Here is a 70,858-nt window from a genome sequence, read left to right on the forward strand (position 1 = left end):
TGGGAGAGACCCCCAATTTGTAACCATTTCCCCTTTTTCCCCTTTGATTAAAAAAAAAAAAAAAAAAAAAAATTCAATCGCATCCATTAATTCTAGCCCAACGTCCACCACTCACCTCCAAATCTCCATCTACTTCCGAATCCTTAACACTGGAGTCCCAAAAGCCAACTAAGATGGTGGATCCAGTAGTTTTATCAATGAGTATTTTGTCAAGAGAAGAAAAATTATTTGATATAAAGGGTTATATTATTTTTTGGTGTTTCAAACTAAAATGCTTGCACTCGGTTTACACCAAGAAAGATTGAAGTTATTCTCTAAGTAGATTGGAATTGGAATTGCCTCTAAAAAAAAAAAAAAAAAAAAAAAAAACATTTGTGGAGTTGTAGACATCTTTTTCAAAGTGAATTTTGTTGTTGTACCTACGTAGAACAATTAATGCAGGCCGGCCGTGATTATCGTTCAAAAACGCGTTTGGATCACGAGTGGCAGACCGGCGATGTCCCAAGCTCTTAAGCACTTTGTGAGATGCATTCATCATTCATGTCTATTTGCCCCTCAATTTAACCCATCATTACCTCTAATAATCTATACTTATTGCTTGAATCCCGTTTCGTTAATTAATAAGAAAAATATTAACCTTTCAACTCGTTTATAACTCTTTTACAATATGCATATATGTGTCAACAAGTTAAAAAAAGAGTTGTAGACTAGCTGTAGGTGTAGCATTACTCTATTAGAACATTCTCATTTGGCTACCCAAATGTTATTTTGGCTAGCCAAGATGCTAAAATGGGACAGCAAAATGCTGCAACATTTGTGAGCTGCTACAATGTTCACCAAATTTTGTGAGCACCATTCACTCACCAATTATAAAAATAAAGAAAATTAAAAATTAAAATTTTTAAACATAATTATCTCAAACTGTCGCTCTTCCATTATTATCTCACACATAATTTTTGAACATAAAACCCACATTTTCTATAATCATGATCTCAATGTTAACCCACTTCTTAGTTTGTATAATTGTATATCCAATATCATATTGGGCATTTTCACATTATCTCCTCTTTTAATCTCAACCCTAGCATACTATTTATTTTTTCACCATTTTTTTTTTCTAATTTTTTTTTTTCCTTTAGACCTCTTCATACTCTCACATTGTCAACCATTAATTTTTTTTTTTAGTACCATATATATCAAAGCAACATTCAAGCCAATAAAGAAAAGACGGCCTAACAATCTTGATTATATATATATATATATATATATATATATATATATATATATATTTTAAAAAGAAGAAGTTTGGAGCAAACTTTCTCATAATATAATTGAAAGTATTGAATTGCATCTTTTCTCTCATTCCTTTTTTTTCCATATAAATATTTTTTAAAATTTTGCTAGTATAAACAATTTATCAACCATATTAATTTAGGAAAATGTTAAGGTCACAACACAAATCCAACTTATGGCCAACTTCTCTCCTATGTGTCATTTAAAATAAATTAAAAAAAAAAAAAGAGAGAGGATTTTAAGATTCTAAAAATTTGGGAAAAAAGATAATTTGTTTGGTTTAAAATTCAAATTTTGTTTACATGTAAGAGAAAAGTTGGCCATGAGTTGGGTTTGTGTTGTGTCCGTATCAAACCTCATTAATTTATATATGATATCTAACAAATTATCTACTAAACTTTTAGGAAAAAAACTATATTCCAAGGAAAAAAATGTGTGATTAAAAAGCCTAAAGGCAGAATCTTTCATTCTCTTTTCCATTTGGATAAGAGTAGCCTTTTTTTTTTTCTCTTATTCAATTAAAAAAAAAAAAAAAACTAGCCTAAAGACATTTCTTTAGTTTTAACTAATTTACCTTTTCAAATATAACCAAAAAAAAAAAAAAAAAACTAATTTACCTTTTCATAATAACGAGAGGGAAAAATCAACCCGACCGTGAAAAATGAAAATAACCTCGTTTACGAGGTTTTATCCATCAAAGAGTACTTGCCAAAATAAGAAAGAGGCCAGTGATGAGCTGGCGCACTGCGACAGATTAACTCTGAAGTATTCCTTTTTGTGCTTCCAGGTGTCATACAGCTGTACGATGCCTCTTCCAAATTACTATGGAGCCCATGCTCTACCATTATATTACCTCACAAGTCCACTTCCCCTTTTCTCCTTTTACTCTTAGCTCTATAGACGGCGTCGTTTCAGCGCCTTAACGGTGTCCTTCACCAGAGGCTGCCCCTATCAGTTTTCCAGCTGACCGTTTTATCCACTCTAACGGTCACTTTGGTAACGCAAAACCGACTAAAAGACAAGGGAGTCAAAGGGTTGAAGGCCGACAAAATCGTCATTGTGCTCAACCGAAGTAACCTCACTGTTGTAGTTATGGTACTATTGCAAGGGTGTTTCTGTAATTTAGATGAATCTCCAAGCTTGGGAACGAAGATGCAAGAAGTAGAAGAAGCGAGTGCTTGACGAAGTTTTGCATTGTGCTGTTGAAACGCTGACTCAGTGAGTTGGTATTCTGTGTTTGCTATTTGCTGTGGGAGTAAAGGACTGAGTTATGGGCGAGTCGAGTGACTCAGTTTCCATTGATATTGATATGTTACCTTTAGGAGGGAAGGTAAGACACATAAATTTCTTCTCTTTTTTTTTCTTTTCTTCAATGCAGAATTCATTCTTCACTTCTAGTCTGTATTCTTTCGCTTTTCTTTCTTTGTTGACAGTTTGAGTATATATATATATATTTTTTTTTGGTTTGTGCTTAATGTGCTTTTGCAGGAGTGTGTGGTGAAGACAAGCAAAGGTTCAATCTCTGTGTTTGTAAGCGGGGACCAAGAAAAGCCTGCTTTGATAACATACCCAGATGTTGGTCTCAATTGTATGCTTCAGTTATTGTACTCATTTTAATGGTTGATACTAATTTTTGTATTTGGTGGGTTCCAGCATTTCAATTCCAAATGTGCTTACAGTGAATGAAGCTTTAATTTACCGAGAAACGGTGCTTAATCCTCATATATTGAAGTTATTTTTAATGGGTCTCTGTGTTTCACTCCAAGATTTGAGTTTTCAATGTCAGGCTAGTGTTGCTTGCTTTCTGGGGTTTTATTGGTTTTTGTTGTTGTTCAATCCAAATTTTTTAGAAATGATAATGTTTCCTAGTTTCTGGGTATTTACTGTTTGTTGGGTTTACACAGACATGTCTTGTTTCCAAGGCCTCTTCTTTTGCCCCGATGCAGCTTCTTTGCTCCTTCATAACTTCTGCATTTACCACATTGATGCCCCAGGCCATGAGGTCAGTATCAGCCATGCATTTATTTAGCTATCGTATAAGTGTTGCATTGCAAAATTCTTTCTTTTGATGATATTAATGGAGTCTGTTTCTTCCATTTGTTCAAAAGTCGTTGCAGGTGGGAGCTGATTCCATTTCTTCAGATGTTCCATTGTTTAGCGTGGACGATCTTGCAGACCAGGTAGCCGAAGTGCTTGATTATTTCGGGTATGTTAATATTGTTCTCTTATACTAGTTTGGAATTATATATTTTACTATTATTTTCTTTTTCTGTTGGTGGCAATGGGACTCAAAAAGGGAACGGTGGGGCTTTAATTCTCATTATATTGACAGCCTGATGAGTTCGATCTCTCAGCTTATTTTCCTTACGGAGTTTGTTTTGTTTGGTTATTTTTATTCAATCTGTCGTCCCTCGGTTTCATTTGGAATAGGAGTGTGGCATACTGATTGGTATCAGCTTATGAATTTATCCTTTTAGTTTTCTTTTTTTCTTTCTTATATGCAAATGGGAAGTATCTTCCACGTTTTTCTAGCCTATTATTGTGTTTTGATATCAGAGAGTTCCAACTAAAGAGTTATCATACCTTGGAATCTGGAGATTTTCATAATAAGTTTGCTGGAATGTAAGGGCAGATGACTCATTCTTACCAGGCAAAGTTTTCCTTGACTTCATAGCCATACTGGATTGTGCTAATGGCAGAAATTTAGAAATATGTATGGATAACTTCATATCAAGGGATTTTCATAATAAGTTGAAGTATAACAACAGGGGAACCAAGGAGCAAATATATTTTCAAAGCTGAAGGCAGTCAGAAAAACAAATGTATTGATAGTAGCCTGTGCCGATTACTTCAGTTTGCTATCACTGCAGCATGACTAAATAGGGTTGTACTTGACACTGCAGAATTAGATCCAGGGATGTAACCCAGTTATGCAGAGATTTTGTTAATTAGCGAAAACATTATGCTCCTTCCACCCTGTAATGATAGGCTCAAAATTGCATTTTTGCTTGTCCCAAAATGTATGTCCATCTCCAAATGTCAAAATATTAATTTTCATTACTTTTGCACAATACCCTTAATTATACCCACAATAGTCATTAGTTTTTGAGAGGATCATTTTGGAAAGGTTTATTGAGAATTTGACAATGCGTTAGTCTTGATTCTTTTTCCCTAAAACTTGCACATTTCTCAATTGAGTCACTCATTATGGAATGGAGGGAGTAATAGAAGTGCAACACATGCTGTTGAATACTTAGCAAACTCTGTAACGTCTGCCACCTTATTGTCCCCTATATTTTTCCTTTCTATTTGATTTGTTCATCATGATTCAGCTTGTCTAAGTCCAAGGCACATAGATCTTATACTTTTTAGTATACCAACCTGATCTTCTGCAAGGCAAGGTTTGCTGGTAGATTTTTTGAGGGTGGGCCCAGGATGCTTTGAATGAGATTGATGCTTGCTGCAATGAAGAAGATGACCCTGCCATTGAATCATGTTCATGTTCAACTTCTTGAGGGTGGTATTTGCCCCTTTAGCTTGGAGGGTTAATAGATTGCCAATATCCCCAATCTAGTTCTTAGATGTGATTTGCACATCGTACCTAAGGTGGTTATCTCAAGTAACTTATTGTGTCCTTGTTTTGTGCCCCCTTTGCATTTTTTATTTTTATTTTTTAATTATTTTGTTTAGTTAACAAAAAATAATGCATACCCCTGTTGTTTGTGCCTCAAGTCCTCTTGGCTCCAATATTTGTGTAACTTTGAGCCCGGCAGTTAGGGGTCTCAAGACTCCTGTTGGCTGTGCCATAAGTCCCTCTTGGCTTTGATTTCGGTATAAATGCCTAAGAGTAGGTACCTAAAGGTTTTGCGTTTTGATGATGGATACTCCAACATGTAAAGGAGGCTTAGGAAGGCTAAAATATTTAATGGGATTGATGCTAAGTTTGCAAAACCATGGCTATGTGAATCTTTTTCTGATGTATGTGGGATTATATATCATGTAATGTCATGACCAGACAGCCCCAGTAACATCCAATTATTTTGGTTTCCAATTTTTCCTTCGTCTCATTTACTACTAAACTAGGTGCTTTTTAGTTCTAGTAATACATGGAGGTTAATTTTAGTCAATTCTACACTCAGTGTTTCCTGAATAAAATTTACCTGCTATATTTATTAAGCAGGCATTAGATTTGGTATTTTGTCATCTTTAATGCATTTTTGGTTGTATGTGAAGTCAAGGGACATGCATGTTTCATCTGCATAAGTTCTGTGAGAAAGTTAGAATATCTATCCTAAAATTAGCCTTTTAAACCGGCAATGTTGAGCGAGATATCTCTTCCTCTGTTGTTAGTTGCAGTTTTCTTTAGCACTTATTGACGATATTTCTACTTCAGGCTGAAAGAGGTTCTGTGCTTAGGTGTAACAGCTGGTGCTTACGTCCTTACTCTCTTTGCAGTAAGTTGGTAAAATTCAGCTGCCTTTTATTTGCTGTGATATTCTTCTTTTGTAAGTTGTGTTTTTTTCCATGTGGCAGATGAAATATCCAGAGCGGGTGCTTGGGTTAATTCTTGTATCCCCTCTTTGTAAAGCACCCTCATGGACTGAATGGCTCTACAACAAGGTGAATAATGATATCAGCTCAATAATTCATTAAACATGATGGTTTGAGCTTACAGCTGCAATCCGCCAAGTCATTGCTTTTTTTTATCAAATGAAGTTTATAAAAGGGGGTAAAAATACTGTATACTCATTTCGTGTGAGGTTTCCTAAAGATTTTATGAACTATACTTTTGCAGGTATTGTTGAACTTATTGTACTTTTATGGTATGTGTGGTGTATTGAAGGAATGCCTCCTCCAGCGTTACTTTAGTAAGGTACTACACATCACCTTATTCTTCGGGCACTTTCTGCTATTGGTATATGTTATAAGTCTCAGAGATATCTTGTAGGAACTTAGGTGTGGCGTGCATGGGACAGAATCTGACATAATACATGCTTTCAGAAGGGTATGGAAATCTCTTTCAGCAATTTCTTGCCAATAGTATTGATTTAGGTAATAATGCCAATATTTTTTGAACCGCTGTGATCCTTTTTCTGAAATTTACAGTTACTGGATGAAAGGCAAAGTTTGAATGTCATGCGTTTCCTTCAAGCTATTAATGGGTAAGATCTTGTATATTCAATAGACATGCTTTGTCAAGTGTTTTTCATTTTCCTAGCTTCCTGTTTGTGGAACTTGTTAGGCCCCAACCCTCGTCGTGCCAACGTGAATTTGACATACTTGCTATAGAGCTGAAAAAACAAAGTAAAATTGAATTTTAGTTGTGCTGGCGTATTGTTACCGCCTTTCTAAATTCCAGAAAAATTGCATAGCATGTAACAATGCTCCTGGTATTGATCAGATGGTTTATTTTCAGGAGGCATGATCTTACAAAGGGCTTGACGAAGCTGCAGTGCAAGACACTTATTTTTGTAGGCGATAGTAGCGAATTCCATGCTGAATCTGTGTATATGAGTGCCAAAATGGGCAGAAAAAGCTGTGCTCTTGTTGAGGTAGCATGCTCTTTCTCAATGCGTTATCTTGCTTTAGCTTTGAATGATGGTAATCGAATAACATTCATGTATAGTCTAACTTGAGGAGGATAGCATCCTTCACAGAAGAAGAAAAGAGAAGTAAAAAAAAAAATGACACCTAGGACTATGGATCAACTCAATCTTATTCAAGTGTAAAATCAATGTAGATTATCTGCACTTTTGCAGCCTTTGACTTTGGACCAGTAGCTAGACAACAATGTTGATCTTTTAGAATCAGTAATCCAAAGAAGAACTTGCTTTTATTTTTATATATTTGATCCAGCTTCTTGCTTTTGAATGATTTTGTACTTAGAACTAGAGCACTCCATGTGTATGGCACATTATTTGATGCAGCACAGGAAGAATTGTCACGCAAACAAATCAAAAATAGGAAAGATGAATTGACATCACACCGAGGGAATGGTGTCTCACCACAAGAAAAACACCTCAAACAAACAAAATCTGTTTATTTATCAATTCTAATACGTTCTCATTGAAGTACAAAACAACACTTAAATAGACACCGACTCTTAAAATATAAAATTAAATACCCAAATAAAAATAATATTCTAAATGGAAATTAGAAGACCCGATCATTTATTTGTCATCATGCAATCTTTATTATTCTACTCCTCACTTTCAGTTGAGTGTATTCACTTCTTGTGTGACAGTCCTATTTGTGTGCTTGATAGGTTCAAGCATGTGGCTCACTGGTGACAGAAGAGCACCCATATGCTATGCTAATTCCTATTGAATTCTTCTTGATGGGGCTCGGTTACTACAGACAACAACATTTTGCTTCCTCATCAAGCAATGGCTCGAACCCAACTAGCCCTTCAAGCCAGTCATGCATAGCACCAGAACTTCTCTCTCCAGAGAGTCTGGGTGTCAAGCTTAAACCCATCAAAACCAGAGTAGATGTTGAAATTTGATGCAGAAGAAAGTGACTGTTTGGAGTGATATATGAGCCATGACTCATGAGGCAGTGGTATCTCAGCTTCACACACACACACACATATATATATAGCCATCATAGATTTGTAATTTCTTCTCGATAGCATATTCTTTGATTCTGTTCAATTGGGTTAGGCTATTGGTGATTACGATGAAGTGAACTTATGTAATTTTCAAATTTGATTGTAGATAAAATAGGGACATATAATATAATATAGATGGAAGGTAGAACTATTCTTTGAGGAAGAGATTTTTTGTCTGTAATCATAAATTGGATACAAAAAGCACTAGTTTGTAACTCTAGAAGCAATTTTTTTATTGATGTATTTTGACCCAATTAGAAAGGTCACATTATTTATGTATATGTCGCTGCTCATGCATTGCTTTGATATCTAGTAGTGACTTTAATCTTTTAAATTTAGAAAATAAACAAATATTTCTTATATTTTGATTCAATCATATTAACTTTTATTCACAACATAAAAATATTAATATAAACAACTAAAAATCAACCTTAAATTATGTTTGTTAAAGTGAAAGAAGACACAGGTATCTCAAATACAAGGCAACAACCTAGCAGCCACTCAATCCTTTCAGCACAACAGCAACCTCTCAGTCCATGATTTAGGGGATGTGCTCTCCTTCAAGTGTCTACTTCCACCTTCGTTGTTCTATGAACCTTTACCTTGTTTCTTTTGTTCTATGCATTCCATTGATAAGACTATAACATATTAATCATACTGATCTATCTTAATCATGAAAGTAAATACTTATAATTAATATGTTAGTGTGGTTACAATACATTGAACAAGCTGGCAATTTAACTTACGAACCTGACACGTAGTTTTAGGATTATGGTTTATGTCAAACGGATTTGCGTCATAAACTTGTTGTGTTTGGGTTAACATAAATAAGTTGGCAGATTAATCAGGTTGACACGAACCCAACACGGGAACTTGTTTTGCTAGCCCTAACTTATAGCATTGATTTTCAATCCTGATAAGAATGTGAACTTAAATGTGAAGTGGAAGCAACTAATTTTTTTTTTTTTTTTTTTTTTTTAAAAAAAAGAAGATTGTGTTGTCGGACCACCCCCGGTTCAGCCAAAAAGAAAAAATTTGAGGACCGCAAATTATTTTTTATTTTTGTTGAAGGGTAGTTTAGATCTTTCAAATAAAAAATTTGTACCTGTAACTCTGTAAGTCATGTGCAAGTTTCGTTCATTTTAACACCAAACACTAAAAAATGGTGTTAATTGCAAAGAAATAATAGTTTAAGGGTGTTAAGTATAATAAAAGGTAGTTCAAGGCTACTTGAAAATAACGTGTCACTGCATGGAGCTGAATTATTTTTTCTAAACAAAAAACAAAGAACAAAAAAACTAAAGTCAGACAAAATGGTCCCTACACGGCTACACACGTGGCAAGGGGAAAAAGAACAAAAACAAAAAATCCTCTTTTCCCGCCTTTCCGCTCCGTCCGTTCAATTTCATATTTTGTTCAGACGCAGAGAGAGAGAGAGAGAGAGAGAGGGAGGGGGAGAGAGAATGGACACCCCAGAGAAGAACCACGTCACCGCCACTTCTGAGTTCGAGGTTGGTCTTTCCTAAATCCCATCTCTGTTTCTATCTCGCTCAGTGTTTTTGCTTCTCTTATTCGTTGTGTTGTGTTTTTCTCACCTTCTGTTTGGTTACTGAGAAGATTGAGTTAGAGAAAGTGGAAAGCTATGTATTTCATGTTCCTATAAGTAGATTCACAAAAGGAAAGTGAAATACCCAATTCCAAAAACCCTCATAGGTGTATTTCTTTCTGGTCCCTGACACTGAAAAGCCTAAAATTTACAATAGCTTCGATATATATATTTTTTTCCTTAATTGTTTTTTTGGGTATCTTTGAGTTTTGTACTAAAATGCCGGGGCAGTGCCAGTGGGTCTTAATTTGTGTTTAGGGATGCGGTCATACTGTATTTTGAGGAATTTTGATGTGTGTTTATTGAATTTTGTGAATTGCTGTAGTTTTAAGTGGGAATGAGGGTTTAAGTATTGTTTATCTATATAAAGGGGTTTAACTGGGGTTGTTATTGGCGCACAAAAAGGAAGATAGAGAACCCAATGCTTCGATGAACTTTATGGGCTTTTTCTTTTTTGTGAATTGTTGTTGGATTATGTTATATTAATAATCTACCCATTTTTATGCTATTTAGTATAATATTATTGTCTTTTTCTTGGTAACAATTTACTTCCCTTTGTTTGTGATTGTTCTGAATCGGGTATTACTTGTTTGGTTTTTAATGCTCTTGTGCTGAGAGATAATCCTTATCCACATGCAGGATTCTCCTGTGTTTAATTACATCAGCAATCTTTCTCCCATTGGACCAGTCGAGTCCATACGAACTAATTGTGCATTTAATTCACTCACTTGTGCATCTCCTCCATCTGTGTTTGCTTCACCACAGATTTGTATCCACAAAGAAACTAGATTTTCATTTAGAAGGTAAAGTTGTTCTGCCTCTTCTTATTCAATTCTATAGTATAATGAATAATGTAAACCATTGTTGTTCACGATTCAAGCAACCTGATTCAAGCAACATTGTTATCAGGCATCACTTCTTAGACCCATCAAAACCTGATTCATCTCATAGTGGAAATGAAAACAATGCAAGTGAAGGGGTTTCAGCCGCTGTTCAAAGTTCTGTGTGTTCAGAAAGAGAGATCACTATTGAGCCACCTGATGAGAACTCGGATTTAGTAATCGAGTTGCCAAAGACCTTGAGGTATGATTGCAGTAGCCCTGATGGTGATGTGGTACGTTCTGATGCGATTACAACAGAGACTATGCCAGACTTGGTGTTGGCATCATTTGATGAGTTACTCATGGATGACTCAAAAGGGAAGCACCATTCATTTAAACGTGAAATAAATTTGCGTAGAATCTGTTCAATTGAGCAAAACGAAGAAGCACGCAGTTGGGTGACATTGGTTTCTGACGCTGCTGATCTGTTATTCGTTGATTTATCTAACAATGAAGAGCATTTTGAGGGGCAAGATCACAAATCAGTTGATCCTGGGACAATGTCTTTTATCTCAACTGTCCTACAGCTCCCACAAGACAATGCAAATGATTTAGGGAGGACAGAATCTGTTGGTGCCATCACTTCTTGTAAACCATGTGAAATAGGAGAAACAGCAACTCAATCGAGAGAAATAGGGGACCTGAAAGAAACAGATCCAGCATCCGCATTCCCATCTAGCACCGTATTGGATAAGCTAATTGTAAGTGATTCAAGTGATGAAGTGGACCACAAGGGGCAAAAGTGCATGCAGGCCAGATCCAAGGTATTACATTGTTTTGGCCTATGCTTTTATAGGTTGCAGAAGAGTATCTATAAATAATGTATCTGTTTTCTTCTGTGTAATTAACATCGTTTGTGACAGGATGAAGCCAAAATATTGTGAAATATTTAATATTTACATAATGAGAGCCTCTTCAGGCTTTAACCAATATGTAGTGTCAGAAATCTATTGTAGACGAAGATTTCTCACAGTTCATTTACAGTAGAGTATCCTTAGCTTAGATTAACGCCTCTAAATTACATCTTCCATATCGTCTCTCCATCATGGATCTACTTTTAGATTAAATAAGTTTGTGGTGTGTAAGGTGTATAAGTAAACACTATGGATGCAGTATTTCTGAAGCTGAATTCAGAGCACAAGTATAGAAATATTCCAAGTGTTAAGAATTTATGATAATAATAAACTGGAGTTACTACATGTCGGTTGATATAAATGCTTTCACCATGAATCTTTCAGATCTCATTTTTATGCTTTTTTGGACCCATTGTGAAGGTTACTATCTAATAACATATGGCTCCTCATCCATAAAATACTTTTCTATGATATCTGATTGTGACTTCATTTTCATCAAGACTTATCTACGAGTTATGATTATGAACAAGAGGGATTCTTGCTTGACTGATCTTTTAGCTAAAATGTACTTGAGAATCAGCTTTTATGCCTAGGAAAATTTGTTCTTATGATGTGTGCATAACTTGTAGCGTTAGTTCACTGAAAGGATGGTGCTTAGGTGATAGCCAGTTAATCAAGTCCAGTTTCATTGCAAGCTGCACCTTCCATATTATGCTATCTAGAAGTTGATCTACTCTAAAACTAAGTAAATATAACAGTTGTTAGTAAAGATGAACTAGGACTGGGTATTAAGGATACATAAGTTTTGTATAGGTCCATTGTTGACACAAAAAATAAGGCAGAAGTTGAAGAGGTCTTGTGTGATAAATTATAAAAGGTCAAATGTGAAACTAAGCCATTATTTACTTGTTTCATATGTTCATGGTTCGAAATGTAAAAATTGTCAATTATATATTAGCAAATCATGGTAATGTTGGTTCTTGAAGAAGATTTATTGTTCTGAAACATAATATAAAATCTCCAAATCAGTGAACACACTTTTAAGGCTTTATTTTCTTCAGAGTGCTTCAAAGTGAAACAATCGTTTGAACTCATTCACACAGTTGCTCAATAATCTGTATCCTGAAACGTGGGTTTAATGGTTATTATGCAAAGTTTATTACTTAATGATTATACTTTAACTATAGGCCTAAGCATCCATAATGTGATGCATAGTCTAGTTGATACTAAGGACAGCAACCTTTGTGTCTGTGCATGTCATTTTGCCTCTTACCTTATTCATTTGTTTGTGCAATAATTGTTACCTACTCTTTCTTTCACATTCTGAAGTGCATAAATTATACTATGCATCAATAATTTCTTTGACCTTGTTCATCCTGGTTCTCAGAGGCATCGTAGTATACGACAACGCTGTTTGGTTTTTGAAACGGCAGGAGCTTGTAAAAATAAACCAATATTCGATTGTAATAGTTCTTCGGTCTCAATACAATCTGATTGTAAAGTGGCCTCTGATGAAAAGCAGTTGGTTCAAGTTAATGCCAGAAGTGATTGTTCATCATCCGTGGTATCTGGTAGTGGTTTGCACTTGAATGCTCTTTCAGCTGCTTCGCCAAACTCGGTGGCCTCTAGACCTAATCAGAATACTCTTGATAAATCCTTGAGTCCAAACACTTTGATAAGTGATTTGCTTCCATGTGACAATGAAGCTCAGGTTACAGAAAATGCTCCTCAAACGTCTAAAAGTGCTGTTGGTGAAGAGTTTGACCATAGTAGTCCTAAAAGAAAGAGGCATGTACAGGCAGTGCTATAGTTTGAACATTGACATTTACTTGTTAAATAAGTGTTTAATATTCTCATTTTTTGTTGTAACTTTTGATACTTCGCAGGTTAAAGTCGGAAGTTGGAGAAAGCAAGGCCTGCAAGCGCTGTAATTGTAAGAGATCAAAATGCTTGAAACTGTAAGTCCATTCTATTTGCTCATTTATGTTCAGAATTTGTGTGCATCATTTTCATCACTCAGATCTAAGATGTTTAAAATCAGGTGTTAATATCTTGAAAGATTTTATGGTGGATTGAATTGGTAATGTCCTCAGTTTTAATGGTAATAGCTACAAAGTTCAGTTTCTTATCAGCAAGCTGTTTGGTGGTTAGTCATCGATCTATATTAAATTAGGATTTTAGATTTTCCAATCATGGGGAAAGGAACTAGGAATATACAAATTTAGAACTTCCTCATGCGCGAAATGTAAGCCATGAAGCTACAGCATGAGATCCATCAATTCGTTATTTCTGAATAATAAAAATAGCATGAGAAATTAGAAAATGTTTATGGTAAACATGTATAAACATAAACATCTACAATAATCTACATTTGATGAGATTTTGGTGGAAATGTATAATCATCTCCACTAACATGGCTACCAGTGTATCCTCAACTAGTGCTTAGGAATCCCAAATTTCATTCCGAGGCCTGAGAATATGCTCCTAGCAGCCTTGATAACAGAAGATAACATGTGTAGAGTTCTGGAGGTTATCTGAAATGACAATTAACGGTTTCTCCAAATTTTTTCTTTTTTTTAAAAAAAAGTTTCTACAGTTCACTGTACTTTTTGTGCATAGGAGTGTTGTTATTATGCACAAGTGGAATGGTATGCATTTTGCATATGTTCTTTGATATAACTAAGACTACGGATTTGTTGGAACTCCAATTGTTAAGTACGGGTAGAAGTTGACATATGCAATCATCATGGTGTCATTTATGTCAGTTAATTTTACATTTATATTATGTATGCTACTTGTTTTCTCAAGTTTAGACTCTCACTATGGACTCATTCCTTTTTCAGTAATGAGCTGGTGTTCTTAACTTAATGGTCATGTTCTTCAATACAGTTACTGCGAATGCTTTGCTGCTGGCCTCTACTGTGTTGAGCCTTGTTCATGCCAAGATTGTTTTAACAAACCTATTCATGAAAACACTGTTCTGGAGACTCGGAGACAGATTGAATCTCGCAACCCACTTGCATTTGCTCCCAAAGTGATCAGACGCATCGATGCAATTCTGGACACTGAGGTAAGAAATTACCCCCAAGATTATATTAATTTTATGATAAATCAGCCTCGCCTTGAATTCCAGAGACATTGTGCTCAAACTCTACCACTTAATTAATTTGGTGGAGTCTAAACCCCATTTGTGAAGTAGGACCACTACATAATTCCTTTCAAGAATTTGTGGTTGGGGTTGAACTGCGATGGTGGTGGTGCTAATCTGTATATGATATTAGGTTCTTCCTTTTGCCATTTTTAATACCCTTTAAACATGTGCAGTTACCTTTTCCCTTGCAGTGTGAAACCAAAACTCCAGCTTCAGCCAGGCATAAAAGTGGATGCAACTGCAAAAAATCAAGTTGCTTAAAGAAATACTGTGAATGCTTTCAGGTTTTGTCTGATAGCCCATTATGTACATGCTGCATAGTTTATGCTAACTATCATCTAATATATATGGACCCTTCTGTTTGTCTACAAAGAGTGGGGTCGGATGTACTATCAGCTGCAGATGCAATGGATGTAAAAACACTTTTGGTCAAAAGGATGGTGAGTGTTTTATCTTGTTGAATTGCACTAATTTCTGTCCTGAAGTGTTTTATCTGGCAGTGCTTCTGCATTTCTATTTGAATTGATTGCTATTGGATCTTCTGCATTTCTGATTCTTCCCCTCGCTTGTATCTAGATCTCTATGCATTGTACTAAGTAGGCATGAAATTAATGTAGTCATCTCAAATTTTCTTTCTCTTCTAATAAAATAGGAGCACAAGAAACTGAGCTCAAAAGGGAAGAATCAGAAGCTTGTGAAAAGAATGCATTGGGAGTAAGTTTACAGATAGTCAAGGAGGATGAAAAGGAACATCTTCATCTCCCATTTAAACCTTCTTCCAAGATTAGCAGGTTTCCACTTCTAACAAAATTATCAGTTAGATATGTACATGTTTTAACTTTTTTCTAGATCTTTTTGGCTTACATTACTTGATTTCCAGATCTTTACAGACACATAATGAGGATGGAAAAGAGCATCCAGATCTCCCAATAACGTCTACTTCTGATATAAGCAGGTTTTCAATTCTAGTAATTGTGAGTTTGATATATGATTCCACTTTGCACCAGTGTTGTATTTTTTAATGCTGTGTTTATTTCATGTTTCAGACCTCCAATTCAACTGCCCTTCACCTTTAGTGGGAAGCGTCCTCTATCTTATTTTGCCTCTGCCAAAACATCACCTCGGCTGTGCACCAGATTTGAGAAACCTGTTGGAATGATTCCAGCAGATGAAACTCATGAGGCTCCGGATGCTGCTAGTGATGTGATATCAGTCTCTCCAAAGTCTAAGAGGGTTTCACCTCCTAACAGAGAATTTGGGTCATCGACTGCTTGGAGGCATGGTAGGAAAGTGAAATTAACTCTGAGATCTATCCCACCATTTCCATCTCTCACTCCACCAGGAAAGCAGTGATTTTGGTGATGTTTAGAAATGTTGTGGCTATAGTACAATGCATTTTTCAACATAGTAGTGGTATATAGTAAACAGGCAATGTAAAAATATATAAATATTACATACAAATCCATTTCTTTAGAGTAATGTTGTTTAGTCGATTGTGATACAACTTGAATGACGTTGCAGTGAAAATTAACTTTTGGATTAGTAAGGGTTTGTTAAAAAAAGTCGAATGTTGATTTTCATTGTCAAATCATCTCAATTATATGACAGTTATGTACCCGTCTTTATGCCCCAATTCTCAATCCATATGCATTCAAATTTTGTAATAGCTTGAACCTTCCATCCCTAGGGTTGTGTTATGAATTTTTGTTATATGAGGAGAAATGATTCATGTCAATATTTTTTCTAAAGAAATTATTGGTGTCAATATTTTGTTCATATTTTTCTCATATCTTTTTACAAATTAATCATTAGATTTGTGGATTTATATGAATCTCATATAAGTCAATGGTAGATTTCACAAATTTAATAATTGGTCTATTGAATTTGTAAGAAAATATGAGAAAAATATTGACGTAAATCATTTTTCTTACTGTATTAATTGGTTTCAGATACTAGTAGTTTAGTGTTAATTTCCAAATTTTTATTTCTATTGTATTAATTTGTCTGGGCCAAGTTAAAGAGAAATAGAGTGATATATGAGATATAACAATTTAAATGTTTGAAACATAAATTTATTCAACCATAACAAATTTTTGAAAAGATGATTATGATAATATACATAAATAATTTTTTGAAAACCACATTATTTGAGAACTAATATTTTACATTTTTTTATGTAGGCATGAAAATATAAATTACAAGTTACGTTTATATGTTTTAAACAATAGTTAAATTATTTACTACGAATTTCCACTGGCCTAGAGGATCTACTTGTCCTATAAGAACTAGGAAACTACAGTCTGTTAAAGTTCAAATAAATAGGAAAACCAATATGATAGGCTTAAAGAGAGTGTATTAGGGTTAAATATCAGAGCAGCCTAGGGTTTTTTTCTCCATCACCACTGTCGATTTTTCTAGGGAATAGCAATGAAGATCATCATGGTAACAAAAGAAGTTCATGTGCCCACAAGACCAAGAAGCAAGCTTGTGCGTAAGAAGAAGGTGAGGAGGTTGTGTCTTGCCTCTTTTATCAGAAGCCTAGGGCTTACCGAGAAACAGATGAAGGAGAAGATCAAAAAGTTGAAGTATTCAAGGGACTATTCTTTCTTATTCTCTGATGATGATGATGATCATTAGACGATCATGCATGGTGTGAAGCAAAACAATAACGGTAGGAGTGAAAGCAGCAGGAAAGTAGAAGATATTAAAAATAGGTTCAAGAGGAATCTTGTTAATGGGCAACGTGCATGGGTGTAGAATAGATGATGTACATTCATGTGTAGTTGTTTTACAATACTCGATCTTGTTGTAATGTGGTTTAATTTATAATTCATATAATAAAACAACTATTGATTGTTTGATGATCAGCCCATGCAACTAACAATTAAATACAATATTTGAATTCTATATACAATCTAATCTATTAATCTATCATTAACTTACGTTAGAGTTTGAATTAATTATTATTATTATTTTTTAATGTTTTGTGATGATCCGTTTGTTGTACTGTTGACTCAATCTTCGGAGGAGCTGAGCTTTCGCCAAGTGCAAGTGTTTGATTTCAATTCTATTTCATCCCGATTGCATCAGCCAATCACATCATAGAAAAAACATTAAAATAACCCCTGACCCGACAATATCTTTCTGTTTTTTTCTTTTGAGGAAAAATACTCTTACAAATAGTATTATTACTCAAAAAAGAATTACAAAAATCAAATCCAAAAATATTGAGATTTTAGAAAGAGAAATAATTGATTTCAATAATTTGTCCATATTTTTTTTCATATTTATAAGGTTCACTATTAACTTATATATAAAATTTATATATATTCACAAATTTAATGGTTAATTTGTCAGAGAATATGAGCAAAATATTAACACTAATAATTTCTTAACTAATATTTAGATTAAAACAGATTTTTGTTTTGTGTAAATTAAATTAGATAACTATAAACACAAAAAAAAAATTATAACCCGATTTCTTTTTAAAGAAGAGCTAACACGTGGCAAAAACCAAGAAAGCCAAAAAAAGAAATGAAAGGGAAAACATACACCGCACAATTAACAATAACAAGCATCAAGTATATTAATTATATTATGATAAAGATGACTACATAAACATTCACGGAGAAAGATCATCTACATTTCATTTGAATAGAAGGAATTCATTTAATTGTTTTAAGAAGACATTTTTGTCTAAATGAAAAACAAAAAGTCCAAAAATGACAAAATTACCTCATAAAAACAACCAACTTGTTCCTCTCCATTTCATTTGAAATGGAGAGGATCCAAGTCCAACATTCGCCAAGTTTACCAAAATAATATTAAGCATCAAACAAAATTAAAACACAAAATATAATAAAAATTGGACATCTACCTAAATGAAGGCAAAAAAAAGTTGAAAATTATAGAAAACTAGTCTATGCCGCAGCAGCCTGCCTCAATGTTTTCTATTTGCCAAAAACTATATCGCGATTCAAAAGAAGAAAAAAAAGGGCTTTTATGCTCCCACAACTTCAGTGTCCCCCTCGACCACTGTTTCTTCAGCTGGCCTCTCCACCTTCACACCAACATCATCGTGGTAGTCACCATGAACCTAACAAACATATGGTTTAGAAAAATTAAAACAGGAACTAGCTCTTATTTATTGAATTTATGTGCATCACAATGTGTACTCGTGTGAGAAAAGGCCTAGCAGAATGGAAGAGAAATGCTAGAGATCAATAAGTTCTTCATATTTGACTTATATCCTTATATAAATTCAATAGATCAACCAATAGATTTGTTGAGTTCACCATTGATTTATGTAGGGTCTACATAAGTTCACAAATCTAATAGTTGATTTATAAGACGAGATAGGCCAACTATGAGAAAAAATATTGACCCCTCAGGATGGAAAGTATGTCTTGTGCAATCTATATGCATCTTCTAGCTCAAGTAATGTGTACCTAGCAAGTTAATAGACTAGACTAAATTGAAGAACCATATAGTGACTGGTATACCTCCATCAACTTGCCAAGGTCAAATTTAGGAGCTTTAAGGATCTTGACTTTTCGGATGAAAACGTTTTGCAAGGGGTAGATGCCAGTTGTTGCCTTTTCTATCTCTCTGCCAATCATCTCTGGTATGAACTTCGAAACCAAATCCTTCAGATCGCATGAAGAAGCCTGGTTTACCATAATCTCCCTCATCTTTCGGCGGATCTGACAATAGAGAAAAGCCACAAAAGAAAACCTAGCATCATTTTTGTTCATCCACAGCAAACCAGACTATAGGGAGAAACAAGACTTGAAACACAAACCTGACGAATCTGACTAGACTGGGCATAACAGGTCCGCTTGACCTGGTTTACACGCCTCTTTGTAAATCCAATGCAGAACATTCTCAAGGTATAGTTGTCAGTAGTCTTGACATCCACATGGGCCTCAATCAATGTCTGCCACTTGCGCACCAGTGACCTGAGCTTGTCCGTTGTGAAATCCATGCCCTGAGTTCAGCAGGAAAACCAAAATAAATCATGCAAATAATGCAAAATATTAAATGAATACCAAAATTGTCTCCTGTTGAAAAACAAACAAATAATACAAAATAATTTGCTACCCCACCCAGAAGTTCGTGAGCACATTCCTCCCTTGCACATCCTCAGATCTCAAACGGATCTTCCTGTAAGCATGTTGTTCATCATTCTGAAGATCAGCCAGAGAAACCTCAAACACCCGATGTTTGAGCCCTTCTGAAGCAATCTGTTAGATAACATGCAACAGAAAACATTTAGTGACAAATATTGGCAGAATGATTGTTCAATTGCCAACAACTAAACAAAGCTAAGTTTTCTTTAGATGGCCAAAAGCAATAAAATAGGAAATTCACAACTACAGAAACATGAGCTACCCTATTAAGGTTGTAATTGCTTGTATGATTTACTCCAACACAGATATAGGAGCAGGTTACCAATAATAAGAAGACACACTGACAGCTAAGCATTGTTGGAAAATGCAAGACTGCTAACTAGAATTTATGGAAATCAACGTCACACAAAGAATTTGTGAAACATAGCCATATCAACTCCCTAGTCAGCAACAAGAAGCTGGTCTACATCAACTCCATATCAATTCAAATTCAAATTAGTTACTTCCCATTAAATCAATTGGATGACTCGTTTTATCCATGTACACCTTAAATTTACAAACACGTGCATAAACCAACCAGAATCTTATAAGCTGTTTTAAGTGCAGTGCATACACAAGCATAAAACTAAGCTGCTTACCAACAAGCATAAACACTTGGGAAATAAAAATGCATACACCCATATAGGAAATAGAATATCAAATAAACTTAAAAGACCATATCTCAAAATATAAACTAAAATAAATATCAAATCTAAAACAAACAAAATTTGGGCACAAAAATACAGTATAATTGAACTAGAGAAATGCTAAAAATCATTCCATCAACCATCTCCGTATAGTGAATGGTGAATCTACCATTGAATTTTTGTGAGATCCACGTGAGTCCACAAATCCAACAAATCCAACGTGGATTCATTAGATTTGCAAAAAGATATGGCTGAAAGATGGTTGAGAGAATGATGTGTTGCATGTCTCATTGAACTACAAACTCTTGTTTTGTTTTCCTTTTTGTGCGCCAAAGGAATAAACAAATATGTATTTGCGACAAACCAAATCAAAGCATTATGCAACCCCCATGATTTCAAATGCCCTCCTCATATCCTACATTGTCTCATGAACAAACCAGCAGGCAAACATACAACACCCTAAACACATAAAAATCCTATCGATGCATACATACATACACAAACATATACAAATATATGTACGTAGGAAGAGAGGGAAGGACCTTCGTGCCCTGAGTTCTGGTGACAAGCGTTTTGCCGACCTGGCGTTGGTCGAAGAGAGATGGCGCCTTAATGTCATACCAATCCTTCTTTGCAAATGGGTCAGCTCTGTAAATTATCAGATCCCATTTAAAAAAAAAACAAAAAACAAAGACAAATACAAAGTTCCATTTTTTTTATAAAACCAATCAGATCCCAGTTTAAGAAAATCAAAATTAGACTTTTGCATGAAATGAATCACAATTCTGCCACTCACGCTTTCTTCTTCCCTCCCTTCTTCCCCTTCGAAATCCTCTTATTCTTCCTGCAATTTCAGCACCAGCCACATAATTCAGAAACGCCAATTACACAGACAAATATATATATATATATATATATATATATATATATATATATATAACGCCAATTACACAGACAAATATATATATATATATATATATATATAGTTTTTTTTTTTTTTTAGAACAAATATATATATAGTTGAAAAGAGAGAGAGGTACCCGACTGCCATTATTGGTCGTTAAGGTTTGGACTGCGAGCGAGGCACACAGAGAGTGAGTCGGTGAAATAAAACCCTAGGGTTATGCAGGTATCGATATATATATGCTTATATATGTTTTGTGCTTCAGAAGTGCCACTGTTTTATGGGTTTATTTGAAACAAACGCCAGGCGTCGTGAGCCCAAAGGTGGGCCCGCACCTGGGCCCGATCATAGTCAAGCCCAATTCGGCCCATACCATACATAAGACGTGCTTTGATCAGCAACAATTACATTTTTAGGTGTTAATATACTCCAATAAAGTAAAGGGGACTCTCACAACTTTCTTCTATCTTTCTTTTTCTTTTTTGAAAATCCGTTATTTATTATTTTCTCATCCTTCAATTGGGTGTCAAAATTTGTTAAAATATCTAGAATATTCCTCGATATATTTTTCTTATAGACCATTTACCATAGTTGTTAGTTGTATGTTTGTAATCTCTAGCATTTTGATTAAGCCTAAGCTTTAAACTAATTTGTGATTTGACATTATTTTTTCACTTAAAATGAAAGTTGAATCTAAAGTATTAATTAAATAATTAAATTCACAATTTTTTTTAATCAATTTAAACTTTAAAAATAATTGGTGATTTAATAATATTAGAACTACATTATACCATTTTCACCTTGGTTGAAAATTTTATTGCATCAGGCCATCAGGGTGCCATTTACCTTTCTTATTTATTTATTTTTAAAAAAATTCCCTCTTTTAAACCGTTATAAAGTAGTAGAGGAGTCTCCTTCCAAAAAAAAAAAAAAGAGTAGTAGAGGAGTCTTGGGCATTGATTAATGGATGGCCAAATCTTAAAAGTCTTGGGCATTGCATTTGGAGATCTATTAAATAGCACAATTACGATTTCTTTGGATCTCAATGATCGTTTAAAGTACCAATCATTTTTTTTAATGATGAAAAACTCCTCAAAGGTAGAATCATTTTGTATATCGACCCATATTGGATAAACCTTAAATCCGTTCACAACGTCCATTCATATGAATCAGGTAACATTCCAACTTTGATACCCAAAAAAAAAATAAAAAAATAAAAGAGAACATTTCAACATCAGCCACAGCTGGCCCCATGAAATTGTTTATACCCAAGAAGAAGGCACATCCAAGTAAATGATGAATACAAACTTGGGACATAGCATTACTACTTTTATGAGTGACCGGAGAGCTTCTGTTTGCTATAGGGTAAAAAAAATGCTACATGTGCTTTTAAGTGTTTACTATCTAATATGACAGTAAAAATCACCGTTGTTGTGAAATACGCAGAAATCCAACATAGGGTAAAGACTTTACTGAGCTTACATGAACTTTTGCCATCCATTCATCGGACCCACAAAAAATGAAGGCATAAAAAGAGAGAATTTGGAGGACTGCATAAGGGAGGGGAAGAAATTCAGAGACCCAAATGAAAAGACATAAAAAGCATATAACACTGCAGGGTGCCATTTTTTGATTCCCTCACACAAAATCTTCGCATACACCTTCAAAATTTTGGTGCGGTCTTGTAAATCTTACATCAAAGAACAGGAAATAACAAAATGTGAGATGGCGAAGAAAGTAGAAAGAAAATGACATCTCAACTTATGCAAAGGGAAAAGTCACCTAGTAATATTCCTACTTCACCACTGGAGTATCCTAAAAATTACATCACACTGACATATCAAAAGCTGGAGGAAAAAGCACAAACAAATACAAAAGAGTTTCGTTTTTCATATGATGAAGTCCAAAATATTAGCAAGTAAGCTATCTGGGCAGCAAATTGTTGATGCACCCTTATAGTTTTGGATGGATGGGCAATAGTAATGAGAATCTCAATAATTGGAGGAGACGAGGAGTTATAATGAAACTTTCAAGCTTTTTAGGGCAGTGGTAAGCAGAGAAAGCTTGTCAGGTGCTCTCTGCTTGTAGTCTCTCTCCAAGGCTGTAGCTGCCAGAGATTGTAGCTCTGGGCTTTCCTTGTCGTCCTTGTTCCGCCCTTTAGTAAGCTGTCCTATGGCAGCAGAACACTGGATGGTGGGAGGAAAAAGTTCATCTAGTCAGAAATTAGTTACAGCAAAACAAGGACAAATGGGAGACAAGAAAGTGCACCAGGATTGACAATTAATGACATTAATTAAAAAAAAAAAAAATCACAACAATCCACCAAGAAAAATATCTCAGATAAAAATTAAATGACAATTTACATGTCTGTGTGTGCGTAGATGAATGTATGTATTTGAAAAGTGAGAGAGAGAGAGAGAGAGAGAGAGCTCACCAAGCAGATACCAAAAAGCGCTCTGGTATTTTTGCCTCCAGTCAACTCTATGGTGGAGGCATAGTATTTTTTTGCAGTCTGAACGTTTTCTAGGCCACCAAGTGTATAAAGCACCTGTTGTTTACAGAAGCAAAAGAAGAGGTGTTTGTTCAGTGATTATTGTTAAAAACAACGCAGTAATATTCATTAACATTACTTTCAACCTCATACAAAAATGTTAAAAGTATCCAACCCAAATGCTTAGACACTCAACCTTAAGGCTTAAAATTGTACACGGAGAGACCTACCCAATATACAAAGCAACAACTAAGACAATACCCAGCCAGTGTTAAATTTATCTTTTTCACAAAAGAAGATAACTATGACCAGGACACCATCATTTTGCATTAGCATATCTAGAAAGAAAATAATGAGAGAACAACAGAAGTTGGAGACTGACAGAAATGGAGGATGATGGTAGTTCTCTGATATTGAGTGCTGATAGAAACATTTTTCAAAAATATTCTCTTAGTCCAGAGGAGAATGCTATAGGCAAGAAAGCAAGAAAGGTCCTGTTAGCTTCAGGCCTTTATTTAATGCAAGCATGGTGAGTAGCTTCAGTTTGATAGAAAAACAAGTTGATTTTTCCCCCCTTTTTAAATCTGACAAAGATGAAGGCTAACTTGTTAAGTATCAGAGAACTACAAATTTTTTGAGTTTTGGAATTGGAGACTTAGGGAGGCAATATTTCAACATTGGTCAGCCTAGTCCAACAGACCCTGTCCAACCCAAGAACATCCAAATTCAGACAGAATGTGCAGATATATGGACAGTCGCATTTATACCGAACTAAAATACAGTTCATTTAACTGTACCTTTCCTTTTCTTTTTTTTGTTGGGTAAGTTAATTTATTTGTAACTCGCAATATTAATAGATCCACCAAAGAACATTTCATGGAAGTGGCAAGTTCATGAAACTTTTTTAATAATATCAAGATGCAAATCATCACATGCCCATTTGACTCAAATTTGGGACTTTGGAAGCAAGAAAGGCGATCCAGAAAGAAGATTATATGAGCAAGCAAGCAGTTCAGGCTGGCATCAAAACTTTTTTTCTGTCAGGTGGTGTAAAGTGAGGTTTTCAGTTAAATCGATGAATTAGATGATTTACAACCTGGGAAGGTATTAGAAAATTTCATCTGAGAGGGCACAATTCCATACAGAATCTGGAAGCCAGTAATGATATCCAAAGTTGTCTTCCGGTCTGGTTCCTGGCCTTTGACTAGTGGGAAGCAGGCAAGTGCAATAGGAACATGACTAAGGAAGAAGCTGAGCCAAATAAATAAAGCATGTCTTTCTGTATCATTTAATGGCCTGTAAAAAGTGGATTCATATATTCTCTACACTGGTGGATTTGGGGTCATGATATATTGCATCATCAATTCCCTATTAAATGTGTTCTCTGTTTGGTGGCTATTAAACTATATGCTGTAGCTCAGATTTTTTGATTTCCAGAATAACTTTTTTATCCTTAAAAACTGGAGGATGGTTAATGAAGTCGCACCCTACTTTCCATAATGTTCTCTATAAAACATTAGCTGTATTTATATCCCATGAAAATCAAGGGGCAAAAAGGGAATATAACAGTGATTCAGTGAACAAGTGGAAGTACTGACTCGTTGAAAAAAAGAATTGAAAGAAAGAAAAAGCCGCTTACATCAGCATAGGCTAAGTGGTACTGGGGAACCATTGGTTGAGACAGTATTAACTCCTCATAGCAAAATGCTGCTTGCTTGTACCTAAGATAAAAACAGAGATATAGATTATGAAACACCAAAAGAAGGCAATTTGGTAGCCACTAATTCCTTACATTTGCAAGGAGGCATATATTTCAGCCAGTTCTCTCCAGGCATCATGATCAGCCATAAATCTGTTAAATGCAGGAAAGACAACATCAGCAGGATCTTTTGCAGACATATTATGAGAACTTCTTTCATAGGACATATAGTGAGAACTTTGAGAGAGAGAGAGAGAGAATGGAAGGGAGGCTTTTCAGATCCATCTCACATTTCAAGATATTTGTTAAGCCATTCAATGGCCCCAGACATATTTCCTTGCGCTTTCGCCATCGCTACCCTCCTCTTATGTATTGCCTGTATAAAAAAAATTAAAGCAAGTGAAGACTTCAATAGTTAATCATGTTTTTTTTACTATTATTGCGGTCCATTCTTTTGATTTCTTTCAATAAGTAATAATACACGGTCCATTCTTATGAAAACAAATGTTTTGTTTCATAAATAATCAGTTACACAAATTACTTGATCTAATGGATTATCTTCCAAGAGGCTTGAGTAAGCTTTTTCTGCCTCTTCCCAGGATCCCTTTGCTTCAAACAACAATGCCTCCAGCCTGCCTGTGATTTATACCAAGATTGATACCGGACCATCAAATATACTGTACGAGATTTGAGCTAGCACGACAACAGAAGAAAGAATATCTCCAAATTTTTTTTTTTAAAAAAAATGACATTGAATATCAACAACTAGTGAAATTAATATCTACTCCAAGCTACCCAAACTTCTGACAGCAACATAGGAGCCGGAGGCAAACATAAATCAATTCTGCACACATGCACAATATTTAAAGCAGTCATTGCCAAACCCAGCACAGATGTTAATCTTGAGCAACTCATATGCATTGCTATCAAAGGTTTCTTCTACTAAAACCAGCCTGTCCAAACTAGATATAACATAAAACCCCTGTTTTTTAATAGAAGTTAGCATGCTGGGATAAAGCAGCACCATCTTGTGGAGAACATCAGTCACAAGGACAAGAGGATAGTTTTGTAGAGTTCTAAAACGAACTCTTTACACTTCTAAATATCTTGTAGCTTCATATCTACAAACGTCAGAACTTCATCAACTCTTCAAAAACTTTCTTTGTATGCAAATGGGTTCTAGCTCAAATAGTATTTCTTCTCCTCTTAAGATAGAATTGAAGGGGAATAGGTTCAAGACCCACTACCACTAGATACATGTGCAACTAACTAAATTAAAAAAATAAAAATAATATAAAAAAATAAAAAATAAATAAATAAATTGTTATGCCTTCTTTTGAGGTGGGTTGAGGAACCCGCTGCAAGGAATGAGAGAGAGAGAGAGAGAGAGAGAGAGAGAGAGTAAAGAGGGACTATTATAAATTCAAGAAGGCTTTATCTTGTGATTGAGTTAACACATATTTGATTAGGTTTTCAAGCATGGAATTCCATTGTGAATTTGTCACTTCAGATTGTTTAATTCACTTAAGACTTTCATACCATATATTACTGGGAAGAATGCTTATAACGATGATATAAACCCTCCCACAACACTCCACTCAGTGGAGTAAAGTACCAGATGGTAAAAGAGTGAATATTTGTAAAATTTTATTTCATAAATTACAACATATTTGTTGCAATTATATAATTAATAGTTCGTATACAATCACAAAGAAGTGTCGAGTTCGAGTTTGTGCCTGACATGAGTATTTCGGACAGTTTCTGTTTTATTATAATTTTATGATTAGCATATGCCATAATATAAGAACAAGAAATTAAGCTTTAAGCATTAAGCATTTACATAAATTTCAAATCACTGACAGCCATTCTTATTTCTTTCATTCCATCAAAGTGCTGATGGAATATATGTAAACACATAGAGATGTGAGTGAGTGAGCCTATGCATGCCTCTATTAAAATATGACTTAAATTAAGAGCCCACTAGTTTCAGAAAGGTAGTAAACTCATTTCAACATCGTGAAAGAAGATTCCTTTTGCATGTGAGAGCTGGATACGTAGCTACTAAGGATGAGCCATGAAGATACATAATAAGCCACTGAACAACAACACACATATGCTTAAATATCACAACCTTTTCCAATACAAGTTCAGGCATGAGGACAGATTTGGTTTGCCGCAGGTTATTTCAACTTACCAACCCTTTTACTCTCTGGAAATTTCTTATGTAGAACCTTTATGCAGTCCTGTAATAGATTCACAAGTAAAATATAATCAACTTCAAGACCAGAATTCAAGCCAGCAATCCATTCAGCAAATTCACATTGGTAAATAAGTTGATCCATGGTTCAAGCAATGATTAAAAAATGCATGAATGTAAAACCTAAACTCAAAATAGACCAGAAGAAAATTCTACCGATGCAAAAACTCATCTAGTCCAAATAAGGTACGTATAACATTCAAAAATAGTATGATTTAATTCAATGAGTAGTTCACAGAGTTGCAAGTTGCAAGATTATATCCAAAGCATAATGAAACATTACGCTGCAATGATTACTGTGTTATGGTAAATTTAAAGGGAGTGATGAGTTAGCATATCAAACCACAAAAAAAAAATGTCTCTAGTTATGCCTGATCAGCATGCGCTCCCCTTCACCAACATGGTCTGATGAGCAAAAAAACCTTCTAATTGTGTAGATGTGTATACAAAGAGGAAAAAGTCACTTGGGTGGGACTCCAATAGGAATGAAAAAAAGGAATTACACGTCGGAACCCATAAGAGAGACACCAAAAAGTCCATCATAGCACTGAGCATCTATGGTCTGTGTACAATATGCTTTAAACATCTAACATGAAGGCAAGGATTATGCTAATTAAACCATTAAGGGGCTATCTCAACTAAAAGACAAGGTCACATGTATGAAATGGATATAATGCCTCCTCCAAGAAAAGGAGGAACTATAACACACAAGGACCCCCAGAGGTTATGTAAGAACTATGGGCCAAGGTTTTGCCAAACTAACAGTGAGAAGCAGTCAAACCAGTGATGCAAGCATAAAATAGCATCACTTTGCATTTTATGCATGCAACGGCACTATATGAAAAGAGTATATTACATATATATGGAATTCTCAATCTAGAGCATAAGATGATTTAATTCAAAAATCAGGTGAAAACTTTACGGGGAGGCTTAAACACAATCTGTGAAAGCAAAATTAAATAAGAAAACATTGTACCTTTGCAACATCAAGACATTGGCAGTCCATGGCTGCAACTGCTACTTGGTCATACAGAGTCCATTCTACATCAGAAGATACATACTGGTTAGTCATAAGTCCAGTCCACTAAAAGGAGGATCATAGATTAAAGGGAGCTAACAATTACATAGCCAGGAGAGTCAAGAGCCAAACTATGAACTGCAATTAAAAGAGTCTACAACTAGAAAACGCAATTTGACAAATTACTGCAAATGAAAATGCCCCTCATTGGCTATGAAATTTAGTAACAACTATTTGACATCATAGACAAGAAATCCAGGTGGTGCCAAAAATAATTGGATCACCATAGAAGCATTATGGCCTATGTATGTTTTATGATTTCAACCTTTTATTTGCTTATACACGTCAAAACACAACTTTATATTCACACAAACTACTAACACATGGTAACATTATGAAAGAGAAATTTACACACAACACAAATAGGCAAAAGCCTCAGGCCCCAATAGTTCAATTTTGCATTTTATGAGAGATGATGCATAATGAGAGATTGGTATGTAACTTTCAAGGAAAAAACCTCAGGCAATAATATCTCACATTTTATTAGAGATGATGCAGAGTGATCAGAATAAACTTCTAGGAAGAATTAGAAAGGAAAAAAGAAAAAGAAAAAAAGAAAAAGAAAAAGAGTTTTAAGAAGACATCCGTTATATCCTAGAAAAAAATGATCCGCACATTGCTAACTAGTGGGTTGCTCAAAGTGAATATGATTACTTCTGAGAACTTGACTAGAATATTAATCCATCTGTTCTGCATACTACGAATCTATCCCCTTGTGTCTTTTAGCATGGTAGAGATATCTTTTTTTTTTTGAGAGCTAAGGCAGTGCTTGTTGCTGATGACTAAATTAAGTTTAAAGAGTACAATATTATAATTGAATGCAAATTATACTTGGATTAGGCATATGACAAGATTAGTTAAAATTTTCATCACATATTGTCAGAGAAAATGGGAGGGTTGCACCCTGTTTAGATCCTCAATGAACATTTAAAAAATGACAGGTGCATATTTATAGCTTCACACCCAACCCATTGGCATGTGTTGTATTCTTTAGTCCTATCACAGTCAACCAACTGGCATGAGTTCCAGAGTGTTGCCAGTGAATATGGTTAATTCTAATTATACACGCTATACTGTCACATATCCATAATTGGCAGAATTGCATTTGCTCACTGGGTTTGCACTGAACAGGATTACGCACAGCATAAGTTTTCCTCCGGTAAGCTATTTAAGAAAGAGTGGCAGCTTCGTAAAAAACGCTGTGGCTTCTATCAATGGCCACCTATTGGTAATCTAAGTATATATCATTGCTTTGAAGTCTATGTTGTTACAAGACACCTCCCAAATTAATCAAAATGCTCCACAGAAACCTACACACAATTCCTTGAAATCTAACCAGTTAGAGAGAGAGAGAGAGAGAGAGAGAGAGAGACTCAGGTGAAACCCATAACAAAAACATCACACTAATGACAGATTCTTATCAATAAACAATTTTCACAAAAAAAAAAAAAAAAAAAAAAACACCGCATAATAAACAGAATACAAGTGATTAACACAAAACTAAACATCCAATTACGGAATCAAAACAATTTCACTATCCAACCCAATTCTAGTCCATGCCCAATTAAAATCAAATTCCCAATCATCAAATCCACACAAACCCATTTCCACTGGCCAACAAAGAAGCTCGAACTCACCATCCGGGCCGAGGCTGGATCGCTTTTTGGGGTCGTTGAGAATCGATAACCCGTGCTTCAGAACCTTCTCAGAGCGCCGGACCTTGAGCTTCCTGACCAGGCAGATGTACTCCCAAGCCCCTCCTCCTCCATTGTCCACCTGGCTCTCCAGATTGCTCAACTGGGTCTCCTCTGTCTTGCTCACCATCGCCACCAATTCACAGGTACAGCCGCAGAGAAGAACCAATTTATCAAACACGGAAAGCAAAGCTCTTTTCTGTCTCTCTTTGTGTTTTGTTCGTGAGCTCTCTGCTTTGGGCTTTGGATCTGTTATACGGGATTTGACTAGGGGGGCGTGTTGGTTTTGGGGGTCCAGGAAACACTCTCGAGACACAAGTACAGCCTTTTCCATTGTTGGCCATTTTGGTGGTGGGCCCCAATGTGGGAAGATTAATCCAACTGGCCGGGTGATCCTTGATGAGATGATTCTGGCCGTTGGATTTTTTTGTTCGTTAAGTCTGTGTTTAGCTCAGGGCCTCAGGCAGTTCTTGAAGACCGTTTGATTAGTGTGAGCTCTCGAAGCCTGTTGGTCCGTTGGATTTGTGTCCCTTAATTCGATTGACTTCCAGCGTACAGCACTAAAAGCAACTTCTTTTAAATTTTTCTTAAAATCAAATTACTTTTTCTTCCTTATTTAAATGAATTTAACAGTAACATTCCTCCATATTATTTTTATATATTATTTAAATATTCTAAGAAAAAAATAAATAAGCCATTTAAATACTCTTTCAGATAAATGCTAGACGAAAAAAGAGAATAAGGATGAATTTTTTTATATTAAAATAATGTTAAGGAATTAACTTTTATTAAATAACATTATTACATTGAAAGACACCACATGAGTTTCCCAACTGGTCATAAAGAAACTCAATAAAAGTAATACTTGCACCTTGTCATCTAGCATAAGTTTTATGATAAATAACTCATTCAAAAATTTATGAAAATTACTTAAATATTTCGTAACACTTGGTCCATCTTTATACTTCAAATTTACAAACATTTTTATCATAAAGACTTCAGCCAAATATTGTAAGAATCAACTTATTTGGTTACACGATGGATGACACTTTGATCAACCTACTACTTAATATGTTCGAACACTTTCCTACTCAGTTTCTTCCATTCATCATCGGTTTTAACACTTGGATTGATACCATTAAACTCAATAGGCTTGTACAAGTAATTACAATACAAAATATTTTTCATCATAGTCTTTTATATTGAATAATTTGAAGTAGTGAGTTGCATCATACTATTAGATGACTCATTCACTTAATTCACATGTACATGTCACACTAACAATTAACCAAATATTTGATACCACTTTTTGTTAAGGTGAACACCAATCACAAACGTTATTCATACCAATAATCTCTTTTGTGGATCTCAAGTCCTTTTATAGCAAATGACTTACTAAACTCAACTCCATCTTCAATCTACCTATTATGCTAGTGTTATGACTAATTATCAACATGTCATCTACATATAACAATAGTAAATTATCCATCATATAACTTATCAACAAACACACAATGATCAAAGGAAATTATACCTACTAGTGTTTAACCATAAACTAATAAAAATTCTTATACCATTGTCTTAGTGCTTGCTTGAGTCCATATAAACTATTTTTTAACCGACACAGCGACACTAGGGCCTCGTTTGGATTGCGAAATAGACTCATAAAATATAATGGCTATTTATATAGAATAATCATTACTTTGTTTGATAAGGTCATATTCCTATGAATAATTATTCATATGGGAATAACTAATCTATTACATTGAGGAATAGCTGTTTCTCTAAAAAAATTTTTGACAAAGTTTTCCAAAAATATAATTTTTTTTTTTTTTTTTTTTTTTTTAATTTTATCTAAAACTTAAAAATAATAATAAAAAAAAAACCTTGAAGCTTGCTTGGACTTTGACAAGGCAATGTAAAACGGTAAAACCCCTATGTTGATAAACGCTGCGTTTTGGAGTGAAACGGTAAAACCCCTATGTCACCATGTGGCATAAACGCCGTGCTTCTCTGCTCTAAACCCCTTCTGCTCAGCAACCCCACCGCCATCAGAAGATCGTCGAAAAGCGTAATGGCATCAAAAACCGTAGACGAATCTGACGTCGGAATCTCCTGCTACATCTCAAAGCTCCCTGGCTTTCGTGGCATTCTCAAGCAAAGGTTTTAACAAGAAGTTTGAGTGTTTCGTTTACCTATTTCTTGTTCATGCATTGGAATTATCTGCTTAGAAGTTTTGAGATTTCTGCTCTGCTTGACTGCTGAGAAATGAATGAAAAGTAAACAAACTGAAATTATATGGCTTGATTGATGCTTGTTAATAGTTTCTTTGATATTCTTTTTCCTCTGTTTTTTCTCACTAACCGAACAGTATTTCCAAAAATACTGTCTTTTGCCTTTTATATGTATATGTATGTGTATCTACGTAGGTCTGCATGTGTCTATATATATGCCTATATATACTTTCTTACAATTTTCTTTGGGTTTGTGGAAGAATTAGCATTAATTCAGTGATTTTAGCTTTCTTGTAAACTTTATAATATTTCTTATGCTGTCATCTTTGTGTTACCATGTATTATAAATCGGTTAAGCAGTTCTATATGATTCTACTTTACTTATAAGACAGTTGTAGACACACGCCTATGCCATAGGACAGTTGTTTGGTGCTGTATTGTAATTGTATCAAGTTATTTATTTATCTCTCTTTGAATTTGATCTAGGTATTCTGATTTTATTGTAAATGAAGTAGATATGGAAGGGAAGGTTGTTCATTTGACCTCCTTGGATGCCCCACCAAAGGTAATTAGGCTTGAATAGTTGATGGATTCATTTCATTTTATAACTTTAACCATATTTGTTTTGCTTATAGTGCAATGTTATATTTATTCAGATTGGTGAGGAAACTGTGACAATGATAGATGATACAGCTAATAATAAAAGTTATGCTTCTGGGATCGATAAGTTTAGATCTCTAGCTGGTGATGCTGATGCCAAGCGTTTGGAAGATTTTATTAGTCAAATTAATTCTGGTGTTGAAGACAGCGTGCGGCCAATTATTCTTTCCCCAGATTCTGATAAATCTCACCGAACGGTTAGTTTTGGAGTTTGACCTCATTCTATTTATTTTTATCTTTTTTGTTAGTACCCAACCTTAACAGGTGGTTTGCTTTTGGGTTGAGGGCTTGAGAGGTTTGGTGAAAGGCTTAATAAGAAAAGAATGCATGTATATGCTTCAGTACATGCTGAAGTCGAACTTAATTGACAGGACCTCAATAGAATTGGTTTGGTTTGCTTTGTTGTCCTGCCACTTTAAGCTTGAACTTGGGTTCCACAGTTGATTGCCAAGTCTAGGTTCGGTTCGATTCTGTTTCAGACTGTACTTAGTAAACTTAAAGTTCAAGTTTCTCTTCTCTGTTAACATATCATTTATCATTCACTTTTTCTGTCTTTCAGGCAATGCATAATTTTTTTAAGCAGAACTTCAAATTCCTTGTCACCGACGTGGTTGATGGACCAGATACCTCATCAAAATGTATTCGCGTGAGATTAAATAATGGAGGTCATAACAATAAAGGCAAAAACTCCAAGAAACGGAAAGAAAGAGGCGATAAGCCCTTTGATAGCAGAGGTTCAGAAAATTGGCCGGAAAATGTTGGCAAGTTCCTCAGGTGATAGAGCTGCAGATCCCAGTTTTATTGTGGTTCTCATATACATATTTCTGCCAGTCAAATGTTTGTTAAAGATTTAAACTCTTCATGAATTAAAGAACCAGATCTGGCATGGGTTATATACTATGTTTCGTGTTTGGGACAGCAAAACCATTGAACTTCTGTTGTTAAAATAAAATGCATCGATGTAAGATATGCAATGAGAATTGTTTTGGATCAGGAAGGAAATTAATAGGTAATGTAGGAGAAGCATTTCTTCTTTGCTCATTAAAGATTTTTACCTTCGAAAGCTCCCTTATTCATGCCATGGTGTGTTTTAGGTGGTTTTTGAACAAAAGCTGAAATATTCTTTCAATATAAATACTCAGATTTCATCTGTACAAGGAGAACAAGGAGACACAGGAGGCCTTAGGACTGATGGGAAAGATGCTTGGCATCCAGGTATGTCAAATTCTTTTGTATTGGAAATGAATTAGCTTTGGCCTGCTTGCTAGAATGGAATATAAGGATCGTCATGATAACCAAAGAGTTATTCCAGAGCTTCTTCTTCTTCTTCTTCTTCTTCTTCTTCTTCTTCTTCTTCTTTATTATTATTATTATCCCCATCTTTTTGTCTTCTTTTTCTCTGACTATCGGCTCTGATCTATGGTTTGTGGGACATTTTTCTCCACTTAGATTTGGTGTTGGGGCATGAAACCTTTGTTTGACACAGCTTTGGACGGTTGTTGAATTTTCTTGGTTCTTGTCTTCAGTAAGCACAAGGAATTGTTTTTTGATAAGTGAGGAATAACTTTATTAGATGCATTTGGTTATGGAACTCACTATGTATGAGATATCATTAAAAGCGTAAGGCACCCTATGTACATAGGAAGTATATAAGAGAAGCCGCCTCGTTTGGCAATGCTTTTTAGGACAGTTTTTTTTTTTGCTTTTTTAGCAAAAAAGCTGAACAACTCATTAACTTAACACACAAAACACTCAAAATTACTTTTACCATTATTGCACATCACAACCCAAAAAAAAAAAACATTTAAAATGTTTTATCAAACGAACCCTATGGGTTTTGTATCTTATCACTGTCTTTTCTCTGTTGCTCTCTTCTTTGCATATACACTTAAACATTGTTAAACATAGATGTTTGATACGATGATTCCACAATCATGCACACATGCATGATATATCTGTGGCCTTGTGCCTTTAATTTTGTTGATTAGCTGTATCCAGTGACCTGCCTCTGTATCTTTGTCCAATCATGGGTTCTGATGGTCATTTGTTGCATATTTTGATGACCTTTTTTTCAGTCAGTGCTCAAATATGTAAAACTTGATAATCATGTTTATTTAACATATTCCTCCTGAGTTCATTGGTATGTTTTTCACAGCCAAGGTCATTTGGGTTCTCGGGTACGAAGGATAAGCGCTCAATCTCAACTCAAAGGGTAATTCATTCTTGCCATTCCTGCTCCTCATGCCCTTTGGATGTTGTTTGCTTATTTTTTTTCTTTTTTGATCTAGAAGATATGTTCATTTTTCAGTTCTTTATTAAACCCTCAAGCTCCAATCAGTCCTTCCCATAGGTTATTGTCCCAACAAATAAATAATTGTAGGAGTGAAATCTTAATATCATTCGAAAAAGTGAGAGCAGTAAGTCCAAGGAAATAAACTAAGGAAAAATACGTATTGTTATGGGATCAAACTAAGGGTTTCACGAATAAAAGCGCTAAGGCTACAACTAGTCCAACCCCAGGTCCAATAGAAGCAAGACTTGGTTGTCTTTAACCACACAACAGTATGAGGCATTAATTTGGTTAGATTGAAAATGAACACAATCAAGTGATCCCTTAGTAACACTGCTAGCATTTGAATAATGATCCTTATGCTGCACCAAATATGTGCCTCTGTCTATGAAATGCATAACTTTCCCTAGTGGCACGCTTCCCTGCTTTTTAGAATGCCTTGGTATGGTGAATCATCTCTTACAGATTCTGTATAATGTGGAAAGTGAAAAAAAAAATGTATTAGGCATGACCCTTTTTGATAAGTAATTGGAAAATATCATTAAAAGCGTAAAGGCACCCCTAAGTACACATGAAGTATACAGGAGGTATAGTACCTAACTAGAAGGAACAAAAAACCAAGGAAATCACTATAACTCACTATTAAAGGAGAAATATAAGCAACTGTCCAAAGATACAAAGTTTTGAAGAAAAAAGACTTAATTGTGATGTGGTAAGGCATGGCCCTTAGAAAATGTAAGGCATTAGACACAGAAGCTCAAATGTAAATGAATTGTGACGTGAGTGTTTGTGCCTCAAGAGCATTTGGAACTTTGCGAGTTTCACAATACTATAATAACAATTGATGTGTTCTGCCTCTAGGTGTGTATTTGTGGACTTAGGGCCAGTTTCGTAGGGCGGAGCTTTTGTAGTAAGAAAGTAGAAGCAGCTTTTAGAAGGTACCCTTGGATGGCTTCTCAAGAGTTGCCTTAAAAAGCCCAAGCAACTTTGCGAATGCTGTGAAAGTAGCTTCTACTTTTTAAAGCTGAAACAAAGGAGAGAAGGCATGGAAAGCCCTACCAAATGGGGTCTTAATTATGTGACCATAAATTCTTTGTTTGATTGAAACAAGGATTTTTCATGTAAGGAAAAATGGGTAATGCAAAACCAACCCTAATGAATTCATGCAGCTCCATGATAGTGATTACCACGGCATAAGATTCTACATGGAGTTATTCCACATAGATGCCTTTTTCTGTTTATGTTGTTGTGGGGATATCTTTTCAGGAGTCCTTTATGGTTGTTGACTGAACAGAGTAGAGTTTTGCTTTGTCAAGAGCGTGATTGATGTAAACTAGAATAAAGAGATTACTCGTTAAATGGATTAGACAGATATAGGCCTGCTGAAAAATAGAAAATATGTGCTATGCTGTTTACACTTGTGATGCATCGAATAATAACTATGCATTGTTACATATCTGCTGTTTGATGTACTCTTGAACTGAAAGCATTCCGTGCCCTTTATTTTTTATTTTTAGAAATAGTTACTACATTGTTTTACTTATCAAAAAAAAAAAAAAAAAGTTGTCAATGAGGTTTAACTCAAATAACTCCTCCCCCTTCAAGAACCAAGTGCTTGTTGAGGTCATGTGTTTAGACCCACTGGGCACATATATAACTTACCAGAATAGTTACTTTATTGCAAAAAAGTTTTCTGCTATTTTATATTCATGCAAGGACCTATGCTTAACAGATTCCCTTTCATGTTAATGTAACATAAGCCAGGCCTCCAAATAATCAGCATCCGATATGTATCTCTTTAGTTTGTGCTTTAAAGAAGCTGAAATCTTCCTATTGCATGCCAGTGCTAAGTGGTTTCTATGACTAAATGTTAGATTGTCTCATCTTCTATGAGATAATAGAGAAGAATTACACTTCTTTGGTTATACTCTTAGGACATGCTCTCAGACCAAGAAAAATAAAAACCAAGTAATAAAAATATACCTAAGAGTGTTTTCTCATGTATTTTTACTAATCATATATTTTTCTCCCTTTTTGTCTTTCATTCCCTAATAAATAGGCTGGTCTGGATTTCTTCTTTTTATAGTTGTAATAATTTTTCAAAAGTTGTGATGTTGTCATCAGTTCTGATTATAATATAATTGTCTGCTAGCATGGGGAAAGGAAATTCTTGAGTTGAGGCCATGCAGTTATGGGCAATTCCTAGTCATAAGCAGAGTAACCCCGGATGTAGACATACTGAGAGAGGCCATTGTGGTAATATTATATGGTCCACAACCTGCTGATTTGCGTATACAGAAGTCTGTACATGTATGGTACACAAACCTGCTGATTTGGTCTCCAGTATAGAACATGATACTGAGCGGCCTTTTTGGTAATATTATATGGTCCACAACCTGCTAATTTGCTTATACAGAAGTCTGTATATCTATGTTTGTAGAGATACAAAATCTTTAAATAAATTGCAAATAATCCACAAGAACTTGTGGAGTGGTGGTCTCTATGCATTGAATCCAAGTTCCACATCCAAGTTTTAAGTTCCTATTCTTTCAAAGCTATTCTATATTAGTGAAAAAAGAGATGAATTCGTGCCCATTTTTTTGATGAATAATAATTTATTGAAGAAGAAGAAAGGCTCGTGTACATGAAAAGTATACAAGAGAAGCAACCACCCTAATGGGATCGAAAATCTAAAAAGGTAGCAAGATCTACAATACTAGAGGAAGAGAAATTAGGAGCAAAAGTTACAGCCCAATCTAAAAGGGAGCTCAAGAAGGAGGATTTTAGTTGTAGCACATTAGATTCGCGGTCTTCGAAAAGATGTCGATTTCTTTCTCTCCAAATGCTCCACATTAGTAAAGTAGGGATGGCTTCCCATATAGCCAGATGAATTCATGCCCATTGAAATCAGTTCACAAGTTATCTTGGTTAAATATGAATTTACCATATCTGCAGATTAAATGGGTTGGCAAATTAAATTGTCCATGAGCACAATAAAGAGGAGTTGGTAGCTTGTCCCATGGGTCATGTTCCTTTGCCATAAAAAGCTGCCCGAGAATCATACTCCTGATTTATTTACATTTCAAGTGTTGCAAATTTATCTGTATGATAATATTAGTTGCTTCTCCACATCTTTTTTAATCTAAGTCTGGGCATTTGAAGTACAAGTGGTAGCTGAAAGATGTTGACTACTTAAAAATGACACTTCATTTGGACTCAGATGCCTTCAGTAGAGTAGTTCTTTTTTGTTTTTCCAGGTAACTGTTTTCAAGCAGCATGCAACTAAATTAGCCGCTCTTAATGAAAGGTTGATTGGTATCAAAGTCGGTGACTTCTGGTAAGGTTGATGAGTTCTAATATCTTGGTTTTCCTGCCTTTTTGGTGCACAATGCATTCATACGTTAGAGCTGTATTATTGTCCAGCTATGTCAAGGAAGGACTTCTTCTTGGCCAGCTCATGGGAAACAGATTTACAGTCACATTGCGGTAGAGGTTTTTCCTTAATCGAATTATATTTTCATTAATCCATGTGGTATTCTCATGGTTCAACATCTTCTGTTTTCCACTCACTGCACTCACCTATCTTCTCAGAGGGGTTGTTGCAGATTCTGAAGATAGCATCAAAGCATCTGCAGATGCCTTGGGAAGGCTTGGGTTTATAAACTACTTTGGTTTACAAGTACTTTCTTAGTCATCATTTGCTTTATTGTCTGGCCTAAGATTCCTTATACAGTTGGTCATTCTCATCTGCTTAAACACAGCCTAAGATATCCCATGCTACACACCTTATGCTTGTAAGGTAGATGCACTGCTCCTTTGAATGTAAAACCATACCAATTTCAACCAAAGATCGATTTTGTAAAATCAAATAATTAATTTTAACGTAGACATATCTGCGGTGTTGGTGCATGCCTTATTGTCTCTCAAAAGTGTTTTACTCTTCAATTCATCCAAAAATAAAAAAGGTATTTTAGAGTCTCCAACATATTTCTGACATTGACCTAGCTCCTTTTCAGAAGTGTACTTGTCGTTTGAAAAAAAACGTATATTAATTTTGGATTATGTTGGAAGTCTATAGTTGACCTCATTAGACCTGTTTGTGTTGATGAGATCTTGTTTCTATTAAAATAGAGAAGTTTGACATTTAAAGGCATTGGTTAATGGTTACTGCAATCTTTTTTGCTGGTGTCAGTTGGTGCTGAAGTCCTTTAGAACTGCATGACTTGGACCACCTAAGGGACCAAAAAGCTTAGTCTCTGAATGTATAGGGGTCAGTTTTTGTTTCTTGGCAAAAAATTTATTGAAATGTGTGTAAATGAAATCAGCGTTTTGGAAGTGGTTCTGTGCCAACTCACCTAATTGGAGCTACATTACTTCGAGGAGAGTGGAAGACTGTTGTAAGCATGATTCTTGATCCAAGAGAAGGGGATATCCTTTTATTATTTCGGTATTTTGTGAGGCAAAATTTTATGCTCACCTATTTCTGACTCAAGTGGTTTTTCACATTCTCTATGGCATTACAAGAACAATTTCCACATGTTTTTCTTAACTGAAATTTTAAATACAACGAGATGCAGTAGCAAAGGCACGGGAATATTACAAGGAAAGTAATGATATCGAAGGGACTCTGAGGCAGTTACCTCGACATCTGGTCGCTGAAAGGGCTGTAGTAAGATTTCAACTTTGGTTGCTTATGATAGCTTTCTTCTTCTTGGCTTCTGCTAATATTTAATGTTTTCATTATCCTTTTCTGTATACTAGTTTCTTGTAATCTAATTTGTCCGGTATGTTGACTTTTCCTTTCTCTACAATATCTTCACTGCAATGCCTGTTGGTGGTTTCCCATGTCTATTTGATGGCCATATATTCTACTTGATAGTTCTGAAGAAAGATTCTTGTCAGTCCTGATAAAAGTTGCACTGTCTTCATTATAATCTCATACAGCTGCAGTGCTTGAAGAAATGTCCTGGGAACTACTTGCAGGCTCTGAAATCGATACCTAGGACTTTGAGAATGATGTAAGTGATTATCCCAGTGTGTATCACACACTGCTTTTTCCAGTTCTAAACTACCTAGTCCCATTGTGATCCTACCCCATCCCATCCCTAAAAAACATTGAGGCCTCCACATTGGCCATTATGTTGCAGGTCATATTTGTGGCTTCCCCTTTTTCCATTTTTCTTGACTCATTCAAACACCTAGATCTACTCTTCCTTTTCTGTTTAACTACTCTTCCTTTATTATTCTCTTTTTTAATTTCCCTGTTTTCCTTCTTTTTTTTTTTTACCAATACTGTACAATGTTGTTTTGATTATGATGTATGGCTCACATAAGGTCTAATGGATCCTACATTAAGGGAGATGAACAAAAGGACTAAATTGACATCAGTTTGAAAGTTAAGGATGACTTGCTAAAATTAAATAAGAGGGGCCAAATTGACAACTACTCGAAACTTAGAGGGACCCAAATCTAACTTCGTCTTTAATTTTGTATCTTTTCCCATAAATTTATGAGAAGGTTTATGTGTCCATTTTGTTATCCTTGGACATTGGTTTATGAATATTTATGTTTTGATGAGCGGCACTCTGACGGGCTTCTTTAGTAGTTCCCGTGGCTGGAGACAGGGAGACCCTCTGTTTTCGTATTTGTTTGTTATTGTTATGGAGGCATTAAGTAGAATGTTTTCTGCAATGGTGAGCAGGGGTCTATTTTTAGGCTTTTCAGTGGGATTTAGGAATGTTGATGCTAAACATTTCCCACCTTGCAAGGCAAATCTAGATCATCTTCGCAATGAATTTCCATTGTTTATTCATATGCTTTTTTTTTTTTTATAAGTAATGTTGTATATACCAAAAAGCACAGAAGGGGCGCTAAATAAGCGCTAAATATTCACATGCATTGAAGCAATTTCAGGGTTGAGAATTAATCTGGTTAAGTCAGAGTTGGTTCCCATTGGCAACGTCAACAATGTGGAAGGTTTAGCTAACATTTTGGGTTGTAGGGTTTCTTCTCTACCTTTGAAATATCTAGGCCTTTCGCTGGGAGCTTCGTTTAAGGCCAAATCTATTTGAGATAGCATTATTGAGAAGATAGAGCGTTGTTTGGAAGGATGGAAGATGATGTATTTATCAAAGGGTGGGAGGGCAACCTTGATCAAAATTACTTTATCTAATATGCCTACTTACTTGCATAGAGAAGTTCCAACGAGACTTTTTGTGGGGTGGTATTGGTGATGAGTTTAAATTTCATTTGGTTAGTTGGCCTAAGGTGTGTTCTCTGATCTTTGGTCTTTGAAGGAGGGTTGGGGGTCCATAATTTACTTTCATTCAATTGAGCGCTGTTGGGGAAGTGGCTTTGGTGTTACGTTCGTGAGAGAGATGCCTTATAGAAGGTGGTTGGTGATTCTAAATATGGTACCGTGTGGGGTGGGTGGTGTTCTAGTAATGTTCATGGGGCGTATGGGGTGGGTTTTGGAAGAATATATTTTCTTTAATATTTTTATAATTTTTTTTTAAGTAATCAAGATATCATTAAAAGCGTAAGGCACCTCCAAGTACATAGGAAGCATACAAGAGAAAACACATAGCTAGAAGAAGAAAAAAGAACAAGAAAACCATGAAAACTTAGGACCAAAGGAAAAATTTAAGTAGCTATCCTCAAATAAAGAATATTGACAAAGAAAGACTTAAGCTCTTCCATCGTCCTCTCACGATTTTCGAAACTCCTATCACATTTCCCTCCAAATACGCCATAAAATACAAGAAGGCACCATCTTCCACACAACAACACTTCGAGAGCTACTAGTAGTCCATCAACATGCATACAAGTCAAAAACTCTTCTAGGAATAACCCAAGAAAGCCCAAAGAGATTGAAGAAAGCATTCCATAAGGCACACGCCACCTCACAATGGGGCTTTGAAAGAATATCAGGAGGGGTTGGGGGAGTTTTATAGTCACACTAGTTTTGAGGTTGGTGATGGCTCCATGATTAGATTTTGGTATGATGTGTGGTATGGGGATTAGGCCCTCAAGGTAGCTTTTTCATACTTGTTTCTTTTGATCCGTCGGAAGGATGCTCTTGTGGCAGATCCTTTGGAGTTTTCTAGTGACTCATTAATGTAATATTAGCTTTTTCAGAGCGGCTTGAGATTAGGAGGTGAATCTCTTTACCTCGTTCTTCCCTTTGTTGGGTACCTTCCAAGAGAGGGTTATTTGAGGTTAAATCATACTACAATGTCCTTGTTCCTCACGATAGCACTCATTTCCCTTGGAGGAGTGTTTGGCAGAATAAGGCTCCTCTGAGAGCGGTTTTCTTTTCTTGGTCGGCTGTGTTAGGGAAGATTTTAACCATTTATAATCTTAGAAAGCGACATCTCATCGTAGTTGATTGGTGTTGTTTGTGTAAGAACAATGGGTAGTCAGTGGATCACCTTTTACTACATGGTGAGATAGCTAATGCCCTACGGAATACCATCTTTAGCCTTGTAGGGTTGCTGTGGGTTATGCCTCGTTATTCGTTAAGTGGTAGATATTTTTGCTTGCTTGATAGGGTTTTTTTGGTAGAAGTCAGAAGAATATTATGCGGAAGATGGTTCCGTCTTGCCTTATGTGGTGCATTTGGAGGGAGAGAAATGATAGGAGTTTTAAAGAATGTGAACGGACAGTAGAGGAGCTTAAGGATTTTTTCTTTAAGACTCTATATCACTGGACAGTTGCCATGGACTTAAACATTTCTAACTTTCTTGTTTTTCTTGATTTTTCTTCTTCTACTAGCTATGGGTTTCTCTTGTATACTTTCCGTGTACTTGGGCTGCACCTTTGCGCTTTATAATAAATTGCGTTTACTTATATATATAAAATTTCTCATGTACTCTCATAATTACATAACGTAATATTTTTGGGTGCCAGAAATGTTACCCAAATGGTGTAACAAACTAGTTAGTTATGCATCAATGCCACAGGTTTAACTTGTGCATCTAATCATGTTCACGAGTTTTATGTTTATGAAATCCCAGTTACCTGCTGTTCCTAATACTGGCACTAGTGTTTGCTTTCTTGTGAAAATGATACAAATTCCCCATGTTGGTGAAAGTTCAGTTGCCCAAAGAGTGAAGGTGGATTTTCTGGTTGATTCTGCTTCTTAGATTTTAGCTGGGAGGGAATATTTGCTTCTAGTTACAAAAAAAACTTTATGATTTGTAGATAGTGGCAAATGTTTTACTCCAGTACAAAGTTGTCAAGAAGAGTTCCAATCCTTTGGCATCTAAATCTTTCTCTTTTGGACAAAATTCATAAAATTTTAACAGGAAAGAGCCTATTACTGCTGGCATTGGCCTCCTGCAGGCAACGAACTTGATTATGTGAATGAAAACATCAATTCATTGCTGCATGAAACTGGTAAATTGTTATAGATATCTGAGAAAAAGAAACTAATAGAAATATGCAGTAATGCCAAGATAACTCAATACAATCTTTATCATTTCACATGGGGATTAGCACCATGTTTGGGGGTGGGGGAATGGGGAGGGAAAGGAAGAGGGTGGAGGGAAAAGGGTTGGAGGATAGTTTGTTTCCTTTCTTTGGTTGGGTGGAAAGTGAGGGGAGGGAGGGTAGGAGGGATTCCCTTTCCCTCTGAGCCTACCATTGTGTTTCCTCAAATTGGGAGGAAATGAAGGCACGGGGAGAAAAAGAATGCTTAATTTTCAATTGTTGTGGGACCCATTAATACAATTCCATTTTCCTCGAATTTGCTCTAAGCGACCAAAAAGTTGAAGGGAATCTTCCCTTTTGTTCCCTTCCTCTCTTTCCTTTCTGTTCTGCCCCTTCTCTTGAAACCAAACCCTAGTGTAGAGATACCAGGAGAAATTCAAATCTCTGCTTATTCTGTGCTCTCTCTCTCTCTCTCTCTCTCTCTCTCACACACACACACACACACACACACACACACACACACACAATGAAGAGAGAGGCCAGACTATATCATTAAACCTCAAACTATTTTGATTTCCAACTTTTATAATGTTATACTCCCTTAATGTCCAGGTATGTACATAGTTACCAAAGCTATTTGTGGAACCATGCAGCAAGCATGAGAGTGCAAAAATATGGTATGCTATCATTTGTATTTCGAAGTATAAATTTCTGGGGCCTTTCTGTACGCATATGCATAAAAAAATGTGATGTTATGTTGTCATGCCATCATCTTTATTGCCGAGACTATTACAAATAGTTTGTCACTTTTCATTTTCTAATCTTTATTTTTCTTTCAATCTTATTCCACCATGTCCAGGAGCTGACCAAGTTGTGTTGGGAGACTTGGTATATTGTAAAGGAGATGATACTGAAAAGGTGACAGGATGTGTCAATTCTGAATGCGAAGATGACAACGGCAATGATGCATGTGATTCTAATAATCTAGATGAAATTGCTGGAGCAGATCTTCCAGAAGAAATAAACAATAGTGTGAAGGTTTGATATTCTATCATAGACCTATAATTCAAAGTTTTCTACTATTAATACCCAACATATCGATTAGGATTCTCTAGTAGCATCTCTTTCTGGTTCAGGTCGGTATAATGCTTTTTCCTCCGAAGTTGTACATAGTGTTTTATAGTTAAGCAACTCCTTGATATCTGAAATATTTTTAAGATGCTAAAGCTTTAATTATTTTCTTATACAATTTCTCACCATTTTACATGGCCCTGCAAAATATTATTTTGGAGAGATCTGATTACATAATTTGCGTCTTACAAGGAAGAAATACAAATTCATTAGTTGTTCACTTATCAAAAAGGGGAGAAAAGAAAACAGAAACAAAATATCTGCTAGTGAGACCATCAGTGAGCTTCTTGAGACATTTCCATACTAATAGCCAACCTAACTTGTAAGGTGTGCCTTTGGGAGTATCTCCTCTGGTTTAGTTTTGTACAATTCTTTTTCCTTTGTTGTCCTATGCGTGTTTTCTTTAGTGAAACTAGCTCTCAAATCTAAACCGAGGGTTCTTTGCATTCATAGTTTAATCTATTCACATCTTAAAATGTAAATTATGTTTAGTTAGATTTTTATCCAGAATCATTTCATTTCACACTGCCCAGTGAGATTTGATGTAGAAGAAATCTAAACATGTAATTGTTTTGTGTCTCTCAAGTTACAAGAAAGAACTATAAATCCATTTCATTCGGTAGAAATAAATTTGCTGATGTTCAAAGTTGCCTATTGGTTCTTTAAGCATATAGGAGATAAAAAAGAACCAGCTGATAATTAATGACTGTGTGTACATGGTTGTTGAATGCTATAACTAATTGGTGAGAGCTCTGAAGCTGGGTGCTACCCAAAATGAAAATTACTATTAGGCTTGTCATTAGGTACAGGGCCTGAAGCTGATGAAAATTAGCTGGATTCTGGTCGGCATTAGAGGACGCTGGCGGAGATAAAGACCTTCTTCAAGACTCTTTACCAGTGGATAACTGTCTATGATTGTTTAAATATTTCTAATTTTCCTGATTTTCTTGCTCTTTTGGGTTTTTTCTGGTTAGGTGTTTCTCATGTATACTTCCTTTTTTACTTAGATTGTGCCCTTTCCCACATAAATTTTTTGAGTACTTATATATAAAAAAAGGATATGCAAATATTATTTTATCTCATTTTGACTCATGGAAACTAAATGTGAATGGTATTCTGGGCCATCAGCTACTCCACTACTTATGTCAATATTTATGCTTTATATAAGGTGAGGATCTTAAGAGAGCTTTGCTTCTTCACGTCTGGCAGGTTGTAACAGCAGAAGATATCCTTACTGGAAATTATACAATTGATGATGTTGTACTCCCTATGCCTGGGTGAGGGAAGACTAACCTTTTCTCACCTGGTTTGACATTATTCAGATTGTTTCTATCTTGTCTGACTTGTTTGTTGGCTGTTTTTGCAGTTCAAGGGTAATTTATCCAGCTAACGACATTGCCAATGTCTATCATGATTTGGCAAAAAAGGTTAGTTGTATTTTACTGATGTTTTCCTTATGATACAATTTTATCATTTTCTGTTTCACTATTTCTTGGTACTTGGGAATAGTAGTATTTGAGCTGCTGGGCTGGCACATCAACAGATTACCTACATATTGCAGGCATAAGTTAGGTTTGTCTCCAAAATGAAACCTGCTGGACCTTGTGACTTCTGTAATGTAACATGCTGCCAAACCTGGTCTTATTGACATTATTAGTAAAACGTATAATCTCTAAGTTGAGCAATTTACATGTTAGTGGTCTGCCCAATTTAATGCATCTCTACCTCTTAGGTTAAGCATGCATCTTTTTGTGAAGATAAGTATGAAACTGAGAAGAATAAAGACCAAAACCTTGATCTTGGCCAAAGGGCTGAGAAAGGCGTGTGGCCTAGTACCTAGCTCTTGGGATAAAGTAATCAACTTGTCTATTCTCTAGATGTGTAATAAATGCCTGATTACAGCAGCAAGCCAACTGGAAAATAGTATATTCAAAGACAAGTGTCGGGATGCAATTAACCAATCAGAATATAGATTGGCTTGACCTTGAAGTACAGGCATTTGAGGGAAGTGCAAACCGTTACACAAACAGGATATATTGATACTGTTTGGTGTAGATGAGACCATGGTATTTGTTTGTGATGCAGAATTAAAAAGTATGCTTTTTCTTGGGTCCATTTCATTTTTCATTAGTTTTCCAAGATATGGCTTTATCTTATGAGTACTTTACCAAATAAAAAAAAGGCTTTAGTTAGTGATATGGCAGTTAAATAAAAGTCAGACCTATAGGAAAATGGTTTGGAATTAAAATGTTTCTTAGGATGAGCGTTATATAGACTGGATATAAGAATGAAAAATGAGGGAGTATTAGATGGGAACAAGATACTGAGGAGTGACAGGCATCTTTGTCTTGGATGGTTCATGTACATTTTTGGGGAAAAACTAGATCATGGTAGAAAAAGTGGAAAATTGCTTTGTGATGTTGTGTGGTTGGTGTCTTCTTTTCAAATTATGGGTATATACTTTTTTATAAAACGATTAATAGGATATCAATGCCTTGGACACAAATACAACTGCCACAGCTGCTGTGTCAGTATCACCATGCCCAATTTCAGGCAATAAGCAACTTGGGTTGATTTGGGAGCACTTTTATCCTTTTGTTATTCCCTTGTATATAGGTGATATATCCTTTTTCTAGTTAACTGTTGTTTAATGTGTTTATCAGGATGTAATCAGCTTGATGGAGAGTGTACATAGTGTCAAGTAGGTCACCAAAAACTTTCCTCGAATTCTCCCTCTCTCTCTCTCTCTCTCTCTCTCTCTCTTGTTTGGTTAGTTCTTATTGGAGCTCTGCATGTGTGCGATTTTAGGGAATTCTCAATAACTGATATGACTGGAAGTTATAGGCGGGTTTTTCAAAGGCCAATTGACTTTGATTGGTATGCCCTTTTATTTTATAATATAAAAATAATGTATGTTGATTTTCAGATAATATTCATAAAAGTTTTCTTTCCGTTGTTGCAGGGAGTTACTCACATATACTGATGGTAATATACCACTAGTGGAGACGGATTTGGACAAATTTGTGAAGTCTAAACCTGTGAAGATGGTCAGAATGGAGGGCCCTGCCAATGGAAATGAGGACACCAATCTGTTGGATTGTACAAAACAATCAGAGAGCGTTGAAAATGATATAAAGCTTCAATCAGATGAAAATGAAGCGAAGGGTGAGAGAGATGCCCAGCTTGCTCTCAAGTTGAGCTTTACCCTCCCAGCATCTTGTTATGCAACAATGGCCATAAGAGAGCTTCTTAAGACGTCAACATCTGTATGTACTTTACTGCAGTTTTTATTATTGCCAATTGGCCTTTTTAATATTACTTTCTAATTACTAGTAGAAACTTCTAAGAGCCATATTTCTTGTCTATCGTAAGGGCCACATTTGTTTAATATGCCAGCTTCCATATGCATTGAGTGGTAGTAAGTGCACTTGCAGCATTGCTATTTAAAGGATGCTATAGTGTAGATCTGTGGTATTGAATCTAGCCTGTGCTTAACCAACATCAACTCTACCCTGTATCGATCTTAAAGTTAGGAATATTATTACTTCAGACCCATCTAACCCTATTTAGTAAATATGTATGAAACCCGTCCATCCATGTATGCTTAGGGCAGGCATGTATGCTTAGGGCAGGCTTGATACATGACTGGATTAGCAATTGTTTGTAAATATATATAAGTTTTATTTGTATGTTTAATAAAAGAAGACGTACATAACTAATCCCAGGAACCCAAACTAAAATCAGATTTGAAAGCTCCCACCTGCAACTAGTTATGGAAACTGCAAGCCTTTACTTTTTTGCAGGTTTACATACATATCAATTAACTCATTATTTACTGCTGCAGGTTGCATTTCACAAAACGTTAAACTAGTGAGCTCGATGCAACTCGGTTTACGGGCATACAAGACATCCCCCAATGGTGTTGTTTGCGAGTAAGCACTAATTAATGCCCCAAGGAAGAACAGCCAGAGGATAAAACAAGGACCACTCGACCGCTATACGATACAAATTTTACCTTGTTGAATGTATATGGTCGTTTGTTGTTTTATGAAAACTCTCTCTCTCTAACTATCTATCTATCCATGTTTGCTGATTTAACACATTCACTTGTGATAGTAAAACTGAACTATGTTTTCCAGTACCTTACTGGGACTGTCGAAGTGGAACCAATAGACATTTTGTCAAATGATTTGGTTCTTTTTTCTACCCAACCATGGTTTTGCAGCCGAATTTCTTCTCTCTCTAAATTTTTCCTGATTTTTTACGACCTTGAATTGGGTTTTTTGGAACTCATGCAAACGATTGTTAATGATCGAGGCTAACCAAGAGGACGATGATGGGGAATTGGGAATGTTGTTAATGGAAGAAAAAGGCTTGCCGAAGCAACTTCCAAACATGACTGTTGAGGACAAAAGTATTTCATAACGGGGTAGGATTGTTATCAACTTATATTAGATGCAAATAAAATAATACCTCTTACGAGATATTTAGGGTAATAGTATTTCAATTATATCCTTTTGAATAATGTCAAGTTGGCAAGGTGATTTGCAGGGGATATCATATTTGTAAGGGTTTTAGCATCTTGTAAAGGTTTCTCTATAAAACCCTACGTTTCTTGAATAATAGCATCATGTAATATTTCAGTCAAAATATATTTTTTCATCTTGTATTACAATTAGGAAGCCATGGCTCTCTCAAAGCAGCCACCCTTTCTAACGTTTCTTACCCTAGCCTATTCCAAAATAGTTCCTAAATCCTCAAACAACACTGGTCTATACCAAAGATGTTATGCATTTGACTGATATGCCAAAAGCTTATGAGTCGATGGAACATGAAAAGTTACTCTTAAGCCTATTTCATACTAGGTTGGCCCATTCTAGTGCTCATACTCCAAATTGGAAGCGTGGCGACGCCGTCTGCACCCATTCTATGGCAACTTTTACTTATATAGCCATTTTCAGATGTTGCACTCTCTAAAATTTGAACACGTGATGTAGTGCTTGCTCTGATACTAATGTTAAGTATCTAACCAATACGCCAAAAGCTCCAAAGCTGATGGAATGCAGAAAGTTACTTATACTAGGTTAGTTCAATTTAGCACCCATACCCCAAAAGAGGCCCCCACCAAGATCATAACAGATATGCCTTTTCTTATTTGTGCTTTTGCCTTGATCAGTGCTAGTTTACTTGAGTGACATCAATTTGTTGAAGACAAGCCCTTGTTCACAACACGTACTCCCAAGTAGATGAAGTAAACAAAGAAAGAGAGAAATTAAGCGAGCGTCGGCTTTGCAGTACCTCTCAAACAAGGTGGAGAAGCCATATCATATCTGACCTTAATGGCCTAAAAATGTCAAGAGGCTACGTACCCTGATTTATTTATTTATTTTCCTTGATTTTCAACAAGAATAAACAGGTGGCAAAATGAATGGTAGTAGATATATGAATCAATCTGTCCATTCAAGACAATGCAGAGGGCACAAAGGAAATGTGGTCAGCCGGCAACTTTTTTTTTTTTTTTTTTTTTTTTGAAAAATATAGAAATTTCATCAATAAAATTTCATGAGCATAAAGCTCTAAAAAATCATAGCCAAAAGCTATGAAGGTTACAAAGTTATAAAATGACTTCAAACTTCCGCTAACCCATGTACAATTACATTTAAGGAACATATCTGCTTCATGCAGACTAGATCTAAGACATGGGTAGCCCAAATACCAAAAAAAAAAAAAAAATTAGAAACTAAAAATTCGGCTATGAGAGTTAAGCTCTCACACCGATGTATTCTATTCTCAACCCGAAGGCCAGGACAAACAAAATAAAAAAAAATCATAAGTAGTAGTGGAGGAGCACGGCATTATAGACATCCCTTCGGAAGACACGCCTTGGCCGAAGAAGACAATTAGATTTAAAGTTGAAGAAACTAGATCTAGATCTAAATCTACAAACAAGATTTAAAGCAACCCTCCAGAAACGGTGACCAGTAGAGCTTACAGAGAAGACACCAAGCACTGCTACCTTGAAAGGGGAGGAGGGAAGATCTAGATCTAGATCTTCCCTCCTCATGAAGTTCTTAGTGTTGTCTAAAAAAAAAAAAAAGAGAGAAATTCTAGAAGGAAGTCAGCCGGCCACATTAATTTGGAAGAAAATACATTTTTTTTTTTTTAATAAAAAAAATAGATCTTCACTTAACATTTATGATCCAAATGACCCACCATTTTCAGTCACATAACATGCATGTGAGGTTTTAAAGTATCACATAGCGACCTTCATATGATTGTCCACCTTCCAAATTACACAAAGTTTGATGATGGGAAAATGCATCTTGTTGTGTATCATGTTCAATGCCTTGAGCAGAATAATTGATCACATATATATAATGAGGCCAATTACTATAAATTCTCATGGCAAACACTTTTGGCTGAAAATTCTTTTCAAATTCATGCTTTTCAATTAACAGAGCGATTAAAGGGTGTGGGCTCAATATATATATATATATATATATATATATATATATATATATATATAAAAGACATCATGGATAAAATTTTCGCATATTTGTCCTTTCATATGAATAGTTGTTCCGCGAGATGAACTTATCGTAGGAAACAAGAATCTGGGAGACAAGTGCTATCACCTTCTCTTTTCTGAGATTCGATCCATACACAACCAAGTCAAATTGAATACTTTCAATACACCATAAATGGTAGTGATTCAATAGCCTTAACGAAATCTCCAAAATGGATGGGTATGCATGTACTAGACTAAGAGTTCGACTCTTGAAATTAGAATCATCAATCCTATTAATTAGTATTAGTCGCATTGGGTTTTATTGATGCCTTGATAAGATTGGGTCAGACTATGGCTTAGTCAGACTTAAGGGAGTATCTGCAATTTTCACCCCTCTTATGCGGCTTCTATGGTTACATTCAAGTAAAATAGCAAAAATTTACAAACTTGTGAAAAATGAGATCTTGAAAGTGTTCTATAATTTCTACCTTAAATATAAAGTAAAACTAAGTACCAGATCGATGTTGTTCCATTTATAGTTCTACAACACAAAAATTGCTTTAGATGTCATCCAACAAGGGAGTTGGAGATGGCATTCTAATTCTGGAATGCGCAGTTTTTTTTTTTTTTTTTTTTAAGCAAATAAGGAAAGGGCTACATGAGAGGATCTTTACCACTTCTGATCTGAAAGGAAAAAGAAGTGGGAGATCCTAAAAACGAAAAAGGGGTGGGCTCTCCAACAACAAACCAAAAACGAACTAAAACAGTGCAACAATAATTACAAATAGTAGGAAATGGGTCAAACAAGTGATCTGGACCTCTCAAAGGGCCGCACAAGGCGGTACCAGAAGCTAAAGGGGCACAGACAAAATCTGAGCCCCCAGATTTCACCAGCGACGACCACCGGACGATGATAGAAGCGAAAGGGGCACTGTTAATATGACCTTCAATGAAAGTCGTTTAATTAGGTTTTCGTAATGCGTGCCTAAATTCAGCTTCTGGCTGGTTATTCAAAGTAGTATCGTATCACTAGTACTAGAGATAACTGTACTTCTACAGAAATACTGCAGAATGTAAAGGGAATTGCTTAATACAATATTCTTGATTTATAGGCATAGGCTGGAGACTGGAATTTTGTACTGCAGTAGGCTATATTCATTATGTAAATGAAAGGTGCTTTAAATTGGCTAGGGCAGCTCTTATGTGTGTCATGTTTGACTGGTGAGAAATTCTTGAATTCACCTCAACTGTTAGAAGTGAAGAAACCATTTTCACACCATAAAGGAGGTGATTAGGGAGAGGCTGTTTTCATTCATATATATATATATATATACAGTTTGGTGTTAAAGTACTTGCTCCGTAGGCCACTTTTAATTAGCTTCCACATGAACACATGACTAGGTTAACAGTTTATTACAGAGAACATATATATATATATATATATGTTCTCTGTAATAAACTGTTAACCTAGTCATGTGTTCATGTGGAAGCTAATTAAAAGTGGCCTACGGAGCAAGTACTTTAACACCAAACTGTACGTTGCAGGAGAAGAGAGGTTATGAAATATCACTTTCAATCCTCATATCAAGTTGGGGAAGCATGTGCTGGAGCATTAGTGATTTTGCCCACTTGAGTCTATCAAATACTAGCTAGACTGGCAAGGTGGAAATAATGTTAATTTCAAGATATGTTCCAAAATGTTTCTGAGAAGAGTTCTATTATTCTTGTTCAACTTAGAAATCCAACTCAACCCCAAGTTTTTGCTGTACTTTATGAAAATTGGCATTTAAATTGCTTCCATTTCCTCCGGTTTTAATTTGGATGTGAGACAAGTGTTAAAAAAAAAAAAAAAAAAAAAAAAATCTCATTGTCAATGCATCATCACAAGGACTGAGTGGCATGGAGTGGAAAGACAAGGTTTTGGTGATAGGATTCCATATTGATAGATGATGCAAACCTAGCCAGTAGTTGTTGATTTCATGCATGAAAAAAAAAAAAAAGAAAAAAAAAAGGATGAAAGGTATAAATCGGCCTTATCTTGAGATTTCAAGATCGGATGATCAAGACAATATTGGTGGTGTTGGAAAGTCCATTCAAAGGGATACAAATTTATATTTCATGAAGATTTCTAAATTTTACTGTTTATTAGGTGAAAACAAGCTATAAATATAACTACAAAAAATTGTTTCTTGAATATGGGCAGACAACATATGACTATTTATATGAAAGGGAAGGCCTCATGCAACGTGTAAAAATGTTGCATATTTACGGTAGTTTTTTTTGTTTTTTTTTTTTTGTCCGCGGTGTAAGAATGGTCAGAATGGTGTGTGAACAAAAAAAGTTAAGGTTTTGTCGCTAAATTTCACTAACAGCTTTAGAACGAATGTACGAACAAGTGACGGTACTCTCTTGAAGTCCCTAGAGTACCCAACATCAACATGTCTAGGTGACTCCTTTGGTGACAATACTTCTAAAATTGATCCTTAAAGTCTTCATTCATAACTTATGCATGAAGACCTAACTTTTTACACAAAAAGACTTAGGAGTTGAAAAGCTTTACAACCCAAGTTTTGATCACCGAATAGGGCTAATTTCGAAAGGCATAGCATCATGCAAGTTAGAAAATGAAGTATTTATGTTAGAATATTTTTCAGCTCTATTAATTATACGACTTTCAAGAAGAAAAACTCTCTCCTTTTGTCTTTTCATTAGAACAAAAGTGAAAATATATATCCTTATTTAGAAACTTTTTTCTCTTAGTATGCTATTATGTTAAATTTAGAATGTGATTACTCTTTCCATTCAACAAAAAGGGAGATTTTTATCAAAATAAAAGAGATCGAGCTCACAGCACATGTACACTGCTTTCATCTGGATTTAGGTGGCTAATGCGAGCCCTAGATGGGTAAGCATATACAGCGATTGGCTAGGGCAGACTAAACCTGTCGTGAAGTATCTGACCCACAAAAAATTGGGACCACTTTGTTAGAAAGAGTGGCAATGAACCAACTGAGGAGGTATTGATCATTCTTTTCCCAAAGCACGAACTTGGGATTGGGAGCATCCTTGGTGGGATTAGGAATGAATTTGGATGGGCACGGCTCAGCGCTAGCTATCAACAATGCCCATTAGATCATTATTGCGAAGTATAGGACGAAACTAACAGACACAAACTAGGCAGTTTTGGTCGTCTAATTTGGTAATCACAAGATGGTTGATGTTTGGTATGGAGAAGGAGATAGCAACAGTGTTGGTAGCGAAAGTGTTGCTAGCTAGACTCGACCATTTGATGGAGAAATTAGATGTGAACTTTGATACCATATAAAGAACTGTTTTGAAAAGATTAATTCCTGAAAATTCTAAAACGACTCCAATTATCACCTACTCACACGTCTAGGAGTTTTACAGAAAAAAAAAACAGAAACCAGATCTAACTTAGCAGTTAAGAAATCAACCAAATACTGATATGAAATATGCAATCAAGAACACAGAAATTTGGTTACGAAGAGGAAACCATTTAGAGAACTCTCTAAATGTAAAACCTCTCCGGGGCAGCCAAACCCAGGAAATCAATTCACTAAATAGAAGAATAAGGAATACAAGAAGAATAACAAAACCTTTGACTCTTCCTTGTACACGACAAGCGACCCACTTGACTTCTACCGCAGTAGCCCTTTCCAGAACATCTGGCACAATTCTTCTATAAGATTTCCTTTCACCGGAACTCCGATTGGCTTCACGTATTTAATCCCTTCTCAAATAAGCTAGAACAATATCTCTCTCTAAGCACCCAGATATTTGCTCAATAAAATACGTACTTGTAAATGTAGCAAAATCGTGTTTAAATAGAAAATAACCCTAATAAGTCACCCAGGTCCGGACCCTGCAGATCTGAGGTCCGGACATGCCTCATAAAATGCACTTTCGGGAACTGGGGTCCGGACCCGGGGAATTGAGGTCCGGACCCTGCTTGAAAAATCAAGTTTCTGGAAATGGGGTCCGGACCCGGCTTCTGGAGGTCCGGACCCGGACTGTCCAGTCTTCATCAACAACTCCGATCGATGGGCGTTTGTGGTCCGATTGAGCTGAAATTTTGCAGGGACGTTCATAACACATGAATCTACATTATGAACGGTGGAGATTGGATTCTGAGCATTCTATATCAGTGTTTGAGCCGTGAACAGTAGCATCTGCATTTTGGAACTGAATTAAGCCAACACAAGAACTAACAAACTCCCCCTTTGGCAATTCAGTGACAAAACCAAAATGTCGAGCCAATCCCATCATCTCCCCATATTTACTCCCCCTTTTTGTCACAGAATGACAAAAGGTCTTCATGTTTCCTGAAACACTTCACAAAATACATCAAGACATATGTGGAACAAGAAGACATAAATAAAACTCATGAAAAAAAATGATGCGTGATTATAAAGAAACATCAGCAAAACTCCCCCTCAATGTATGACTCAATTAACAACAGGAAACTGGAAATGCAAAGCATGTTTCTCCCCCTTTAAAAGTTAAATGAACACACATGATAACACATCAATGACTCATGTATTGCACAATGAATATCCAAAAGCTTTCCTTTTTTTTTTCTTTTTTTTTTTTTTAAAAAAAAACAAAACACCAAAGAAAACTTGTATAGATAAGCAATAGATCATGCATGCTCGTATGAATATCTGAACAATTCGGAGTGATCAACAAGCTACACTTACACCGTAAATGTACCATATGCATGACACAACCTTGGTCTGTGAATGCAGTCAAGTAGGCAATAATCAGAAATCTCATGTGATGGTGTAGTGTGTGAGTACTCCCATTAACTAAGATTTCATCAATGAAAGGTAAATCTAGGCAGACATTTTGTAAAGGAAGACCAGCAGTCTGATTCAAACCACAGTAAAACCTTATAATGTTAGGACCTAGATTCCCTCATCCGATACACTCCCCCTGAGACTGATCATTTTCTTTTACCATGTCCTTTAGTAATCATCTATTTCCGCAATGATTTGATCACTGATTCTTTCTTTAGGGACAGACAGAAGCAAAATGAAATCATCTGAGCTTATTTTATGCCCTTTTTTTTTTTTTTTTTTTTTGGAAAATGGTGGAATTTTTTGGAGCTAGGTTCAATTAACGAGTTGGTCAAGTGGCAAGATTCTACACTGCCTATCTTCCAAACAAAATGTTTTCTCCAAATTTCCAAACATATAACAAAAATCTAAACCTAATGGGGGCAAAAAGTGCACAATTTCGAACATGAGAAAAACTGACTCTTACTCCTTTAACAGTCTTCAGAAAAACAAGGTATATCAGAAACATATGGAGCAATAGATGTAAATTGCAGAAATATTGACCCCACTCATATGTAAAATATTCATTTGAGCACAAGACATGAGAAACTGAGTATCTAACAATTAAAACAATCTAAAAGAATAAAAAATAATCAAATAAAATAAAAACAAAGCAAACAAAAATTAAGAAAAAAATGCCCTAGAACAGCTATAGACAAATATCAATATGCTCAATTTCTAGGCATGGTCTATGTGCCCACCTAATCTAGGTGAGTCCATTACCACTCCCCCTCAATGGGTGAATGGTATTAATCTTCTTGACCCAAACTTTCTTCACATCAGGGACAACTGTGTGACTCTTATCCAAGACATTTAACTGGGTGATAACACCCCTTAGCATGTTGAATAATTCCTCATGACTATTCCTAGAACGAAAATAATCTCTTTTTGACTCATGATTATTCAACTGAAAACAATTAGGGCGAATATGCCCAATCTTACCACAATGATGACATGTAGGAATGAACCTTTGAGAAGGTTGGTTCCTTGCAAGGTAAACAAAGTTTGAGTTGCTTCTAGGTAAAAAGTGCTCACCCCGAGAGTACTTACCTTTCTTACCCTTCTTACCTCTTGAGGTCGCAGTAGCTGTTTTCTTCTTTTTCTTTAAGACTTCTTTTCCTCTTCTTCCTGAGGAGTGAACAGCAACTAGCTTATCTTTATCCAATGGCTCTTCCAAGTTTTCTGTTTCAACAAAAACTTTCTTGGAAGAAGAAGCAAGGTTAGAGGAATGAGCAATAATCTTGTCAAAATCAATCCCAGGTTTATCACAAGTAGATTTTTGGGTATGCAAAATTTTGTCAAGATTATCATTAGAGAATTTTTCCAAAAGAGTTTTGGACTCTTTTAATTCATTCTCTAATGACTCAACTTTATTAGCAAGATCATGATTTTCAGATTTCAATGTTTTACACAAATCAAGAGAATCACTCAATTCACCAATTAGCTCATCTTTATCATGTTCAGCTTCTCTGAGTTTCTTTAGATTCTTGGAATTAATAACTTGTAGCTCAGAGAATTTCACAAACAACAAATTATAAATCTCCTGAAGATCAATTTCATTATCAGAATCACAATCAGAATAATATTGTTTATCAGAAGACATAATAGTTTCACAAAAATTATTATCAACAGTTTCGAAACAATCAAGAGTTTGGGACATTTAGAATGTATATAGGATCACACTCAGGAATTTAATCCTTTGACAGAGTGAACCCGCTCTGATACCAATTGAAAATTCTAAAACGACTCCAATTATCACCTACTCACACGTCTAGGAGTTTTACAGAAAAAAAAAACAGAAACCAGATCTAACTTAGCAGTTAAGAAATCAACCAAATACTGATATGAAATATGCAATCAAGAACACAGAAATTTGGTTACGAAGAGGAAACCATTTAGAGAACTCTCTAAATGTAAAACCTCTCCGGGGCAGCCAAACCCAGGAAATCAATTCACTAAATAGAAGAATAAGGAATACAAGAAGAATAACAAAACCTTTGACTCTTCCTTGTACACGACAAGCGACCCACTTGACTTCTACCGCAGTAGCCCTTTCCAGAACATCTGGCACAATTCTTCTATAAGATTTCCTTTCACCGGAACTCCGATTGGCTTCACGTATTTAATCCCTTCTCAAATAAGCTAGAACAATATCTCTCTCTAAGCACCCAGATATTTGCTCAATAAAATACGTACTTGTAAATGTAGCAAAATCGTGTTTAAATAGAAAATAACCCTAATAAGTCACCCAGGTCCGGACCCTGCAGATCTGAGGTCCGGACATGCCTCATAAAATGCACTTTCGGGAACTGGGGTCCGGACCCGGGGAATTGAGGTCCGGACCCTGCTTGAAAAATCAAGTTTCTGGAAATGGGGTCCGGACCCGGCTTCTGGAGGTCCGGACCCGGACTGTCCAGTCTTCATCAACAACTCCGATCGATGGGCGTTTGTGGTCCGATTGAGCTGAAATTTTGCAGGGACGTTCATAACACATGAATCTACATTATGAACGGTGGAGATTGGATTCTGAGCATTCTATATCAGTGTTTGAGCCGTGAACAGTAGCATCTGCATTTTGGAACTGAATTAAGCCAACACAAGAACTAACAAACTCCCCCTTTGGCAATTCAGTGACAAAACCAAAATGTCGAGCCAATCCCATCATCTCCCCATATTTACTCCCCCTTTTTGTCACAGAATGACAAAAGGTCTTCATGTTTCCTGAAACACTTCACAAAATACATCAAGACATATGTGGAACAAGAAGACATAAATAAAACTCATGAAAAAAAATGATGCGTGATTATAAAGAAACATCAGCAAAACTCCCCCTCAATGTATGACTCAATTAACAACAGGAAACTGGAAATGCAAAGCATGTTTCTCCCCCTTTAAAAGTTAAATGAACACACATGATAACACATCAATGACTCATGTATTGCACAATGAATATCCAAAAGCTTTCCTTTTTTTTTTCTTTTTTTTTTTTTTAAAAAAAAACAAAACACCAAAGAAAACTTGTATAGATAAGCAATAGATCATGCATGCTCGTATGAATATCTGAACAATTCGGAGTGATCAACAAGCTACACTTACACCGTAAATGTACCATATGCATGACACAACCTTGGTCTGTGAATGCAGTCAAGTAGGCAATAATCAGAAATCTCATGTGATGGTGTAGTGTGTGAGTACTCCCATTAACTAAGATTTCATCAATGAAAGGTAAATCTAGGCAGACATTTTGTAAAGGAAGACCAGCAGTCTGATTCAAACCACAGTAAAACCTTATAATGTTAGGACCTAGATTCCCTCATCCGATACACTCCCCCTGAGACTGATCATTTTCTTTTACCATGTCCTTTAGTAATCATCTATTTCCGCAATGATTTGATCACTGATTCTTTCTTTAGGGACAGACAGAAGCAAAATGAAATCATCTGAGCTTATTTTATGCCCTTTTTTTTTTTTTTTTTTTTTGGAAAATGGTGGAATTTTTTGGAGCTAGGTTCAATTAACGAGTTGGTCAAGTGGCAAGATTCTACACTGCCTATCTTCCAAACAAAATGTTTTCTCCAAATTTCCAAACATATAACAAAAATCTAAACCTAATGGGGGCAAAAAGTGCACAATTTCGAACATGAGAAAAACTGACTCTTACTCCTTTAACAGTCTTCAGAAAAACAAGGTATATCAGAAACATATGGAGCAATAGATGTAAATTGCAGAAATATTGACCCCACTCATATGTAAAATATTCATTTGAGCACAAGACATGAGAAACTGAGTATCTAACAATTAAAACAATCTAAAAGAATAAAAAATAATCAAATAAAATAAAAACAAAGCAAACAAAAATTAAGAAAAAAATGCCCTAGAACAGCTATAGACAAATATCAATATGCTCAATTTCTAGGCATGGTCTATGTGCCCACCTAATCTAGGTGAGTCCATTACCACTCCCCCTCAATGGGTGAATGGTATTAATCTTCTTGACCCAAACTTTCTTCACATCAGGGACAACTGTGTGACTCTTATCCAAGACATTTAACTGGGTGATAACACCCCTTAGCATGTTGAATAATTCCTCATGACTATTCCTAGAACGAAAATAATCTCTTTTTGACTCATGATTATTCAACTGAAAACAATTAGGGCGAATATGCCCAATCTTACCACAATGATGACATGTAGGAATGAACCTTTGAGAAGGTTGGTTCCTTGCAAGGTAAACAAAGTTTGAGTTGCTTCTAGGTAAAAAGTGCTCACCCCGAGAGTACTTACCTTTCTTACCCTTCTTACCTCTTGAGGTCGCAGTAGCTGTTTTCTTCTTTTTCTTTAAGACTTCTTTTCCTCTTCTTCCTGAGGAGTGAACAGCAACTAGCTTATCTTTATCCAATGGCTCTTCCAAGTTTTCTGTTTCAACAAAAACTTTCTTGGAAGAAGAAGCAAGGTTAGAGGAATGAGCAATAATCTTGTCAAAATCAATCCCAGGTTTATCACAAGTAGATTTTTGGGTATGCAAAATTTTGTCAAGATTATCATTAGAGAATTTTTCCAAAAGAGTTTTGGACTCTTTTAATTCATTCTCTAATGACTCAACTTTATTAGCAAGATCATGATTTTCAGATTTCAATGTTTTACACAAATCAAGAGAATCACTCAATTCACCAATTAGCTCATCTTTATCATGTTCAGCTTCTCTGAGTTTCTTTAGATTCTTGGAATTAATAACTTGTAGCTCAGAGAATTTCACAAACAACAAATTATAAATCTCCTGAAGATCAATTTCATTATCAGAATCACAATCAGAATAATATTGTTTATCAGAAGACATAATAGTTTCACAAAAATTATTATCAACAGTTTCGAAACAATCAAGAGTTTGGGACATTTAGAATGTATATAGGATCACACTCAGGAATTTAATCCTTTGACAGAGTGAACCCGCTCTGATACCAATTGAAAATTCTAAAACGACTCCAATTATCACCTACTCACACGTCTAGGAGTTTTACAGAAAAAAAAAACAGAAACCAGATCTAACTTAGCAGTTAAGAAATCAACCAAATACTGATATGAAATATGCAATCAAGAACACAGAAATTTGGTTACGAAGAGGAAACCATTTAGAGAACTCTCTAAATGTAAAACCTCTCCGGGGCAGCCAAACCCAGGAAATCAATTCACTAAATAGAAGAATAAGGAATACAAGAAGAATAACAAAACCTTTGACTCTTCCTTGTACACGACAAGCGACCCACTTGACTTCTACCGCAGTAGCCCTTTCCAGAACATCTGGCACAATTCTTCTATAAGATTTCCTTTCACCGGAACTCCGATTGGCTTCACGTATTTAATCCCTTCTCAAATAAGCTAGAACAATATCTCTCTCTAAGCACCCAGATATTTGCTCAATAAAATACGTACTTGTAAATGTAGCAAAATCGTGTTTAAATAGAAAATAACCCTAATAAGTCACCCAGGTCCGGACCCTGCAGATCTGAGGTCCGGACATGCCTCATAAAATGCACTTTCGGGAACTGGGGTCCGGACCCGGGGAATTGAGGTCCGGACCCTGCTTGAAAAATCAAGTTTCTGGAAATGGGGTCCGGACCCGGCTTCTGGAGGTCCGGACCCGGACTGTCCAGTCTTCATCAACAACTCCGATCGATGGGCGTTTGTGGTCCGATTGAGCTGAAATTTTGCAGGGACGTTCATAACACATGAATCTACATTATGAACGGTGGAGATTGGATTCTGAGCATTCTATATCAGTGTTTGAGCCGTGAACAGTAGCATCTGCATTTTGGAACTGAATTAAGCCAACACAAGAACTAACAAACTCCCCCTTTGGCAATTCAGTGACAAAACCAAAATGTCGAGCCAATCCCATCATCTCCCCATATTTACTCCCCCTTTTTGTCACAGAATGACAAAAGGTCTTCATGTTTCCTGAAACACTTCACAAAATACATCAAGACATATGTGGAACAAGAAGACATAAATAAAACTCATGAAAAAAAATGATGCGTGATTATAAAGAAACATCAGCAAAACTCCCCCTCAATGTATGACTCAATTAACAACAGGAAACTGGAAATGCAAAGCATGTTTCTCCCCCTTTAAAAGTTAAATGAACACACATGATAACACATCAATGACTCATGTATTGCACAATGAATATCCAAAAGCTTTCCTTTTTTTTTTCTTTTTTTTTTTTTTAAAAAAAAACAAAACACCAAAGAAAACTTGTATAGATAAGCAATAGATCATGCATGCTCGTATGAATATCTGAACAATTCGGAGTGATCAACAAGCTACACTTACACCGTAAATGTACCATATGCATGACACAACCTTGGTCTGTGAATGCAGTCAAGTAGGCAATAATCAGAAATCTCATGTGATGGTGTAGTGTGTGAGTACTCCCATTAACTAAGATTTCATCAATGAAAGGTAAATCTAGGCAGACATTTTGTAAAGGAAGACCAGCAGTCTGATTCAAACCACAGTAAAACCTTATAATGTTAGGACCTAGATTCCCTCATCCGATACACTCCCCCTGAGACTGATCATTTTCTTTTACCATGTCCTTTAGTAATCATCTATTTCCGCAATGATTTGATCACTGATTCTTTCTTTAGGGACAGACAGAAGCAAAATGAAATCATCTGAGCTTATTTTATGCCCTTTTTTTTTTTTTTTTTTTTTGGAAAATGGTGGAATTTTTTGGAGCTAGGTTCAATTAACGAGTTGGTCAAGTGGCAAGATTCTACACTGCCTATCTTCCAAACAAAATGTTTTCTCCAAATTTCCAAACATATAACAAAAATCTAAACCTAATGGGGGCAAAAAGTGCACAATTTCGAACATGAGAAAAACTGACTCTTACTCCTTTAACAGTCTTCAGAAAAACAAGGTATATCAGAAACATATGGAGCAATAGATGTAAATTGCAGAAATATTGACCCCACTCATATGTAAAATATTCATTTGAGCACAAGACATGAGAAACTGAGTATCTAACAATTAAAACAATCTAAAAGAATAAAAAATAATCAAATAAAATAAAAACAAAGCAAACAAAAATTAAGAAAAAAATGCCCTAGAACAGCTATAGACAAATATCAATATGCTCAATTTCTAGGCATGGTCTATGTGCCCACCTAATCTAGGTGAGTCCATTACCACTCCCCCTCAATGGGTGAATGGTATTAATCTTCTTGACCCAAACTTTCTTCACATCAGGGACAACTGTGTGACTCTTATCCAAGACATTTAACTGGGTGATAACACCCCTTAGCATGTTGAATAATTCCTCATGACTATTCCTAGAACGAAAATAATCTCTTTTTGACTCATGATTATTCAACTGAAAACAATTAGGGCGAATATGCCCAATCTTACCACAATGATGACATGTAGGAATGAACCTTTGAGAAGGTTGGTTCCTTGCAAGGTAAACAAAGTTTGAGTTGCTTCTAGGTAAAAAGTGCTCACCCCGAGAGTACTTACCTTTCTTACCCTTCTTACCTCTTGAGGTCGCAGTAGCTGTTTTCTTCTTTTTCTTTAAGACTTCTTTTCCTCTTCTTCCTGAGGAGTGAACAGCAACTAGCTTATCTTTATCCAATGGCTCTTCCAAGTTTTCTGTTTCAACAAAAACTTTCTTGGAAGAAGAAGCAAGGTTAGAGGAATGAGCAATAATCTTGTCAAAATCAATCCCAGGTTTATCACAAGTAGATTTTTGGGTATGCAAAATTTTGTCAAGATTATCATTAGAGAATTTTTCCAAAAGAGTTTTGGACTCTTTTAATTCATTCTCTAATGACTCAACTTTATTAGCAAGATCATGATTTTCAGATTTCAATGTTTTACACAAATCAAGAGAATCACTCAATTCACCAATTAGCTCATCTTTATCATGTTCAGCTTCTCTGAGTTTCTTTAGATTCTTGGAATTAATAACTTGTAGCTCAGAGAATTTCACAAACAACAAATTATAAATCTCCTGAAGATCAATTTCATTATCAGAATCACAATCAGAATAATATTGTTTATCAGAAGACATAATAGTTTCACAAAAATTATTATCAACAGTTTCGAAACAATCAAGAGTTTGGGACATTTAGAATGTATATAGGATCACACTCAGGAATTTAATCCTTTGACAGAGTGAACCCGCTCTGATACCAATTGAAAATTCTAAAACGACTCCAATTATCACCTACTCACACGTCTAGGAGTTTTACAGAAAAAAAAAACAGAAACCAGATCTAACTTAGCAGTTAAGAAATCAACCAAATACTGATATGAAATATGCAATCAAGAACACAGAAATTTGGTTACGAAGAGGAAACCATTTAGAGAACTCTCTAAATGTAAAACCTCTCCGGGGCAGCCAAACCCAGGAAATCAATTCACTAAATAGAAGAATAAGGAATACAAGAAGAATAACAAAACCTTTGACTCTTCCTTGTACACGACAAGCGACCCACTTGACTTCTACCGCAGTAGCCCTTTCCAGAACATCTGGCACAATTCTTCTATAAGATTTCCTTTCACCGGAACTCCGATTGGCTTCACGTATTTAATCCCTTCTCAAATAAGCTAGAACAATATCTCTCTCTAAGCACCCAGATATTTGCTCAATAAAATACGTACTTGTAAATGTAGCAAAATCGTGTTTAAATAGAAAATAACCCTAATAAGTCACCCAGGTCCGGACCCTGCAGATCTGAGGTCCGGACATGCCTCATAAAATGCACTTTCGGGAACTGGGGTCCGGACCCGGGGAATTGAGGTCCGGACCCTGCTTGAAAAATCAAGTTTCTGGAAATGGGGTCCGGACCCGGCTTCTGGAGGTCCGGACCCGGACTGTCCAGTCTTCATCAACAACTCCGATCGATGGGCGTTTGTGGTCCGATTGAGCTGAAATTTTGCAGGGACGTTCATAACACATGAATCTACATTATGAACGGTGGAGATTGGATTCTGAGCATTCTATATCAGTGTTTGAGCCGTGAACAGTAGCATCTGCATTTTGGAACTGAATTAAGCCAACACAAGAACTAACAATTCCAAAACCAAGTAGTAAGTTATTTATATAATAAGCAGTGGCGGATTCTTATTGGGGGTGCTGCTAAAATTTTTTTTGGTGTCCTAAAAATTTTCTCCACCCTAAAAATTTGATAATTCACACAATATATGCATCACAAAAAAATATCTATAAAAGTTCATAAATATATGCTCAAATTGATATATTAGAAATGTAACATGTCGGTATTATATCAAAAAGACAGAAATACAAAAAAAAAAAAAAAAAAAGAGTCTAGAACTGCACTTTATGGTCTCTTACAAGTACAAAATCATCAAGTATCGAATCTAAATCGAAGTTTTCAACAATTTTCCTTTTAATATAGAGAACTAAACTATTTGCAAGAAAATCATCCTCTATTTTGTTGCGAAGTCATGAAATTGATAAAATAAATCTCCACCATACAACCTCAAGAAATTGATAAAATAAATCGAAAAATCTAAAATTAAAACTTGGTGAAAGAAAGAAACTAAAACAAAAATCTAACATAAACACGACTGAGAGTCAGAGAGGAGGAGTTACTTTGAGCACAAAGTCCAACTCATCTGAGATAGAAAATACGAAACAGAGAGAGAGCGTCTAAGCATCTTAGACTTTGGGCAATTGGGGTTGCCGTGTCGTCTTGGGTATTGGGTAGGTAAATTTTTTTTTTTCCACCTAAAAAAAAAAAAAAAAGGCATCCCCAATGCATCAAGTGGCTCCGCCACTGATAATAAGAGATATGATAGAAGCTCAATTGAGCCCTATCTAAGACCCAACTTTTCCTTAGGTGGTACAAAGTTAGATAAAAGTTATGTCAGGTTCAAAATTGAAATTTTAAAAAAGAGACAAAAATCAAAATATATGTCTACAAAAGTTAAGTCTTAGATGAGGGTCGGTTAAACCCTATCTTATCTCTCATGTAATACAATGCGATCAACTAGAGAATTCCTCTCCCTTAGAAGCACAAATCCTTATTTGGCAAATGGTCAAAGCTCAGGGGAGTCCAAGAGAATTTTCCGTTTATTATTGTCCTTGCTTGGTCAAAACCTAACATTTAACACTTAAGAACAAAAAAATAAATAAATAAATAAATAAGAAGGAAACCATCTGATATAAAAAAAGCTTGCAATCTCTCGTGAGTCCTCCTACTTTTACAATATCTGATATTTAAACTCAGACAGTGTCAGAAATCTGGTATGAATGTATGTACTAATTAATTGACAGATCTCTACACCTTAATTAATTGCTCTAATTTTTGGATTAGATGCCTTAACACAGAATAAAAGCTTGGTTTATATATATTATTAGTTTATTGCCTATTTGGCTTCGTAGGTTGCTTTTTGTACTTGTGGTCTGGTCTTCTTGAGATGGGTGTTGGAAAGTTCCACGTGGGTTTGTTGTGGACTTTGATTATGTGTTTATATACAATTCTTAATCTTTTAATTTGGATGCTTTTTAAAAATGAAAAACATATTACCTAATTTACGATTAGTTCTGCATGATATAACAATGAACTTAGAAATCTCTAAAGTATGTCAAAATAATAATTTACTTCATACAGTTAAATTCTGTCAACTGAATTAACAAATTCCGATAATATAATACGACATGTAATAATTAATAGAATCATGATACGTATTTTATTTAAGTCAGTGTTACACTATCAGTGTTTATACTTTAAAATTTTTTGTGTTCATTTTAATACCACATGAAGCTAATTATAAATCAAGTAAACTAGGAAGACTGATTTTATTTTTTCCCTTTTAAAAATTATAGAAACAGAAGAAATAACATGTTTCTTTCTTTTTAAAACAGAGAAGTTTCCTAGGATATGGGTACAAAAGAAGAACAATATTATGGAGAACAAGGCTGCCTGGATTAAAAAAAAAAAAGAAAAAAAAAAAAAAAAGAGAGAATTTTTCATTTATGGGAATGATTTTCCATAGAAATATTCTCTGCGTTCACATTGGTAGATCTGATCCTTTCAAAATGTGGCCCCTCAAAATAAGCATCAATAATGAGAGATTTGGTGAGGATATGATTGCCAAATAGAAGGGCTGTGAATGAAGGTGTGCAATAGTTAATGTAGAGCTGGTAGCATGTGAATAAAAACACCCCCTTCTTAAATAATTGGTCCCAGTGTCTGCATATTTTCACGTGTCCTGCCATCCCGCTGCCGTTAATTGCACCATCATGAGCGTCAGCTACTCCATAGGATTCTAAATACACCATATGAGACCAAAAACAAATTTCAACTATATATCTTCTTTCCACCCCCATTTGCCTCTCTTCCCCACTCTCACCTCAGGGGCGTGAATGTCATCTATCCATAAACATAAACCAAAAGCATAATTACCTTATAATTAAGATTGATTGTAATCACGTTTAATGGTACGTAATATTAGAGCTAGATGTTTATTTTATTTCAATTAAATAATATTTCAGGTGTTTAAGCCAACAAGCGATGAGAATATTAAAATATTAATTAAATAACTAAATTTACTATTTCTTATAATGTCACACTCAAATTGATACTTTTTTTCTTGAGCAAATAGAAATGTTATACTTAGGGCTGTGCGAATTCACCGAGCGCCGCCTACCGACCGAGTTTCGACTGTGACCGACTAGATGACAGACGGGAGAAAGCATGAATTTTTATATTCCAAATTTTTTGGTGCGGTAGGTGAAAGAGTTTTTTCTAGCCGAATCGACTTCAATCACCGACCGACTTTGCCGACCAATTTTCTATTTTTTTCACTTTCCGACATTACCAACCGCCATTCGGTGACGGAACAAAAAGTTGGCGGAATAAGTCGGTGAAATTTTCGACTTTACCAACATTGTCGGTGCAAAATGCGAGAACACAATTTTTTCTATCAACATCGACATTACCGACCGACTCTCAGTCCTAGTTATATTCATTGCCACATTTGGATTTAATTAGAATATCTGAGTTGGCGCACAAGCTAGGGGAGGGAAAAGAATGTGAGAGATTTAAACTAGTGACTTCTGCTTCATGAGGCGTGGTCATTAGCCGATTGAGCTACCCCTTGAAAATTTCTTATTTTTATATGTTAATCTTTTGGATGTATGGAAGTCAAATATGTGTACGGTTCATATATGTTTTTAAAATCTCTAAACCAAAATATGAATTTGATCAAGCCTCCTTGCTTAATTTCATTTCCTAGTAAAGTTGATGTACCTAACAATAGTGTATATGATGTTATATTATTTAATTTATTTTAAAGGAAGTGAGAACATTAATTTCGTATACTCATTAAATACACCAACTTCAAATGAATCTGATGATATCCATTTTAAATAAGGATCCCATATATATATAGTTTCCTCGCAAGATAGACGTGAGATTAAATAGTTGCACCGTATATGTAGCCTCCATTTGCATTCAATAATTTCTACCCATTGAAGAGGGTGACTTCACTTTCTTCTTAAAGGGTGTGGTGGGATATCTTTTCTATTCCATGATATAGGACAAAGTCCTTGATAAATGAGAGAGAGAGAGAGAGAGAGAGAGAGGGGTTGGTGGATGGGAGAAGCTAGGTAGGTTGATGTTTTGTAGTGTTGTTGCTAGCGTTTTTCTAGTTTACGGTGAGGCGGGGGAGAGGTAAAGAAGAAGGAAAAACACGCACAAACACAATGTTTGATGGATTACCAGACCAGTTCCACCAATTCATAGTCTCAAGAACTTCACTTCCTCTCCCTCTCTCCTTCCCTCTCCTCGCCTCTGCATCCCCCAACACCTTCCCTGCAGCTGCCTACGATCCTTACGACAACAACCCTTCTCCTCCTCCTCCTCCTCCTCCTCATCATCATCATCATCAACTCCCCCTCCAGCCAAACCTCTTGCACCCGTTGCACCACCAATCCCCTCCTCCCCACAAACACCATGAACAGAAGCAACAAAACAACTCGGTGTCTGTGAATTTGGAGATTGAAACAGATCATCATCATCATCAGAGATCAATCTCTGAGCCCCTCGATCCATGGAGTAACGATGAAGTCCTTGCACTTTTGAGAATCAGATCTAGCGTCGAGAATTGGCTCCCAGAATTCACTTGGGAACATGTCTCAAGGTACATATACACACACACACACACACACATATATATACACACACTTAATTATGCTGTCTTTAACACATTGGTTGGTGCAGGAAGTTAGCAGAGCTTGGTTTCAAGAGGAGTGGAGAGAAGTGCAAGGAGAAATATGAAGAGGAGAGTAGGTATTTCAATAACAACATTAACTACAGCAAGAACTATAGGTTTCTTAGCGAGCTTGAAGAGCTATATCATGGTGACCAAAAGACGGAAAAACCAAATGATCATCATCATGACCATGAAAACTTGAGGGGGCAGAGTTTGGAGGCAGAGGAAGAGGAAGAGCATCGGAGAGTAAGAAAGAGGAAGAGGAAGAAGAAGTTTGAGATGCTTAAGGGGTTGTGCGAGAAAATTGTGAGCAACATGATGACTCAGCAGGAGGAAATGCATAACAAGCTTCTTGAAGATATGGTGAAGAGAGATGAAGAAAAGGTTGCAAAAGAAGAAGCTTGGAAGAAGCAAGAGATGGAAAGGTTGAACAGAGAGCTTGAAAGTATGGCTCATGAACAGGCCATTGCCGGAGATAGACAGACAACAATCATCGAGCTGTTGAAGCAGTTCACGTCAACTCATAATTCTTGCTTTGAAGAGGATTCTCCACAAAACCCTATTCCTACTTCTTCTCATCATGATGTCATCAACACCCAAAACGACACCAAAACCCTAGCACTCTCTCAGATTAACCCTAATTGTTTGAAAGACGACCTCGGAAAGAGATGGCCGAGGGATGAGGTTTTGGCGCTGATAAACCTGAGATGCAGCCTGTATAGCAATGGCGGCGAGGCGGAGAAGGAGCAGACGACGACAAAGGCTCCTCTGTGGGAGAGAATCTCGCAGGGGATGTCGGAGATGGGTTACAAGAGGAGTGCGAAGAGGTGCAAGGAGAAATGGGAGAACATAAATAAGTACTTCAGGAAAACCAAGGATGTTAACAAAAAGCGGTCGGTTGACTCAAGAACATGCCCCTATTTTCATCAACTCACTGCTCTCTACAGTCAAGGCACGCTCGTGGCGCCGTCGGAGGTGCCGGAAAACCGCTTGCCCTCCACCGCCGCCTTGAAAAACCACTCGGCGGTTTCAGAAATCGTGTCTGAAGGTGAGAAAAACATGGTTCAAGTGCCATCTTTTGATTTTGAATTCTAAATAAATAATTGTTATGCATTTGTGTGTGTTATTTAATTATTGTATTTTTAAATGATAATGAAGAAACTAATAAAAC

The 70,858-nt window shown here is 35.8% G+C and overlaps 6 protein-coding genes across 11 annotated transcripts in view; 4 read left to right on the forward strand and 2 right to left on the reverse strand.

The window, feature by feature from the left end:
* The first annotated feature begins 2,394 nt into the window (after positions 1-2,394).
* Positions 2,395-8,150, forward strand: LOC132172109 (protein NDL1). Of its 4 annotated transcripts, none has more exons than XM_059583558.2 (11): positions 2,395-2,623; positions 2,782-2,881; positions 3,198-3,295; positions 3,402-3,499; positions 5,687-5,747; positions 5,827-5,913; positions 6,089-6,166; positions 6,242-6,298; positions 6,400-6,455; positions 6,710-6,845; positions 7,559-8,150. In XM_059583558.2, the coding sequence occupies exons 1-11, from the start codon at positions 2,564-2,566 to the stop codon at positions 7,796-7,798; spliced, it is 1,071 nt and encodes a 356-aa protein (XP_059439541.1). In that variant the 5' UTR covers positions 2,395-2,563; the 3' UTR covers positions 7,799-8,150. The 4 variants fall into 4 exon arrangements, with proteins under 4 accessions (XP_059439541.1, XP_059439542.1, XP_088366451.1 ...); XM_059583559.2 differs by having other exon boundaries at positions 3,411-3,499; XM_088510325.1 differs by lacking the exons at positions 2,395-2,623; positions 2,782-2,881 and having other exon boundaries at positions 2,919-3,295.
* A 1,196-nt stretch (positions 8,151-9,346) lies between these two features.
* Positions 9,347-16,098, forward strand: LOC132171101 (Tesmin/TSO1-like CXC domain-containing protein). 2 transcript variants are annotated; one of them, XM_059582326.2, is made up of 11 exons: positions 9,347-9,414; positions 10,149-10,312; positions 10,419-11,154; positions 12,632-13,032; positions 13,131-13,202; positions 14,134-14,314; positions 14,569-14,679; positions 14,769-14,835; positions 15,048-15,186; positions 15,276-15,350; positions 15,442-16,098. In XM_059582326.2, the coding sequence occupies exons 1-11, from the start codon at positions 9,367-9,369 to the stop codon at positions 15,746-15,748; spliced, it is 2,301 nt and encodes a 766-aa protein (XP_059438309.2). In that variant the 5' UTR covers positions 9,347-9,366; the 3' UTR covers positions 15,749-16,098. The 2 variants fall into 2 exon arrangements, with proteins under 2 accessions (XP_059438309.2, XP_059438310.2); XM_059582327.2 differs by having other exon boundaries at positions 14,587-14,679.
* Positions 16,099-18,110: 2,012 nt separating this feature from the next.
* Positions 18,111-21,354, reverse strand: LOC132170630 (Ribosomal protein S3Ae). The gene is made up of 7 exons (XM_059581677.2): positions 21,251-21,354; positions 21,007-21,054; positions 20,753-20,858; positions 19,501-19,638; positions 19,197-19,382; positions 18,898-19,098; positions 18,111-18,491 (listed from the first exon to the last, which is right to left on the reverse strand). Exons 1-7 carry the CDS (start codon positions 21,259-21,261, stop codon positions 18,396-18,398), a joined length of 786 nt encoding a protein of 261 aa, XP_059437660.1. The 5' UTR covers positions 21,262-21,354; the 3' UTR covers positions 18,111-18,395.
* A 1,775-nt stretch (positions 21,355-23,129) lies between these two features.
* On the reverse strand, positions 23,130-30,588 carry LOC132172260 (Protein prenylyltransferase superfamily protein). Its single transcript, XM_059583733.2, has 9 exons — positions 30,277-30,588; positions 28,538-28,602; positions 27,499-27,547; positions 25,846-25,940; positions 25,595-25,680; positions 25,398-25,457; positions 25,245-25,326; positions 23,549-23,662; positions 23,130-23,300 (listed from the first exon to the last, which is right to left on the reverse strand). The coding sequence occupies exons 1-9, from the start codon at positions 30,461-30,463 to the stop codon at positions 23,130-23,132; spliced, it is 909 nt and encodes a 302-aa protein (XP_059439716.2). The 5' UTR covers positions 30,464-30,588.
* Positions 30,589-32,311: 1,723 nt separating this feature from the next.
* Positions 32,312-49,289, forward strand: LOC132168832 (Pseudouridine synthase family protein). 2 transcript variants are annotated; one of them, XM_059579888.2, is made up of 20 exons: positions 32,312-32,496; positions 33,054-33,132; positions 33,224-33,424; positions 33,787-34,001; positions 34,370-34,442; positions 35,383-35,439; positions 38,775-38,854; positions 38,941-39,003; positions 39,109-39,196; positions 39,843-39,945; positions 40,083-40,186; positions 40,462-40,535; positions 44,560-44,624; positions 44,807-44,985; positions 46,288-46,355; positions 46,445-46,505; positions 47,742-47,779; positions 47,887-47,955; positions 48,041-48,344; positions 48,923-49,289. In XM_059579888.2, exons 1-20 carry the CDS (start codon positions 32,315-32,317, stop codon positions 48,947-48,949), a joined length of 2,130 nt encoding a protein of 709 aa, XP_059435871.2. In that variant the 5' UTR covers positions 32,312-32,314; the 3' UTR covers positions 48,950-49,289. The 2 variants fall into 2 exon arrangements, 1 of the variants encoding a protein (XP_059435871.2); XR_009438932.2 differs by lacking the exon at positions 48,923-49,289 and having other exon boundaries at positions 46,445-46,504; positions 47,740-47,779; positions 48,041-48,063.
* A 19,725-nt stretch (positions 49,290-69,014) lies between these two features.
* Positions 69,015-70,858, forward strand: part of LOC132172150 (Duplicated homeodomain-like superfamily protein) — a 2,140-nt gene continuing 296 nt past the window's right edge. The window contains exons 1-2 of the mRNA XM_059583600.2: positions 69,015-69,615; positions 69,696-70,858. The exon at positions 69,696-70,858 is cut by the window's right edge and continues 296 nt beyond it. Coding sequence (XP_059439583.2) covers positions 69,179-69,615; positions 69,696-70,782 — 1,524 coding nt within the window. The 5' untranslated portion in view covers positions 69,015-69,178 and the 3' untranslated portion in view covers positions 70,783-70,858. The remainder of the gene's footprint in view (positions 69,616-69,695) is intronic.

Source organism: Corylus avellana, chromosome 1 (assembly GCF_965113065.1).
Source record: "Corylus avellana chromosome 1, dhCorAvel1.hap1.2, whole genome shotgun sequence".
NCBI lineage: Eukaryota > Viridiplantae > Streptophyta > Magnoliopsida > Fagales > Betulaceae > Corylus > Corylus avellana.

Bases quoted from the DNA above. Each gene is read 5' to 3' on its own strand.
- LOC132172109 (XM_088510325.1), top strand. From the start codon at position 3,035: ATGGGTCTCTGTGTTTCACTCCAAGATTTGAGTTTTCAATGTCAGGCT. The intron at 5,748-5,826 runs GTAAGTTGGTAA...TCCATGTGGCAG, and splicing joins ACGTCCTTACTCTCTTTGCA to ATGAAATATCCAGAGCGGGT. The intron at 6,846-7,558 runs GTAGCATGCTCT...TGTGCTTGATAG, and splicing joins AAAGCTGTGCTCTTGTTGAG to GTTCAAGCATGTGGCTCACT.
- LOC132171101 (XM_059582326.2), top strand. From the start codon at position 9,367: ATGGACACCCCAGAGAAGAACCACGTCACCGCCACTTCTGAGTTCGAG. The intron at 14,680-14,768 runs GTTTTGTCTGAT...TTGTCTACAAAG, and splicing joins AATACTGTGAATGCTTTCAG to AGTGGGGTCGGATGTACTAT. The intron at 14,836-15,047 runs GTGAGTGTTTTA...CTAATAAAATAG, and splicing joins CACTTTTGGTCAAAAGGATG to GAGCACAAGAAACTGAGCTC.
- LOC132168832 (XM_059579888.2), top strand. From the start codon at position 32,315: ATGTCACCATGTGGCATAAACGCCGTGCTTCTCTGCTCTAAACCCCTT. The intron at 35,440-38,774 runs GTAATTCATTCT...TTGTTTTTCCAG, and splicing joins GCTCAATCTCAACTCAAAGG to GTAACTGTTTTCAAGCAGCA. The intron at 48,345-48,922 runs GTATGTACTTTA...TTACTGCTGCAG, and splicing joins TTCTTAAGACGTCAACATCT to GTTGCATTTCACAAAACGTT.
- LOC132172260 (XM_059583733.2), bottom strand. From the start codon at position 30,463: ATGGTGAGCAAGACAGAGGAGACCCAGTTGAGCAATCTGGAGAGCCAG. The intron at 28,603-30,276 runs GTGAGTTCGAGC...CTTCTGATGTAG, and splicing joins ATCCAGCCTCGGCCCGGATG to AATGGACTCTGTATGACCAA. The intron at 25,941-27,498 runs GTAAGTTGAAAT...TATAAATCACAG, and splicing joins TCCAGAGAGTAAAAGGGTTG to GCAGGCTGGAGGCATTGTTG.
- LOC132170630 (XM_059581677.2), bottom strand. The intron at 19,383-19,500 runs GTGGGGTAGCAA...TGCTGAACTCAG, and splicing joins ATGTGCTCACGAACTTCTGG to GGCATGGATTTCACAACGGA. The intron at 19,099-19,196 runs GTTTGTGTTTCA...CTCTATTGTCAG, and splicing joins AGTCTAGTCAGATTCGTCAG to ATCCGCCGAAAGATGAGGGA.